This window comes from Ammodytes marinus, assembly GCF_949987685.1.
Source record: "Ammodytes marinus genome assembly, chromosome: 12".
In the NCBI taxonomy this organism is placed as follows: domain Eukaryota; kingdom Metazoa; phylum Chordata; class Actinopteri; order Uranoscopiformes; family Ammodytidae; genus Ammodytes; species Ammodytes marinus.
In genome coordinates this window covers 6,997,014-7,069,102 of record NC_137216.1, presented here as the reverse complement: position 1 = coordinate 7,069,102, position 72,089 = coordinate 6,997,014, and the positions used below count along the sequence as shown (strand labels likewise).

At 39.8% G+C, this 72,089-nt stretch overlaps 2 protein-coding genes across 2 annotated transcripts; both read right to left on the bottom strand.

The window, feature by feature from the left end:
• Positions 1 to 4,689: 4,689 nt before the first annotated feature.
• LOC307258261 (carboxy-terminal domain RNA polymerase II polypeptide A small phosphatase 1-like) lies at positions 4,690 to 30,569 on the bottom strand. The gene is made up of 7 exons (XM_080037755.1): positions 30,201 to 30,569; positions 22,114 to 22,262; positions 17,551 to 17,652; positions 13,191 to 13,247; positions 8,711 to 8,803; positions 7,031 to 7,216; positions 4,690 to 6,519 (listed from the first exon to the last, which is right to left on the bottom strand). Exons 1-7 carry the CDS (start codon positions 30,271 to 30,273, stop codon positions 6,391 to 6,393), a joined length of 789 nt encoding a protein of 262 aa, XP_079893881.1. The 5' UTR covers positions 30,274 to 30,569; the 3' UTR covers positions 4,690 to 6,390.
• A 5,376-nt stretch (positions 30,570 to 35,945) lies between these two features.
• Positions 35,946 to 69,333, bottom strand: spegb (striated muscle enriched protein kinase b; the record flags this gene model as incomplete). Its single annotated transcript, XM_080037846.1, has 41 exons — positions 35,946 to 36,201; positions 37,405 to 37,554; positions 37,823 to 37,898; positions 38,945 to 39,168; positions 39,587 to 39,826; positions 40,310 to 41,114; positions 41,329 to 41,493; positions 41,763 to 41,891; positions 42,100 to 42,267; positions 42,666 to 42,782; positions 43,211 to 43,360; positions 43,475 to 46,229; positions 46,366 to 46,434; positions 46,557 to 46,599; positions 47,097 to 47,249; positions 47,404 to 47,430; positions 47,524 to 47,696; positions 47,823 to 47,900; positions 48,015 to 48,072; positions 48,310 to 48,510; positions 48,715 to 48,811; positions 48,976 to 49,144; positions 49,311 to 49,423; positions 49,655 to 49,827; positions 50,573 to 50,696; positions 50,889 to 51,095; positions 51,381 to 51,485; positions 52,237 to 52,356; positions 52,540 to 52,769; positions 52,931 to 53,120; positions 53,671 to 53,829; positions 53,928 to 54,188; positions 54,810 to 54,985; positions 56,578 to 56,666; positions 57,303 to 57,469; positions 58,344 to 58,526; positions 59,074 to 59,217; positions 59,329 to 60,836; positions 61,014 to 61,080; positions 61,625 to 61,711; positions 68,916 to 69,333. 41 exons carry the CDS (start codon positions 69,331 to 69,333, stop codon positions 35,946 to 35,948), a joined length of 10,824 nt encoding a protein of 3,607 aa, XP_079893972.1.
• Between the last annotated feature and the right edge of the window lie 2,756 nt (positions 69,334 to 72,089).

The window sequence follows — 72,089 nt, the reverse complement described above, 5'->3', positions numbered from 1 at the left end:
TAAAAAAAACTTACATTGTAAATATTACTGTGATGTCTTTTACTGTGACATCACAGTAATATTTACAAAGTACGTTTTTTCTAACCCTATATTTCTCTTTCTGTGATGTCACGAGAAAGAGAAATATAGGGTTAAAAAAAACACTCTTTCTGCCTTTTCTCAGGCTAGGATGAACCGATTTTAATTTTTTTTGCACATTTATACTACATAGGATCTCAGAATTCAATATACCTTCATATTCAAACCGGTGAAGTAGGCCTTTAATGAAACCAAAATAAACTAATAGCTCACCGTTTTTACAGCTTGACAGAAACACAAAGAAAACAGCATCCCGAACAACCTAGTGAATCTAAAGAAAGTTATAAGTGTGAACAAAATCAGTATTTAAAGCCTGGCCCTGCCAAAATAGTTTTCTCAGACTTTACAAAGAATCAATCAACACCAGTCGCACACAATGGAGCATGGAGGCCAGCTGATCCCAAACATCACTGAGTCAGCTGTGCCCCAACTGTCGGGTTGAGCAAGCATTTGAAGTTTGGAGCCACTTGATCGCTGGCTCCCGATTGGTGTAGCAGGGACAGGTGCCATCCAACAGCAGGCACGCGCTGGGACAGCTGTGGGCGGAGCCTGCAAGGACATAGGTTGTGTTCCGAATCGCATACTCTTTCTTTTTTCTAATCTACATACTACATCCGACGATAAAAATAATCTAGTTAGGATGCAGTAGGCATACTATTGGGACATACTTTACTCTCTTAATTCATCATAACATTGCGCCTTGATCTTGCCTCTTGCTTTTATATCCATCGCATCCCCGTTTGTTTTCATATGGAGGCTTTGTCGATGTGACGTCACTTCACGTGCGCAATGGATTGTGGGTCAGAATCGCCCAAATAGGATGCAGTTTTCAACACTAACAATCTTGGCCGCATGAAGTAGGACATCCGGGCACTTCTAACCATCCTAAATCTGGCCACAAGAATCGGGACATCCTAAATCTTTTTTCTACATACTATATAGTAGAAAGTATGCGATTCGGAACACAATCATAATATACAAAAAGCCTATCCTAGGCAGCAGCCAGATGGCAGCAGCCTCAACACCTCTCCCCTTAAGACAAAACTACTAACTACTCTACTCTAGAATACTAATGCACAGAATAATACTATACAGTCGTAACATCATGTTACAACACCGGCCTTATCTAATATAATGCTGCATTTTATAATAACAGTCTGTACGGAATATGTAATACATTTCTCTGCATTTTGTAATAAACTTACATAATGCTGTAGTTCTTACAAAGCGCGGGGGTAGCACTTTATTTTGTACTGAAAATGTGATAATATAGTGCTTACTGTAATAATTTATTACCAAATGCGAAAAATTTAACATTTAATACATATTCTGTTTGGACTGTGTATTAGAAAATGCAGCAGATATTACATGTTGCAGATGTTATTACATAATGAAGTGAAACTTTAATACATTTTGAAGTTCTTTTACATAATGCGTAATTATTCCAAATTGTGTTGTTACAAGCTCTGTTTTGATGTAGCCTCACACAGCCAGACCAAACTACAGTCAGTAGTAGTAGTTTTAATGTCATTTTCTAAGGTTAACTTCTGAAACAGCGAAATCTCCACTAAACTCCTTATAGTGAACGCATCTCCATAAGGTAACATACTATCCATGCCTAAGTACCCCATACAGCCCTACCTAAAACATACTGAACTATCCCTTTAACCATCACATTTATAAGCCAGTGGTGTAGCTCAAAATTCATCCACTAGATGGAGGTAGTAACAAAGTCTTGAGTTTACCCATATGATGAAAGAAATGTCAGTAGTAGTGCAACAATGCAATGCAACAAATATTTTTTTTATCAATCTATTCAGGGAATAATCCACATTTTGATTACAAGAATTTGTATTAAAAAAAACATAAATCCTTTGGACTCATTGGGTATTGAATGAGAATCAGAAAAGGTCGATTGCCAGGTACATTCACACATACAGTACAAGGAATCTTATGTGGTCTGATGCATAACATGAAATATGCTATAAGCCAAGTCCAATAATATAAAATATGAAAATAAAAATATAAAAAGGTGCAGTAAAAATATTATTAAATAGAGATAGTTGCTGTTATTATATATAGTGTGAGTGTGTGAGGGAGAGAGAGAGAAAGAGAGAGACATTTGTAGTTATATCAGTATAACTGAAATAATAACTACACATGTCTCTTTTTTATATATATTGGCAAGATGGCAGGTAAGAGCGTGTTGCCTGACTTGGCACTGCGCATTCAGCACGGAACAGTAAATACGGTGGATGTTTTGGCCGGTAGAGCTCTGGATACGGTAAATAATAAAAAGGCGTTAATGATCCTACTCTATCTGCAGGAATGTAGGTCAAGCAATAAAGAGCACATCCCCACAGAACCCCCTGGAGCTATTGAAATGTGTAGGACAGTAAACTATATCTGGATTTATTATGTTGGCCTCCAACTAAAAGAGTATTATGTTCAATCGTCTGGACGAGGCGGTAAACCTGTTGTGAATTCATTTGGCTTTAAAGGGCAAATTGCAGCACAACCACGACTCACACGCTGGGCTGAGAAAATGAAAAGAAAGCAGTGGTGGGAAGTACAGGGGATTTACTAAATGACTGTGCTTCCGACAGTACTTACTATTTTGAGGTGCTTGCACTTTAGTTGAGTATTTTCCAATGTCTGCTACATACTACTTATACTCCACAACATTGATTTTAAAGCGTCTGATAGTATTACCTTTGCAGATTTGGATCAATAATACAAAATATCATTGTCTTATACCTGCCTGGCAGCAACATTAAAGTAGTATACACATTAATGCTTTAAAAATTATAATCCAGTTACTTACAAAATACATCCTTTAACTTTTGGTACATTTTGTATGTATTGCTGTAAGTTCACTTGTGTGCTTTAACTCAATTACAAAATATAAAATAAGGAGATATGATGATGTTGTATAGGGGTTATCATTTGTTGATTTGGTTGCAGGTCTTTGGTTAATTTCAATTAGGCCCAGAGCAGCGGTTGGGGGTCTCAAGATAAATATGAGGGGTCACAAGATTATAAGAGGCAACAAAGAAAAAAATATATTTTTTTTTTCACTTTTTCTTGGTCAAATATTGGGTCATTTCAGCTCTTACTACCAGTTTCAATTGAATAATTGATGAACTTATTTCCAACAGGTTTTAGTTTTTAGACATATGTTTAGTAAACACTGTTTGCTGCTGACAGACAGTTTTCAAACATGTTGACTGACACTCAAGTCTAATTTTTTCCTCTGCTCCAATTCCACAGGTGATCCGTGAGTGACAACTGCCATCACCTGACTGACATGGATCGATTACTATATGGATGCTTTGAAGTTGTAACCTTGACTTTTGCTTATGTATTTACAAACAGTATGTCTATAAAAGTGGTTTAAACAGGGTTGCGATGGTTTTTCCTGCAGTTCAGTTCATTGAGGGAGTAGAGTTTTTTCCTTTCAGTATCCTACTTAAATGTGTCATAGTCAGCGCGTGAGAAAGATTTGTTACAGTTCCTTTTATCATTAGACATATTGTAGCTTGGATGTAAATAATTCTATGTGTTTAAGTGATCCGACTATAAAAGTTTGAAGCTGAATGTGTATTTGTGACAATAATATAGAGGACTTCACAAATGGGGGGAAAACTATGATCAGATTCACCGCATATAAAGTCATTTTAACAGTTTAACACACAGTACTCTGAGAGCAACCAAGCCACAACGCATGTCAAGAGACATTTTAATCAATGAGGTCATTGGTAATACTCTCATCCCGTCGTGTCCGACCACGCGCCTGCGGTCGTGGCACTTTAAAAACTCCAATAAACAACTCAACCTTTAGCTCCACAGATGGCATCAAGTGTGGGATTCTGTGTCCATGTCAGGTTACAGTTGACTGTGGAAAGGCCAGCAGTTGATCCTTAAAGCAAATTGGCTGATGCTGTCTTTATGTATAAGGTGTCATTTAAGAAGGAAGTATCCTTAGCCGGGCCCGACTGACAGGACTGTACAGAGTTATAACTGTTAAAGCTTTCTATGCAGTATAATCTGATTTGCACTTGTAATTTTCCCCATATAGCAAAGCATGGTTTTGTGTGGCTGTTGTTGTGACAGTGAGCATCAGTTATAACAAGGACGTAGAAAACACAATGTTAATTCGGTTTATCCATATATCCACATCAAATTGACATTTTGTATCAGGCTTTAGATAAATGACATCAAACAGTCCATTTTCATCATTTGTCCATTGTATAGACAATTTTTTTTAATGTTTTGATGAAACCTAAAGTTCAAGTTTGAATGGAGAGAGAGAGAGTTCTGTTTTGCAGCAAGGGGCTTGTAATGTAAATACATTGGGCCAAAAATCAGGTAATCTAGGAAAGAAATAGATTTGAAAATTGAATAAAATGACTTGATCACCTTGATTGATAATCAGGGCATGCTAGTTTCTATTGTTGAGTGTTGTGTTTGAACTTTACAGAGAATGACAGTTGTTTTCATACTAAATCTGTTCCATATTCCATTTTTCCATTTGATTTGTTTTCACCTCTGCCATGTTGTGTTGAGCGTTAGCGATGTGGAAAAAAAAAGAGTACTGTAGTGAAATATGACCGCTTTCAATAAAACATGCTTTATTGATGCAAGGTAAAAATATATTGTTTTTTTTTTCAAATCTTAACATTTATCAGAAGCAATTTTAAAAACTTGCTAGTTGAAACCATGGGTCACAACATTAATATTTATGTTTCATACAGTAAAAAAAAGTTAAAAGTTTAAAGACAGGTTATGGTTTGTTCACGTATAGTCAAAGTATACTTTTTTTTAAATCTCAAAACCGATGCAAATACTCACACTGGCGCAATCACACTGAAACCAACACACACATTCAAATATACACACACTCGCTCCATACTGGGGCAAAGTCAATCAGGGCTCAAGCCCCCCTCCCTTCAAAATGAAACTGAATATACAGGTCGATAAGGCAGTACACTCCACTCCACAAGGAGGCATCAAAGTGTACTTTGAAATCAAATGTCAAGCTTATTTAAGTCGCCATGGCACAGCCTCCTCCTGCACACATTAATCAGTATTGCATTACTCATGGGCCTGCAGACTGTGGTGGCCAATTTGTCTTCAACCCTATAATGATCAAATAACATTTGGTAAACTCCTAATTAAAACCAAGTGAAAACGATTGCTTAAAACCCTGATACACTGAATGTACAAGACCAATCTCACCCTCTATGCAGTGGGAAGTCTCTGTGTGTGTGTTTTGTCAAATCCAACCAGTGTGCGCTTTTCTTAATGCTTGTCAAAACTTTCCAACATTTTACAAGTCTTATATTTAGCCTTTTCAACAACGGTTGACATGCAAGTATAATAAAATGAAGGTGTTTTGGGAGTGGCATATACTAGACATAAAAGGGTTATTATTACACATTAATAATTAGATTCCAGTAATATTAAGAGTTTAATGAGTGATTAATCCAATCATCTGTAATGTTGCGAGTAAAGACTACAATCAATAAACAATGGATAATTGGATACGTTTTCCCGTGACTACTGTTCCAGTTTCTTCCCAATCTTAATGCAAAAGCTGCACTATATGGTTTGTTCTTGTAGCCACACACTGTTTGTTCAAAGCTTTCTGACGACGTACAGTTAGTGCACAGATTCAAACTGTGTATTTTGTAGTGAAACATGTTACAGGAATAATTCAACCATAATTCGCTAATGTTAAAGATTGTCTTTTACTATATAAACTTTCGGCCATTTTAGGCAATAAAAAAAAGAAGAAATTAGTGAAAGAGCCGTCAATGACTCTGTGTGACGCTGCGTGTGATCACAAACGCTACATATAGCCATTTAACGACGTGAAAATTACCAATGTGGTTCATTTGTAGAATGGCCACTGAACAGCTGTTGACACAATCTAGGTTTACAGAACACTTAGTGCTGTCACATAACAACAGCACACTAGCTGCACTGCAAAAAAAGATATCTACAGAGGCCATTGAATCTCATACTCAGTCTTTATCTAGTATTACAAAAGAAATCTGTCGCTGGGATTAGATACTCTCTTTGCCTTCCGATGGAATTTTCCACGCTGAAGCGCCCAGCCCCGCCGCAAGATGTGTTTCACCTTTTTATAAAACCGTGCAAATACGAGACTAATTGACAGGCATTTTGTTTTGTTTTGCAGTGTGGTCCTTGTAGTTGGAAGCAGCGTGGAGCCTGTGGCCCCCAGCGGCCTCCGTGGCCCCGTGACGACAGCTGCTGGCGATCCTTTTCCTCCCAGGTATCCAGCCCCTGTTAACTTGAAGTCATCTGCTGCTGGAGAGTATCGTAGACGTCATCCACTTTGCTTAGTCTCTCAAAGAAGGGGATGAGATCCAGGAGCTCGGTGTCTGACATGTCGTCAAACCACGATACTACAGGAACCTGCAGGGTGTGAAGAAGAGCGATACGGTGTGCTTAGGAGAGCTATTTAATATTCAAAATGGACGTGACATTATAAAATGATTGCATTTAAAAAAAGGTGCACTGTGCAACTTTTGGAGTGACAGCGAAGTGAACATTTTCTTGGGTATATCCTCATAACTGAATAAACAAACTCTCCTCGAAGGAAAATTGGATCCCTGGAACACTGTTTGAAGTTGGAAAGCTACCTTAAAAGTAACTGGTTTAATGTTGTTGTTATTCACAGCAGCAAGGTCCACAGTTTTGTTAACAAACATGTTTTAGTCTTACAGTTGGTATCAAGTGCCTTAATTGTTATGATGTAATAATAACTATAATTATTCAAGACTAAGAATTACATTTAGATACAATATGTTTTGTAAATTAACGGCAAATGTAAACAAATCCCCCTCCCTCTATACAGCATAGTGCACCTTTAATATTGTTCTAAAAAAAACTGTGTATTGCAAAGAAAGAAATGTAAGTGGCTTACTGCGTTGTCAGGATGGAAGACGTAGGAGGCCGGGGAGTTGTCGATGATGATGACCTTGTTGAGGTCTCTTCCCAAGCGGCCCAGGTCTTTGACGTAGTTCCCTTTGTGGAACACACACGACTCCCGGAAGAGACGGTACCGGAAGGCCCCCCATTTGTCTAACAGGTCCGACACAGGATCTGCATACTGTGTCACCAGAACAAAACAAGAGGCTAGATGTAAACGGTGCTGAGCAATTGTGTGTACATTACTCTATGTCTACACTATGTGTGTATGTGAATTTAATACTTAACATTACTTAAATACATTCTTAAAACCTATGATAGGTCAAGTGTGCAGAAAAAAAACACACAAAGATTTCTGCGCTAAATAACAGAAACTGAAATGATTATGTATGTTGTATTATTTCCTCACGACTCAAAACAATTATTACAGGTACAATTTGATAGATTTTTCTTTGGCCAACTTGGGGTTAAAAAAACTGTTGTAAGGACATCATTGACATATTATTACATATTATATCTCAAAATATGAAACTAATTAGTAAACAGTTGCTCGACTTCACCAGCAGACCAAGAGCAACGTTAGCGTTTCTCGCCCATGAGTCATGACATACACTTAACTCCAATATTCACTATTTTTTAGCCCTGATTTGCTCTCCTCTGTGTTGACCCTGCTTTAGACACTAGCTTTGAACCTTGTTTTCAGCTGAGCAGGTAATGTGTGGTTGGTTTGTATAGCTGTTTTTCCAGTTATAAACAGCTAAACCTTTATGAGTGGTGAGGGAGAACCAAATGAAGTTATGAGCCATAAAACCAAAAGTTGAAAGAGGGTGAAGTGCTCCTTGGACCCTCCAATAGTCAGATGATAATTATCTGTGTATTTAAAAAGGGAGTGGATTGCAGTGATGACCCAACAAAGTCATATGATCTCTGTTTATATAAAAATATTGACCTTTAAAATTAGAGTTGGTATTTGGCAATGACCAACCGCCATTGCATCTGTTTGCAATTTGATTAAGTGTCTGAGTAGCCTTCCCTACTGGGGATGGTTGTGTATTTGGAGCAGTAGGGGTAAAATCTCTCTATCATGAAACTATAACTTAGTTATGCGTATTCTATATAAGTCTGTTAACATGTTGGTACTTAACAAGCGTTTTTAGGCATATCACGTTTTAACAGTGAGCCTATTAAACATGAGACTTATGTGCTACACAGACCGACAAACAACCGGCTTAAAATCCCAATGTAAAGTTTAATATGTATGTAGTCATGAATCCAAGATTTAAGCTTGGATATTTCCAGTCCCTGCCCATCTGATTTAAACACATCAAATATACCAATGATGCTGCCAAGTGCTGTATGCAACCATGACAAGTAAAACCCAATTAATCAAGTGAGTTATCACCGAATGCTTCACAAAGCTAAGTTAAGGCTAAGGTTAACACGGGTTGAAATAAATGTGAGAGGTCAAAATAACCCGGTAGCCTGGCAGGTATCATAAATAAATCTGTATATGTGAAGGAGCCGAAGGTCACCAACACATCTAAAATGATTTGAGCATAATTCCTTGAAACATCAGGAGTCACTGTCCATATTTAGTCTGCTTATGTCCATCTGCAAATGACCACCCGCTATAATTTGAACCACAAGTTAGACAGAATGAGAAGAGCTTTCTGACCTTGGCTAAGCTGGCGGTGAACAAAACGCACTCAAACAATTCTCCCATCCTCTTGAGGAACTCGTCAACGTGGGGTCTCTTTAACACGTACACCTGGGTGGAAACACAAAAGGCACGCAAGTATGAAATCCACAGTTGTCGTAGCACATGCTTCAGCTATTTGTGCTAGGGGTATAACCAGGAACACTCACTACTGAGGGGGAAATACACATGATGGTATTCCTACTTCTGTCCAGGAAAAATGACACAAATATAGTGGCACATTAACCCTACCTAACCCACATTTATCCTACCGACTGGGCTCCTCTCAGTGGCGGACTCAGACTGTTTGAAGGGCAGGGGCGAAAAAATTGCTTTTTTCAGTGGCTTTTCAAACTCAATGGTGTTTTGTTCCATCAACGGAGCCTTAAGGCCAGGACACACCGGCCCGATAATCGCCGTCATAGAGTCGGGAGGGGTCGGGGACACGAATCTGTTTGGTGTGTGCCGTGAAATCGGTCGTAGTAGATGTCGTCGGACAGTCTTTCAGTTGGAGCAATTTGATTTGTGGAGGGCTAGCGAATCAGTGAAGCCCGGAAGTGAGGCGGGTAGCACAAACAGCTAACAACAGTTAGCCATCGTTTTAATGCGTTTGTTTGTTTCGTTCAGCGAGTACTCACATGCATCAACCCTTGTTGACTGCTCGACACCATGCTCGACATTCTCTGCTAAAAATTGTGCTCTTTATGGTCCATAAATATAAATACGTATTTATATCTATGTGTATGGTCTAGAGAGCAGTCCCATAATTTCCGGCTTCCGTATTTTTTCGGGCCACAATACAGATTAGCGCCGCCTGCTGTTATGGAGACATTACGTCCCGCGCAAGCGCAGAGCGTACGGAAAGTCAGCAGTCGCTTTGGTGTGTTCTTTGCACTTTTTCGGCAGCGACGGGAAGACTGGAGCTCCCTGGATCGGCAGTCGCGATTTTCGGGTAGTTGGATTGGTGTGTCCTGGCCTTTAAAGGCAGCGCTGCCTGGAAGGCCCTATCCCCTTACCTTAGCAAGTGCTGCCGTGAAAGTCCCGTTCGGGGCACTTGTTACATCTCCATGTAGCACTTAAAAAAAATTGTTGGGCTCATACAATTAAAAGGAGGGTCTGGTGGTCCCCCCCCAGAAAAAAATGTAGCTTCAAATACACTGTTTCCCCTTATTCTAGCGACTTTATAAACACCAAAATTAGTTGGTCACATCATTGTGCACTTTCACATCTTAGCCAAAGAAAGGAAGATGCCTTGCTGCTTTCATTTTTACTAACATTTAAAGCCACTACGAGTAACTTTGTTCGTTGGCGGCCCCTTTGGACAAAAGCGGTAGTATTTTTACGACGGCAGCTGTCGTAAAGCTGTTTTCTAGCTTGTGCCGGTCGTGCCAGTCTCAATTGATTAGAACGCAATATAGTGCATGTGCGTGTGTTGAAAGCCGTGAGGGCACGGACTCTTTTCGGCTCCGTGAGAGTGGTTAGTGACTCTGCATCAACTAATGCCGGTCAGTGCCACATACACCTGATTGCAATGAGTTGATGCAGTGTCACCTAACTACTACTCTCACGGTCACGGAGCTGAAAGATTACGTGTCCTCATAGAAAGCGAGAGACGGCAGTTAGTATGGATCACGACGAGGTAATTTGTTTATGTTGGTGTAAATAATTACTATTTCAGATGAATAATGGTCATCTGATGATGGTGAAGCAAAGTAAACTTTGTGTTAGTGCCGCTCATTCATTTAGGAGTAAACACTGCAGTCTAGTTCACTCCCGTCGTGTAATTGTATACAAGTTGCTTGGCAACGCCCTCGCCTCCTCCCGCCCGTCTATCACTCTCCCTTTTAGCTTTTCTTCATTGCATTTTCTTTTTTTATCTTTGATGGTTCAGCCCCGTTATCAGTCATTATGACGACAAATAACTGTCTCAAACAAGGCTCCGACTCAAACATCGCGTTGCAGCGCTACACTGAAATCTGCGACCAATACGGATATGTGACCATAGAGCCTGCGTGCGCGAACCGAAAATCGGACTGGGTGTGCGACCAGACCAAACGCAGTAATAAAAATTATATAAATGATTATGACTATCAGAGGAAACATGGGGCTGTTTAAAAGATATTTAAATGTTACTCATAGCTGCTTTAAGTAAAGATTAGACTGCAGAAAATTCAATGTGCCGCTACCATACAGTATTTGACGGCTGACAGCCAGCTACGGAAAAAGTTGAAGCTGTTTTCCTTCATGTTGAGGTGATAGCTGATTATTATCGTCTCTCTTGCATGACATAACTTACTGTACACTTGAATGAGGACCGCACCTTGAACGCTCAAAAAATGTATATATATATAACTTGGCATCTAATTGCGCTTTTCCATTATGGGTACTGACATACTCTTAATCCGCTTTTTGCTTCGTTGTCCAGTAGAGATTTAAATACCACTCGATGAAGCTGTTTGTAATAGCGACGCCGACGCCACATGAAAGCAACGCCTCTTTCGCATTCCCCGTTCGTCAGCTACCAAAGAGAGGAACGTCTGCACCTCATTAGCTAACCACATGTTTTTTCGGTTTGCCATATTCTTGCTCCAGAGGGCACATCATCATCATTTAGGCCTATTGTATGGAGGGGCAACCTAGGGCACGTGTAAAGGGCAGCCAATAAGGCACTTTCTCTCATTTTCACCACCATAGAGGGCACTTTAGCAACACTCTTTCAACCATGGGGCACCAGACGGGCAGAAGGGCACTAGAAGGACCAGACGGGCAGAAGGGCACTAGAAGGGCACCAGTTGGGCAGAAGGGCACTATCAGGGCACTCATTAAAGCACATAATCGAATTTTCTTGTTCTAGAGGGCACATCATCATTTATTGTATGAAGGGGCACCCTAGAGGGCACCCAATAATGTTTTGCACGTGAAAAGGGCAGTCAATAAGGCATTTCCTCTCGTTTTTCGACACTCGAGGGCACTTTAGCGCGCTTTTTCAACCATTGAGCAACGAGGCGGGGTGGTCGCCCCTCCTGAGTCCGCCACCTCCTCTCAAACCCCAGAGGTTAACATTGTGTCATATCTTGCAGGTGCTTTATTCATCCCAATTTGTCATGAATGTATCAATCAATTTCTTCCTAATAACTTTATATAATTTCTTTCGGTTTTTCTTTTAATTAAAAACATTTTCTAACCACATTTATTGGGGTCATTTTGACCCCAGTCAAAGGTCTACAACTCCACCTATTCAGTTTTAATAGACGGGAGTATCTATTGAGTTACAAATGAAAATAAATCTAAATGTTATTAATCTGTATTCAATCTTTATTTTGACACCGTGTCATATTGAGACCAAAGACTATCCTACTTTTGTAATTAAACACAAATACAATGTATACGTGTTGGAAGTTTGAATAGGTGTGGGTTGCGGATTTGCAATAATTTAATCAAAATGACCATATAAATATTAAACAAATACTTTTTAATTAAATTACTAAAAATGAAATGCTGCCACAGTCAAAGGACGGTAAATAAGCTTGTTACGTTTCTTTTACTTAAGATAAGTAAAAGAAACGTATACAATGAAAAATCTATAGATTTTTCATTTTACAAAATATGCAAGTTACTGTAACTTTAAAATAATGTTAATCTGTCGATTTTTGATTCTTTGTTCTGAAGACTACAGTCTTCAAAATACTTAGAGTACATATTGTCAGCATAACGACACCATATTGGTTGAAAAGGAATAGTATGATGTTACCCACTTCTCGACTATTACATTTTTTACTATTTTGCTTTAATGACATAAGAAAGGCTTGAGAAAAGACAATGCTGTAATATTTAATTCATGAACACCACATGCAAATAGCCCAAGAGGACTTAGAGGATCTACTTCCACTGAGATGCTGTCGGCCTTGTTTCTGGACCAAGTCATCCTGAATAGGCTTTCCCCTCTTTAACAAGCCTATCCTGGATTACTTGAAGCAGACCCAGGCCCTTTGGACAACAAAGCTCCAGTCTTCTGGGAGGCCCAGCACAACAGATTGCAGTTACCGTGTAACATCGGCCGGGACTAGCCAGTGCGGTTCCCAAGCACTAAAGAGCAGGGGCATAATATGCGCCACTGAGTTGAGATTGATGGCCAGTGGTTTCTGAGAAACCACCAGCCTGCCAGCGCTTCCTCATTTCGTCAGGCCATGGAAATAGCCACCTGCTGCTTAGAGCCATCAACAGAGCGTGGCCACTGTACTGTCAGGGCGCCAGTGCAAACTGCAGTTACCATGTAGGATCTCAAATTTTTGTCTCTTTCTTTTGTTTTTGGGAGATCAGAAAACCTCTTTCTGACAAGTTTTGGATGTGTAATAAATATATATTTCACAGTGCACATAAAGTGGTTTACAGGTACAGGTTTAAAAACATTTATAACAAGACCGTAGCAAATGGTCACTTAAGCAGATCTAGTGCCTACCTGGTGAACGGTTCCATCAATTTCCACTGGAATGATAAAATCAGCATTGTTCACTGGCTGTTGAAGACAAAAGATGTAGAAGTGTTAATCATGCAAAAGTTATATTTTTCATCTTCTCTCGACACATTCTAAAAGAGATGAGAGAGTAGTGACAAATCTGAAGTCAAGTTGTGTCAAATAGACAGGAAGGCGCCACCTTGTCATCTTCTAAATAACACTAATCTGTAAATAATATCACTCGTCACATCATTGACTGACAGGCGCTTCAGAAAGTGACAAGGCTCGTAAAAATATTAGATTTATTTTGGCAGGTCTCACACCTGAAATATGCTTCTCAAATGTGTGTATAGAGTGTTCTGCACACGGCATTATTACACCATGGCCTAAATAAATATGCTATTAAGTAATGCAAGTAGGACATAACGAGTTAAACAGCAATCCCTCCAGGAAGTGTGAGAATTAATTTAGAATCTGTGTACATCTTTTTCTACATTATTTTTCCCCAATTATAACATGTTGGCTATGTCCTGGTTAAAATTAAAATAATAGAAATGTATTATTAATTTACTTTGTTCTTTTTGTCAGACGACAATAATCTGGCGAAAATGTGCGGAATTTAAAGCAGCTTCAACTCAAACTACAGCACTTTTTTTTAAATTGCCATCAATCAGCAAATTCAGCATTCACAGCCGTTTTAGTTCTAGTTATAAAACAACTTTGGGTCTCTTTGTTTTGCTAGCGATTTGCTGCCACAGTTCTCCATCTCCTCTTCCACAGTAAGTGTGTCCACAGATAGTGTGTAATGTCTATGTGAGATTGTGGGTTGAGCAACCACCACAACACACTTTCGTTCTATTCACTTCCACCCCACTCCAAGGACAAATACAAGCTTTAACATCATTTAGAAATACACTTCTTTCATTCCAAGCATGTCAGTTAGTTCAGTCAATTCAACCTTCTGCCAATCTCGAGTTTTCAGTATAAAGCGAAGAAAGGTAAATTTCTTTCATTTCAAACATTTTTCCAATTTAATATTGTAAAAATAAACAGTCAGTCACACAGCACACTGACTTCCGTCTGCCTTTCACATACAGCCAATATCAAAATGGTTCCTTAATGCTATTTTTAATATATGTGTCAAAGTAATAATGATTTTTATTATCAACCTAGTATTAATCAGCGAGCTCACAAAGTCCGACCCTGTTTACACATAACTAGGTGCAATATCCAGTGACATCCCTTAGGACAGTCCGTGACCTGAGAAGGACTAAGCACCACATGACATGCATTACATAATTGGTCGTGACAGGGGAGCCTTGAGTTTTAGTTACTTTGTTCAGTGAATGCTACCTTAAAAGGTATCGGATCAAAAGGAAGCCAGTTATTTGTCAAACTCCATATGTTATCTGAAGTATTTACTTACTGTAAATGAACAATTATTGAATGACACTGTTTAATGAAATTACAGTATTTAAATATAAGTAACTCAATTCAGCATTATACACAAAAGTATTTTCTGTGTCATTGGCGATTTAGTTTTCAATCTTGAATAATCAGATTAGATTTTATTTAGCTCTCATTTTAGATTCAGGGTGCAGGTGGGCACTGCATCGTGAAACCAGATCACCCATAAAAAAGATCGTTAATGTTCAGGTGGCACATGAGCTCAGTCCTCTCAGATAAAAATAATTCAAGTGCCTTCTAAAAATACGCAAAATGATGAAGTGCAAATCTTATTGCTATTTTTGTTTACTTGAGCTTGGCAGGTAGATAGTTTGATTTGGCAGTCAAACTCTATGAGAAGATCTTGTTTTTTTTATACATGCAGACTTTTACTTGAAGATAAATTAGATGATGAAAAGCCCAGGGGGTCCAAAAAACTCAGCATTCACACACTTAGTCCAAATTAAACAAGTGAATGAAGAAGATCAGTTGTTTGGAAGTGGTACCGTACTTTCCGTACTATATGCCGCACTGGACAATAAGCCGCAGGTGTTATAATGTTTAATTACCATATGTAAGAGTTCGTGCACAGAGGGGATTGTCGGGAAAGAGATGGCAGCTTGCGGAAGCTCCCACATTTCAACAAACAAGTTGCATATTTGCATAACGTACGTAAGTGTTACCATTTTGTGCAATAGTAGCTATTAGGGATGGGCACGAGTGTTTTCGCTACTCGTGTGATCGCTTGCATTCCTCGAGGATCAATCGATTCCTCGTTAAACTTTTTTCTATTTTTAGGACGCAACGCATCTGTCTACAGAACAACGGTTGACCGCAATAAAGCGCTCAATGCTTATGTCAAACAGTCACAGTTGCCATATGATATTAAGAATTTATTTTCCACAAGTTTAAAACACATTTTCCTAACTGAAAGTAATTAAATAAGCGGGCCACAATTTAAACCGATCGAGTAGGTCTGCGGTGGAGAGAGAAAAAAAGCATGGGCTGTAGTTGGCTAACATTCAAAATAGACATTTAAAATAAGAAGGGCAGCAAATACAATAAAATTATTGTCCTACAATTTAAACACAGATAGGCTAAATAACTCACCAAAGCAGTAGAAGTAGTATCCAACCGCGTAATGCTCACTCCTGTCCGTGACTAATTACCGCGACTAATTCCTCGTTAACGGAACGTTACACCGTCGGCTTTTGAATCTCAATCCTATATTCCATAATAAAGGCTTCTTAAATGTTGTTTGCTCGAATGTGCCCGAAGTCAGCCTGGCTTCTTTAGGCCGACGTGACTTTCCAAGTTTTCCAGCACCGCATTCAGCTCCGCGGTGCTGTGGAAACCACACACTGGCTGCGCTGCACGGAGGTGGCAGTTATTTGCGGTTTCTGTTTGACACAACGCTTAGTTTATCTAACTTGGATCAAAATATTTAATTTTGTTAAACTTTATATCCGTTTTGTACACGTATATAACATTTTAAAATAGGGGCGGCCCGCCGGCCGGCCTAAAGGCTACAAACACTAAAAAAAACAAAAAACGATTTTCCTCATCCACCAATCGAGATAATTTGAAACGAGGAGTACTCGAGTACTCGATTACTAACGCCCATCCCCAGTAGCTACAGAATATATATTGTGCTGTGTAATAACAGGGTCGAAAAACGGGGAAAAAGTTGCGGCTTGTAGGCCGAAAAGTACGGTAATTTTTTAACATTTCAATACCATAATTTATAAAGTCTTGTCAAAATAAAACATTTACAATCTAAATTATATCTCTAATTAGAGAAAATAATATTAGTTGCCTGGAATACTGATCTGTTTATCAGTTTGAAGTTTATTTTGAAGTGCTTCGTAATGTTTAAGAATCATTCTATCACCTTAACATGGGCATTCGAATTGTCGCGTTAAAACTGGCTCCTAACAATCATTACCAACAGTGACAGAGCTTTATTTAAATGCTGTGATTCAACACCTTGTTGAATTGAAAATAAAGGAATGGTTCAACATATTGGCAAGTAGTCATTTTCTTTCTTGACGAGTGTTAGAGGAGAAGATCAATACCATTATTATGCCTCTATAACACGATTTAAAAACTCCACCAAGCAGCACCTCTAAAATTCATTTTTTAACACATAATACTTTAAATTATTCTGTAAAAAAATAAAATAAAATGAGAAATTGTGGTTTTACAGGTGATCATGGGACACCATCTTTTTCCTGTAGTATCTGCTGGCTGCCCAGAAGTCACTGCTTCTGGCCTAGAAACAAGCGACATGTGCTGCTTCATTTGCCAACTTTATATGGAATGGAATCCACACCCAACTGGCACAAACTGGCATTGTGCCAATGAATAATAAACAGCACACCATGCATGCAGTCATAAGACATGCTCTTGGGAGAAAAATATTTATACCTGGCAAATAGTTTGAAATCATCCACTCAGATGCAACCCTGGGACACTGAGATGAATGGACTTAAAGGAACACATATATTGCAAATATTTTCACCAATGCTGTCTTTTACCATCCGAGTGGTTTGACTGGTGTTACAACCACATACATATTTTACACATAGTGGCTTTAAAGTATCCAGATGGACATTACTTCCTGTTATAGGGAAATCATTCATTCTATTTAATCTTGTATGAGATAAACCCTAAATGATCTCCTCGGAATACTTTTGATCAAGAATGTCATTGAAGAGTATGTGATGATGTCTGGTGATTGATAATCTTTCAATTACCCCAGTAAAGAATGAATAATATATAATAATAATAATAATAATAATAATAATAATAATAATAATAATAATAATAATAATAATAATAATAATAATAATAATAATAATAATAATAATAATGATACTGATGACTATGAAAAAGTAGGTCACACCGGCCAACTTACCTTGAATGAACTGTGCACTAGTGTTTCATCCAAATCAATGACCACACAGATCTTCCCCGCGTCATTCGATTTAATCCGTGGGAGCAGCGGTTTTGCAGGAACCTGAGGACCACAGGAGAGTTAAAGCCTAGAAATATTGATTGCTTGTCTCCATCGAAGTCCACAGTATGAGCACCAGTCACATGTAAGATTTAACCTAACATAATAAATTACCATCTCCATTTTTCATGAAGGACTTACAACTCATTGTGTCTGTGTGTTTCTTGTCACTTAAGAAACTGAATATTGTTGTGGTGTTTTGTGGAGGGGTTACAGAAGGTCTTGGGTGCTGCAGCTGCTGCCACGTTGATGGAGCATTTTAATATCACCACACTGCATCTCATCCTTCAACAAGTGGTCACAGATCGGAGCTTGTTAATGAGATTATGATGCTAAAAACAAGTTGGCATGACCGAATGGTCAGCATGCAACACTGCTGCATGTGTTCCTCCGTGTGGAATGAGCCGCCGCATGAGGATAACGGCGCAGCTGGAGTTTGACACGGATGCCTTGCAATCTGCCAAGCTGAGATATCCGGTAACGTATTAACTGCCACAGTAGGAACTACATACCTAATGATGTATAAAATACAAATTTGTTCTGAACAGTTCTGAAACTTCTGTTTAATCTACCCCAATACTTAAATAAAATAAAATCTGTTTTATTTATATAGCCCAAAATCACACAAAGCAATTTCCTCATTTGGCCTTAGACCCTTGATTCAGATAAAAAAAGCAAAGAGGAAAGTTCCCTCTTCCTGGTCGCACAGACGTGCAATAGATGCATAGGTTCACAGAGGTGTAAAGACGTATAATACCTGCTCTATTGGTGGAATGCAGTGGTCACAGTCACAGTCAGCTTCTTCATATTCATCGTCACTTGGCTCCTCTTCTGAATCCCTGCTTTGATCAGAGGTGCTGTTTGCATCCCTTCCCTCACTTGTTTGGACGACACTGTGAATAATATCTAGAGCGTTTATTTTGCTTGAAGTTTCACTGAATCCACTGTCATCGTCTGATTCTGGAAAATGTCCGTTGGCTAAATTCATGTCAATAACTTCAGTTATTGCGAATCCGACTCCTTCGATCTCATTTAGGACCTCTTCATGTGCCTCTAAATCAGTCTCTTTCAGGGATGAAATAGCCTCTTCTTGTTCGTCCGAAGAAGCATTGACTTTAGCTTTTCCATTGATTATCTGATTTTGCGATGTTCCTCCAACAAGAAAATCATTCAGGGCTTGGTTAACAGATGACTGAATGCTTTTAATCTGATATGCATAGTATTCTTCAACACCTTGCTCACACATCTCTCCATTTTCCTGAGGGTCTACAAGTGACCAATATGGCTCCAGTTCTGCACATGCAATACATTCATTGTCTTTAGGCTCTGGTTTGTCTTTGTCATCCCTTACACAGTCAGTAACATGTGTCTCTAGAGGACCAAAGGTAGATGTTGCAAGAGACTCTGAATTCTGAGCAACAGATTGTTCATATTCATAAGCATCACCTTCAACAGAGATGTTATCTGCACATGGCGCATATGCACTCTCCTCATTACCAGAGGATGGACAGACCTCATATTCTTCCTCATTACAGATTTCAGATTCATGGCTGCCGAATGTACAAGCTTCTCCATCAAAAGTGTCCTCTTCCCCCTCTGCTTCCTCACAATTCTCTTCATAAGGAGCATAGGCTTCCGATTCATTTACTTCAACTTCATCTTCTGCTAAACTTGATTCTGATTCTTCTATCCAGGCTTCAGGTTGTTCCTCAGACTCACAAGACCCACAAGAGGTGTCATCTCTCGGATTTTCGTCTTCCTCATAAGTATCTTCAGATGCATCGTCAGTAGCATCCAAACAGGTATCAGTTCCCTGTACATGAACTCCCTTATTGATTTCTTCACATTTGTTTGCATTTTTGGCAAGTTCCCTTGCCTCTTTTTGAACCTTTTCAAAATAAAAGTGGTCATGAATATCTCCCCCATCAAAGCAGGAGATGTAAAGTTGCGTTTGTGTAAACACATGTCCGTAATAGTCAGATCTGTCAAACAGATCAAAGTAATCTTCAACTGCAACATCCAAAGTGGGTGTTTCCATTGTATCCTCAATACTTGCGTCGATATTGCTTTGCTCTATTTCTTCCTCATCTTCAAAAGAGTCCCACTGCGTCTGCTCATCACTTGAATCTTCCTGAGCTTCCTTTTCAGATTCCCCAGATAAATCGGAGCAGGGATTTGGAGGAATACTCTCATCGGGGCAAGTTTCAAAAGATTTTGTTTCAATAGACGAGCAATCTGAGGAGTCGTCTTCTTCAGTGCACAATTCTGAGGTCTCTTCAGAGTAACATTGCTCTGACGTAGCACATTGTTGAGTTGGTTCATAATCTTGGCATGATTCAGAGAAATCGGTTTCACTCATTCCGAGGCAATCTGTAGACACGTCTAATGTGGTGGTTTGCTGAGAGTTTTCTTCAGTGAGCTGGTGTGATTCACTTTCAGAGGGTTCATCTTCTCTGTCATCTAAATAAATGTGAACAGGTGTGTCAGGATGTGAGGAATCCTCTGATAATGTGCAGGATTCCTCATTAATAGGCTCCATATCAATTTGCTCTTCCTCTTGTTCAGGTGGATAGTTATATTCATCGTCATAATCGGCATCTTCATCATCATCGTTGCATTCTGTTTGATTCTGAAATTCGCCATACTCACAAAGTTCAGTGCCACAGTCCAATAAATCCACTGAGTCAGAGATGTCAGTTATGAAACCTGTCATTTCACATTGCTCGGAGTCCTCTATCGATGTATCTGGCTCAGAGTCAAAGGACTCACACTGCTGATCACAAGGTTCATAATGTTGCAGTAAGTCGAGGTGATCCATGCCTTCAGGTATGGAATCAGACATTTCACAATGCTCAAAACTGTCACCTTTCACTGCTAACGTATTAGGCTCAAAGTCGAAAGACTCAAACTGTTGATCAGAGGGCTCGCATTGCTGAAATAATTGGAGGTGCTCTGCACAATGTTCACAGCAAGGACTACATTTGGAAGCTAAGCTATGATTAGCACAGCTCTCAGAGGACTTGCAAGTTTTAAAACACTCACAGTGCTGAGCACATTCGTCAAATGGTTGGCTTAACCCTGAAGTCTCACACTGATCAACAGTCTGGTCGGTTTCAAAAAATCCTTCACTTGCTGAGTATTGCTCAAAGCTCTCAGAGTGTCCTTTGCAATATGTGTGGGGTTCAGACTCATCTCTCTTCATGTCGCAATGTTCCACACAAAGGATAGAAGGGTCCACTTCTCTGCTGACAACAGTTTTATCAGTATATTCCAGAAGGACAGCGTTCCCCTTTAAAATGTTGCTAAAATCTGCATCTTCTGGTAATTTGGGAACGTGGCATTGTTCAGCAAGCATGGCTTCAGTAGGCTCCACTTCTCCAGGGACTTTACTTTGCTCCAAGTTTTCCAAATACATGATGTAAGTATTTTTCAGTCTGGACTTAGGTTGTTTGTACTTTAGGTTTATACTCCATGCATTGGTTCCGGATCCTGCAGAGTCCAAGTCTAAATGACAGGCAGGTAACTCTAGGATTCATTCAGAGTAAAGATTCACACAACTGGTGGGGGGAGTCAGCGACACCACAGCTCGCCCGAGAGAGTAACAGCAGGAGGAGCTGCATTCACGTTGACATGACAGGTTGTCACAACCAAAACTGAGACTAGCACTTGACTCGACCCCCCCTTTGCCAGACACCAAGCAATGTATTTTGGGGGCTTGGAAAGACGTGACAAATAACTTCTGGAATATCAAATCTCTATAAAAGGCTGAACTAAGGCATTAATCTGAAACTGACACCTGAGAACGTCTTGGCCACCCGATCTTCAGACCATAAGTGTGAAAAGTCATGTTGTTTTCCAAGAATATACTCAGTTAAACCATAGGCAATACTGTCAATTGTCCAAAAGTGTTACTTAAGGGAATTGTTTGACTGTCAAGCACTGGTCTATCATATGCAAACATTCTAACCATTTACATTTTTCATATTCGACCAAGATTTACCCAGAGATTATCTATATATTAATTAATTATTTAATATTTGATCAATTGCTATCATTAAACCCTTAATTAATACCAAGAAAGGTTTACAGACAACATCACTTATCCTTATACCTAACAAATCATATTTAGTAAACAGGTGTATGCTATGCTGTAAGCATAACTTAACTCATCACAACTTGTGTAACATGCCTTCCTCATGGCACATCTACAGTAGCTGTTCAAGGATGGTTATCTTTCAGTCAGACTTCCACCTCAGTAACAATTCTGCCCTTTCTCCCCCTTCTTGTGATGCCCAGTTTCCTTGATTGATGTCTGAACATGGAGTACATTTCAAGACTGCCGTACAATACTTCCAAACCCGGTAGAGGGGCTCCTGTAAACATGTGTTTTACGCATAATACTGACCAGATGGCGCTTAATGACGATAGAGGTTGAGTGAGAGGGATGTTGTGGGATTAACTTACTTTTGACTGAGTCCCATTTTCATCTACCAAGAGTGGGACGTTGTTTTTAACAGGCAGTGGCTCCGATTCTTTGTGACATAGACAGCAGAAGAGATTTCGGAAAATGCCTCTTCTGCGAGGCTTCTCTGAGGGGGACACTCCGTTGGCACCTGGAATAGAGCCAGACAGAGAGAAGAAACATAAGACATGATGCTCATACTTTACCAACATGACAGAGATGCACAAATCTCACTTGTTGTTTATGATAATGCTTTCATTATTTTAACTTTGGGCTGGCACAAACCTATACACCATGCTAAGTGGTGCCTATTCTAATTATTCTTCGATGTGAAACAACTACAGACGTAGAATCAACACATTTGGGGATTTTATTTCTTATAAAATGTTACTGTTGTTCTCCATGTAATTGTTTCGCTCCAGTAATATTCCATCAGTCAATGAGAAATAGTATTTTTTAGTATAGTATTTTTTATTTAACAGAGAACCATCTGACAAGGACAAGATCCATTTCCTGAAGTCAGTATTGGGGCCAATGCTGCTCCGGTGTACCTGATCTGGGAATTACTCTCAGCTGTCAACAGGACCCCTACAGTGTTCTGTCATGTTGTTGCTTTACTATTTTAGTGGGGCAGCAAACGTTTATCAGACATTGCATAACAAAATATAGGTGTATGTTTCAGCCCCCCAAAAATAAGTCAGGTGAAAACACACAAGACCAATTTCATATTTTCAGTGTATACTGTATTTTGTTCATTTAAACCGCAACAAGCTATTTTAATACAACAAATAATTAATATATATTTAAACGTAAGACAAATACTATGTTTCACTTGTTAAGATTGCTTCTTTTTTTTCAAGCTTTATTTGATAGTATGGAGAGAAACAGTTGAAATGGGGAGACATAGAGAGGGGGGATGACATGCAGCAAAGGTACACGGGTCGGACTCGAACCTGCGACCACCGCGACAAGGACTGAGTCCAAATGGTACACGCTCTACCCACTACGCTAACGGAGTGCCCCTAAGCTGGCTTCTTTAATGTGAAATTGCAGAATTAATGATACCATGAAGCAAAACTATATTCCAAGCTGTTATCCATGTTGCTGTAAAATTCCTGTATACATAGTTTAATATATTTGCATTGATTATGGCGAGGACATTTTTAAACAACAGATTTCATGTTTAAAAAACTGTTCTGAATGAATGTGGTTTGAGCTGGAATCCTCTCATTGTTGTGTTTTTACAATTTGCACTAAGAACAGTTAATCAAAAAAATAATCAAATAAATACACATCAGTCTTTGATAATGACTAATGACTACATTTGATTTTATCTACCTTAACATCACCATCCCATGTAACAACAGCTACTTACACAAACAAGTTGCAGAACACATATCAGTGGTGTCAGAGTGATGAGAGACGGGATTTTCAAAGAAAGACTAATTAGCTGAGCCTTGACGACCAGTCAGATATGTCAGTTAAGTCATTAGCATGATGCTCGAAGAGGCTAAACATATTGCTTCAGTATGGGGGGGGGGGGGGGGGGGGGGGGTATCATCGACCTGTCAACCTGCTTTGGGTGTAAATGTCTGATGATGACCAAAGCAAAGATGGGCAATGGATACCTCGTTTAGCGGATAAGACATGGAGTATGACCTTAAGCTTTATTGAATTTCAAAAGGCACGTTTTAATTATTGTTAACAAGACATCAAACCAAGAAATAGAGAATCAGAAAATACAGAGTAAAATTAAAAAGACAAAGTGTGACTGAGCACTCTTATACAGTGATCACATTTCATGAATAACTGTAGAAAAGGAAACACACATTGTAATAACCTTTATTTACCTTTTTATTCAGCCCAGTTAAGATCAATCCCTGAACACCTGTGACCTACTTTCATGTGTTGTTCATTTTGGCTTGGCCAGTTGACTACTTCATTCAGCTACAGCTGAAAGTGGACAAAGCCACTGGGGAGCAGTCATTACAGTCTGGACATGCTTGTTGGGACATAACTCACATGGTCCCAAGATGAAAGGTTTGTACACATGTGTGAAGGAACTGGGCAGGTGAAGCTTCTAGGGTTATAAAATATCACGCTGCTCTGTGCATTAGTTCCTCTGACATCGGAGTGCTAAAAATAGTCTGCCGGAGCAGCTGCTGACAGCGGTTAATGACGAGATTCTATGTATAGTGCCACATGCTCCCACCCGGGCCATCGACAATCACAAACAAAACCTTCCTGTGTCATCTAAACTCCATGTCAGGAAATTGCTAAGAAAGAAAGAAAAAATAAGTAAATCAAATTACTGACCCTTTATACATGCAACTTCAAGCCATTCCCACAGCTTCCTAATGGTCATGTTGACAGTACAAATTTGAACACAAATAGAATCCCAGGGCTGCACATGTAGACTGTATGGCTGCACAGAATGAGACAAGGTCCAAAATAAGAGAGGTCACAAGATACAGACCAAAATCTATTTTCAACCAGTATCATTTAGTTTTCACTTTGGTTCCTGACATGTTATTAAAGATAGATAACGCTCTGATCCATGTTGTGTGGATAGTCAGTAAAATCTTGATCAACTGAAGATGTTATTGTTTTAAACCCCAGGCCGAAGGTCTCAAATTTAAACATTTGAGTCATATCTCAAATTTAAGAATTATTTTTGCAAGTCAAAAGTGCAACTTCAAAATATTTTCAAGTTCCTATTAGACAGTGTAACAAGTATGAACAATTAAAAACCTGCAAAGCAAACAGGGCAGCTGCATATCAAACAAAGTGCAACATGCTTAAAAGTGTCCAGCTTAAACCCAAATGTTGGAATCAAACATATATCAGAGATGTTTTGCTACATAATAACTTTCTATTCAACACCTTGTCAGTAGAAAACCTTCATATGACCCCTGCATATTAAAAAAGTGCAATATGTTTTAAGTGCACGAAACAATAGTCCAGTTTAAAGTCCAACTCAAATGTTGGAACTTAAAATCTGGATAAATTTTTTCTCACATAAAAATGTCTAATAAACACATACTTATTTAAATGAGTAGTGCAAACTTCAAAAGAAATTCAAGCTAAAGTAATACAAAAAATTAAAAACTCCTCATATTAAACAAAGTGTAGAATGAGTCCAAGACAGTGTCCAGCTTGCAGTCCAACTATATTGCAATGTAAGAATGTCAACATGTTCTGGAATTAGGAATCCTTTTTCTCATTATGACTGGATGTTTCTTCTGAGACAGACCCCAACAACATGTCCAGTAAAGTAACAGTTGCTGATGCTGCCTCTGTGGTACCCTGCTGTTGCTGATTCCTCTTTGCAACTTCTAGTGAAAGTGCTTGCACATTGACCAGTTTCAGCTTTCTTCTGGGGACAGGAGTTTCAGTTTCCGAATCCTTGGAACCAGAGCAGCTGCAAATAAAGTGGTGTTTGAAGCAGCATGTTTGTAGGCCAACTCACCACCTTGTTGAGATTTATTGTGAGGCAGCAGCCTGAAATGCCTGCACATGGTTGTTGTCAAAGGCTGCATTCTGTGTGGACTGCAGCAGTCTGTTAATGAGTGCAGGCAGATAAGAGATGGTCACTTATGACTTCCCTGAGATACACAGTAGCACACTGAAATGGCTTGAGAGCTCAAGTAGCTCCTCCAGCAAGCTCCACTGTTCAGGTCTGAGGTCAAGGAAATGCTTTCCTCTTTTTGTATCTTCTGGGTCTGACACAGTTGCTGTAAAAGCCCATCTCTGCTCTAGAAGGTCCAGTGATCAAAGGGTATGAGCCATTTCATCTCACACTAACGTCTTGAATGAGTTTGTGTTCAGGGATGGCCATTTGCTTTTGTTTTACTTTCAGCTTGCAAGTTTGCTTTTTTTTTTTTTTAATGTTCCACCAAGCACCTCACAGCTTCAATTGCTTTGGGAATATGTTTGTTCTTCACTGTTTGATTAACATCTAGTTATAAAGTGTGGCCAGCATATGTGGTCATACTTCGGAAAGATGTGGGAGCAGAAAGCACTGGCAAACCTGCCAGATGCATGGAGGATTGAGAGGATTGGAAACACCGCTGGAGGACTCGTCCGAGGACGACCTAGATGAGATGATGCAGCCCTAATATTGTCCCTTGGTAAGGAAGTTTTGGGCTGCAGCCCCATTTTACATGTGTGAGTTGGAGCTTGATCTCCAACTAGGTCATCTGCATGGTGGGCAGGACCAGGGGCAAACTTTAAGCACTTACACTTGACTGGTATTTAGGGCCTAGACACTGATCATAGCTTTAATGAGCATTGGCATATTACAAATCGAGTTCAGCCAAGTCGAACAGAAACACCCATAGCCAGCTCAGTTCTAGCGAGTGAGACCACATAGGTAATGAGAGCAGAGTATTTCTTCAATCAGGATTAATCACACCGATGGGATTGTTTGTAGCTACAGTACATGTAGCAGTTGCACCCAGGTGAACAGAAATGGGTGGAAAGCATAGTGTACTGCAACATTCTTCACACCTCCCCGTTCAAGAGGCTCAGACACTGATAATGAGGTTACAGCATTTCTGAGGGGCAGCAACAACCTCGCACCACATCAGCATGTTTTGAGCCCACTTGGCTGAAAGTATAGGCTTATCTGGGACCTATACGGGCTAGGCATGCCTGTGATCCTCTTCTATTCCTATCCAGACGCAGAGAGAATTGGGCCTCCCATGGCTGTCTTTCTGCCACTCTGACAACCGATATTCTGTTACAATCTGACAGTTCCCCTCCCACCCCTCGGGAGCAAATGGTATAGCAGGAACCGTCATGGCCAAGCCAGATTTAGGTTGGATCGAATCCAGGTTTGAACATGTTTGCCTCTGACAATATTCAACATATGACAACAAACTACTGTTGTTATTACAGTTGAGGTTGTTGTGCTGATTGTTCATTTTACAGAAAATGTGACTTGGTGCTGCAGAAAGTCAACCCTGAAAAGAATAAAAACTATATTATAGCATTGCAGAGTGAGATTAATATGCCACTAAACATAGTAATACATGTCAAGGACTGTGATGTATGGTAGTTTGCAACTTTGATATATATTTTGGAAAACGTTTTCTCCAGGCAAGGATTTAGAATGCCCCCATTTGGCTGCAGCAGGTCATGAAACTAAAGTAGGGCCGGATTCATCTCCCCTCTTCCGTTCTCTATGGCCCCTCTCGTCTGGATAGCAGCCACGTTTGGGACTCCTGACCTCTTGGCCAGAAGGGAATAATCCATGGACAGGCTGGGGCTGTCTTTTGCTATAGTAAGCAGGACAGTATTGCCACCTTGTGACCAGACTCAGTTTTACATAAGGGACCAGTGCGCACACTGCACAGTGATGCACTGTTATGCAGTGCTTGGATTGATTTCTTACCTCCGGATTCCTCACATGCTGCAGCTCTTTGTAATACTGTTTGTGAATATCTTTAGGTGAATTCAGTCATCCTAGTTAAAGCATTTAATATCGATTGTGATGATAAGGGGAATGCCATTGCATCAGTGTCATGTATCAAAGTCGCACCCGAGTACAGCCATGCCTGTTGGCCACTAAGTAGAATTAATTAGTAGCTGTTTGTTTAGAACAACAATCTCTCAATCACTTCACCATACGCATAACTAATAGGGCGGTCACTTTTTCCAAAAAATTAAGTTTAATTTTTTTTTTTAAATGACCTGTAATTTGTTTAAATATATTCAAATATACCCCCCACCCCCCTGCGCTTGCACACTCGCTCCCCTAACCACAACACGTCAGAATTTGTTATGTTGCTCTTAGGGGTGGGTAAAAATATCGATTCTCCGATGCATTGCGATTCTCTCGAACGATTCCGAATCGATTCATAAAAGTTAATAATCGATTTTTTTTAACTAGTATTTAATATTAGTATTTCCTGCGCCACTGCGCATGCACACCACACAAGTGCGAGTTGTTAAAAGTGGCGACAAAAGGGCAGAGAGCAGCAAACCCATATGACCTGCACTGGCTTTGTGTCTGTTTACGTTTTTGTATGAGAGCTGAATTCCAATACAGCACTTTTTTTTTCACTTTTGTACACCTTATACTGGTATTGTGCTAATGTTTTATTTGTTACCAGAAATGAAGGCACCTGGTTCTTATGTGTTATTATTGTTCAAAGATGTCATGTGAGAAGGAAAGAAATACTATACATGATTTAAATACATTACATTTAATACAGCACTGTCAATTGTGCTGATGTTATGTTACAATTTCCAATAGGAGAGAGTTACCATGGCTGTTTGTTCACAAGGCATAACATTAAATAGATAATTATTTAATTAAATTAAATTTTACTCTTTCTTGTGTATTTCTACTTGATACTGAATCGATATCGAAGCATTTCAATCAATATCGAATCGAAATCGAATTGTGACTTAATGAATCGAAATCGAATCGAATCGTGAGATTCTTGACAATACCCAGCCCTAGTTGCTCTGCTGAGTGTGTCGCGTACTCACACAGGGCTGGACTGTGCTGCCCTGCTCGTCTAAGCTATAGCGGGGAAGGCTGCAAGTTGACGTATTTAAAAAGTACAACATCTCTTCGTGACTTTACCATCCACGGTGTAGAACCCAACATACTTCCAAACGCTGCTGCTCATAGTTTTCGGTGATCGTCCAGGACAGCACTGCTTCGTTTTTGTATCCATTTATTACAAATATTAAACTAAAAAATGTCATGTTAGACCTTTATTGGTTTTAGTTTTGGTGAGGCCAAATAAGTTTAACGGACATTATGTGACCTTACAAAAAGCCAAACAGTAGCATCAATAGTGGCACTGTAGCTGTACCTTTTTAGAATTTGTACAGTTATTGATGATGCTCTTCAGAGAATCAATAAGGGGACAATGATAAAGCTGACAAGAGTGAAAAAGGGACACTTATGGGGATGAGATTAATGCTTGGTTTTCTCGATACCAAATGAAGCTAGAACTCATTTGACTTGTCTGGAAGCACTTTCACATTTTCAAACCATTCATTCGTCTATGTGGCATGGCAAGATTGCATTGCTTGATTTGCAGCACATGTTTTAGGCAAAAATCTGTGACAGAGCAGATCAACTATAGGCTACTTTTCATTATTTTAAAATAGTTACAATATTAGGCCTACAATAATGTGAATGATGAATCTCTCATTCGGAGTAAGCCTATTTAATTTAATCATTGTATTTCATATGTTACAACCCTCCCTGTAGCATATACTGGGATGGTTGTAACAATGGAGTGACTGTACGTGTCATAAAACCACTTCAATGCATTTTCCCAGTAGGTGACACAGTGAAGTTTATAAATTATAGCAAATTGGCTATTGTAGTGTAGGCCTAAATGGTATTTCATGTATTGCCACAATTACAAAAAAGGTGTTACAACTGTCCCTGTGTCCTCTAGCCTACATGAGGAGCCACACTTACCTAGGCCTACTAACTGAAGATTAATGGCCATGCTTTCCAGTCCCCATAGTGATACCGTAATAGGCCCGACGCGAGGTTGAGGGTAGCCCACAACTTTTTTAGTAGCCTACAAGTAGCCTATGCGTCCATTTTGATAGAAATAACTTATTGGCAAACCTAGGAGATAAACTGGAAGCAGCTCAGTCCTCAAACAATAACAGTGAAGTGTCAGAGTGACCCCGCCCCCTCTGAATATATCCTACATTAGCTGGGACGTTTTTTACACTCTCTACCCAAAAATTATGCGGAACAAATGCAATTTAGCGACATATCTGCCTCCCAGACTAATTTAAATCAAACTTCCTGTCCCTTTTCTAGGCTAGGCTAGCCTACTTCTACTCCTGAGCGGCTGCTCGCGGTATACGGCCTACACAGACTTCAAACTTAGTCCAAGCTAGTATCGCAAGCAATACCATTCAGGGGCAAATATAAGTTTCCCATAGGGAAAAGATAGTATGAAAGCTCGTTGGCTGAGCTCCCTCCAGCTGACATAAGTGACACCACTGCGCCCTGAAAGACGCCGCTGTCTGTCCCGAGTCTCGCTGAAATTATGTCATGCGCAGCTGAAAAGTTCCCGACAAACTTTTTCCCCAAACTCACCTTCCTCACGAGTCGCATTTTCCTCCTCGTCGTCTCTGGTTACTTGCGTTATTATCGACGGCGAGTGGTCCATTAGATACCGTCACTCAAAGACCATAAGGACGTTATCGCTGTATAAAGTCAGTTGGTGGAGTTATGGCAGAAAATGTATTTATATTTCGCCACTCCCTGTCTGCAAACGCGCATACTTAGCGTTAAAATGAAGGCACGCTCTAAACAACAGAAAGGCGAAAGAAAGCGGAACGTGCTACTCAATAATGCAAAACGTTAGAAAAGCCTCTGTAAAAAGTAATTTCTAAAAGTTGTTACGTTGAAGAAGTTCATCAATTTGACCATGCTAACACATGGACCTGGACGGTTTCAAGGAGGCCCCGTTCTTAAAGCCACAATGCAGGATGTGAAGCCTCTCGCAAATATCACTGCACGTGCAAACGTTTAGAAGACGGCCTATTTGCTACTCAGAGGGAAATTTCATGGGGACATTGAAATATCTCTTTATTTATACTTTGTTTCATGTTGACTTTAAATCATAAGAAGTACAGTGTTAAAACATATACAAAACAGTTTTTCAAATATAATTTCGTGTCGACAGTAAAATAGCCTATGTTTCTGGCGCTGAGGTGACGGTTCTTGTGCGTGGGGTGTTTTTAATATTTGCTCATGTATGCTACTACAACTTTGACGTTTGCTGGGGCAGCCTTGAAACCGACCGGGAGAAAGGAAGTTAGGGGCGGTCTATAAAGAGCCCACACCTAAGATAGTAGCCTACCTCTTCCTTAAAACAGGAAAAATAATGATAGACCTACAGAAAGACGTCCTCTCCCATGGAATACTTTGTATAGCCTACTCCTATAGCCTACTATTATGTAATGCTACATTTTTTTTTAGGCTAATTGTTAGGCTATTAGTTGTGGTGGCTGTAGCAGTGGGCTGACAACTAGAAAAACCCTGTCATGTCTTGCATAGGGTGGGCTATATAGTGGCGACAGGGTGGACATTGACATATCAATCATTTTAAATGGGAATTGTAAATGATGATAGCCTACGTGAAAAACAATTGTGTGTTCACAAACACATAGCCTAGTGTTTTTTTAAACAAATGGCTCACATACAAGTCATTCTAGAATTGTGGGTACATTTCTTGTCTCCTAGAAAAAACCTTTGTTTTAGTTCCTCCAAAACAATATTTATTGAATCTGTTTTTAATAATAATATTAATTAGGCTATATTAAACCCTAACTTATTAAGTTGTTATTTAATATTTTTTGCATAATTTATACATAAAATATTGAAAAATATATTCCCATCCCACCCAATTATTGACTCCCACTACTGATTCATACATTAAGGTCAAATTAAAATGTAAAAATTACATACATTTTATTTATTTTTGCTTGATCTATTTAAAGTCGTAAAATTATTACCATGAAATATTAAATGTATGTATTATTTAAAATTTAAATTAGAAAAATACATATTTTTTGTCTGTCCGTATGTTCGCGTCAACTCTGTTACCTCTGCTATAAAACTGCATTAAACCTCCGAAGTGTTCACATAAAACGCATTTGGCCAGCGCACAGTGATGTCACTTCCTTTGGCGGGAAACTTCTGAAAGATAGTGATGTATGTTCGTGTTTCTTCTCTCATCATTTAGTAATATGTTGAAAAATCATCAACAGTAGATTAATTATTCGTCAAATCTGTTATGTTAAAATTCAGTGATCATATCAGTAAATTGAAAAAGTATATATGTATGATGAAAATCTATTAAATTCTGTTTAAAGAAATGCTAGCTGTTGTGAGCTTAGCATAATGGATTAGAAGTAAAAAATGGTGGAAAATGTCAACTCTGTTACTGTCAACTCTGTTATGGTCAACTGCCAATTTGATTGTATCAGAGTTGACGATACGCAACAGAGTTGACGATATGTAAGTATTTGGCAATAATTGATATTACTGATTATTATTATTGATTATTATTGAGTCTAGGTTATTTTACTGCAACAAGTACATCTGTGTTACACAATTTCAGGATAAAGAAGTGAATAACGTATCTTCTAGGGAGATGAGTCTTTCAGCAGCTGAAAGGCAGAAATATTTATATCCCAGATGTATTATTTAGGATTAAAAAAGAATCTGTACATGAAATGTTGTTGAAATGTTCAAATGAAGCCAGAAGTTAAGGTGAATGTGTAATTGTTTTTGTCTTTCAACTACGGGTGGTCAACTCTGTTATGAACGTCATCTCTGTTACCATCAATGTCAACTCTGTTTGAGTTATGTTTTTATTTAAAATTGATGATTAAATACATTTTATTGTAGGGGGCGCCCTTAGCTCAGTTGGTAGGGCGTTTAATTTATGGATATAGAGACAAAAGTTATCTTAGGGAGGGCAAGGTTTTAAATTATATATTGTTATTTTACTCTATATAATTGACCCAATTTGTCTCTAACAGAGTTGACCGACTTTACTGTTAGTATGATGTTTTTGAGAATACATATTTTAAATCATAAAAGTTTGAGGTCAGAAGACAATAAATATACAACATTAAGATTGTGTTCTATCAGAATAAAAAAGTTGAATTGGAAAAAATCACAAGTGTTTCCAGTATCTTTTAGATCTTCAGGGATCAAACAAACAACCCATCAGCTAGACGTTCCTTTTCTTCATTGGATATTACATAAAATACATAGCCTGCCGAGACTGATGTGAAACAAATGTAACAGAGGTAGCCTACAGTACCGTCCCATCCTTATAAAGACTTCATACCAGACACTCCTGAGAATCCCCAGAGCAGTTTTGTAAAGGTGGTTTAAACGTGAGTCTGATGAAAACACATATAATTGCAGATGGTCAGGGTCATGCTAAAGGAGTGGCCTTTAATGGTTAATGACAGCATCATTAAATCATGACTGTGATCTTCCACTAGAGTTGAAACACTTTTCAAGTCAAGTATTTATTACTCAGCTACCAGCACCAAAGAAAGAAAGAATGGTTCATTTTAAATTCACAACTATTCTATTTGTATCTCTGCTCAAACTAGCCTAAATTGTTTTCATCCACGGTAGAAACAATTGCCACATTGTACTCTTATGTGTCATATTTTGTTTATTGTTCATATAGCCTTAACAGCTGTCATGCCTTTTCCATGCCCGACTCAGAACATTTCACAAAATAAAAAGCAGAAGCTATAACAAACAAATACAGTCACTCAATAAATAAACAATCTGCGAAGCGCACACACACAAAGAGCATTCACATTCATATAATCAAAATAAAGAGCGTGTCATTCATTTAACAAAATAATCTAATATCCACCACGAGGCACTGCAACACATTCCACAAAATACGGCATAGGATTTTAATACAGAATGTGGAGCGTTCAACACATTTTCCGAAACCCCCGTCTGTGTACAGGTAGCTGTAATGTCATGTCATATGATTGGAGAACATTATATATTGCACGGACGTTTAGAATTGAATGCAACATTGCATTCTCATGCTGAGCTCGCATGTTTTCATTCAGGATTAAAACAACTCCCTCTGTCATTACCTTCTACTCTGCATAGGTACATGACAGACCAAAAAGACAAAGAAAAAAGGCCAGTATTTTTCTAGCAATAGCATTAAAACATATATAACTAGTAAGATAATTTCATAGAACTACCAACGGTCTCTGTCAGTCAATGCACAGATTATAACTACCCATTGTTGATGTTGAATGTATGACACAGATACTGGTACACTGTCACATCATTTCAATTCATTTAAATAAGACCTTGCAACATAGACATTTTTTTACTGCAAATAATAAGGATGGGTCAAATGATATATGTCTGACGGATTTATGCTAAGTGTAAATGTACTGGAACCAATGAAGTATGTGCCCAATTGCATTGTCTTCAATGTTGTCCTTGAAGAGGATATATTGTGTGTTTTATGGCAAAACAATCAAATGAAGTGCATGATTTGCCTATTTGCTTGTAGTTTTAAAATCCCCAGTTGTTAACGCATGTATCCTTTAATTTACATTCTTGGGGATTGGAGCTGAAAAAAAAAAGTTTTTCCTGTTTCTTTATTGTATTTTTTTATAAAGACGTATATACCTTAATTTCTCCCATATGTAGAGTATGGAATAAGTGTCTCTTACTGTTTTTAGAGATTCATTTAAAATGTTGTAGGGCTGTATAGATTGATTTTAATATTATTTAATGTGTTGTGCAGTCTCAAGGGGCTGCAATGTTGCATTATGTGGTGTCCGACCGTACTTAACAGAACAAATATCGTTTATGTGAAAAATGTTTGCTAATTATATATTATTTCAAATCCTACCTGTTTTAATTTATAAAAATTTAAAAACTGCAATTTATACAAACCAAATCGGGTAAACCCTTATGTCAAAGCAGTTAGCAATTTAAAATTACAGCAAGAATAATAACTTATTCACCCGACATTGTCTTAATAAACATCCTTTGTCAATGAATTCTAGAGAATATTTCTAAAAGCTGACTAATGCTAACTTCTTAAGGGCACTTGGAGGCACCCCAGTATCACCAGTGGGCTTCTAAAGTGATTCAGTTTACCACTCACCCCCTGAATAATCTTACATTTAATGACAGAGTTCTGAATGCAATACTGACTCGGCACAACTTGTAAACCTCATTTTAGTTCATTCAGAAATGAGTGTTACTATCTCTGTGAGGCTAACCACACTGGAGCCCCTACACTGGGCTGGAGTGGAAGAGTTTTGTTGACCTGGAAGCCAATGCAGTGGTCGTTAGCTTATTAGTGGTGAAGGAACTAACTAGTGCATGCCCAGCGCCAACTGCATGGAGACTGTCCACAGCATCACCTTGGGGCCAAAATGATGATCTAATCTATTTCAAAAAATAAATTTGGCTCTTGAGAAAGAGATATTTCGTAACATTAGGGGAATACATTTGTGCTGATTATATTAGTCCTTTTCAGATAGCCCTTAAGAGTATAAAATCCTCCAATGTATCCCTCTGAACTCCATATACATTTTAAAAACTCAAAAAATTTAACCGGAACTGCTACAATCTCGACAATCATTGAGATGCTACAGCAGTAGAAAAAACGTATGTTCTGTAGCATAAATAGCATTGGGTCAATTAAAGTTGGACTTAGTTTATGACAAAAAAGATTCAGCATTTTAAGCTGTCCTTGATCAAAGAAAAAGACATTAAACACTTATCTTCTAGTCAGGAAACTATGGACTGATTTAGAAGAAGAGCTATGAGTATTCATTATTTTGGAATCTTGTCAATCAATTTTTAATTAAATGAAACTATTACAATAATTTAGGTCATCCATGGTTGGATACTACAATATATTATTAATGTGTGTCCCCTCTAACCACTGTAAAGTCAGTCGACGGTAAGAAAGGAAGTGATTTATCCAAAATGGATGCAGAGTTACAAACCTTGAGGTACTAACTTGGAGACAACATCCTGCCTTGTGTGAACAAGGTCCACTACATATAAAATGCCGCCAGGCTCTTGTAAGAGTTCCCTTAGGTGAGAAAGTATTCTTTTTGATTCTCATACAGAACCAGAAAGCAAAAGAAGTGACGTCTCTGTAGATCACAGCCGCTGCTGGTATCTTAAGTTTTTTTCCCCCTTCCGAGTCAAGTTCATCCACTCAAAACCTGAAGGGACCACCCGATCTCGCAGCCCTAAGTCTTCACTTTAAAGTCCCACACACTGGTGTTGGGAAGCCAGTGTTCAGGGGGTGAAAGGTGTGGTTGGTGTAGATGGCACATTTGGCATGGCAGGGCTGGTGGGGGTATGTGGCGAGCTCTGGTAGGACCGCAGGAGGACTTTGTGCTTGGTGGCCACCTCCCCCCGTCTACGCTGCTGGTCGGCCAAGAACTCCTTGAGACGGGTGGTTGTGAAGGTGAGGGTCTGTCTGCGGAGACGCATCAGGTAGGCATCTTGAAGCCAGGAGTTATTGAAACAGTCCTTGATGGTGGGACGGCCCCTGTTGAAGAGCAGACAGTGAAGATACATTACATTACATTACATTACATTTAGCAAAAGCTTTTATACTCAATCATCAAGGGTCTTGCCTATAAGGACCCTCACTGGACTTGACCCGCCCTTCCAGGGAATCTAACCTGGTTTCCCAAAGTCATTGGAGTTACCTACTGAGCTGTCCATCTGCCATATTTTACAGAGATTGTCAAAGGCAAAATTGACATGTGGCTGCCAATTATGTCAAAACGTCCGATAAGTTTTTTAACATATGTTTTTTTTTTATGTAATAAAAGATGATAATGAAGTAACTTACCAATAACGCAACATCATTTCTGAAACAATACTGAATAACTTTTTGCCCATATTGCAATAACTCATCAGCCTACATTATTGGCTCGGATTTAAAGGGGTAGTTCAGGATTTTAGACATAGGGCCTTATTCCCAAGTTAGCCTTGGTGTTCTTTATCAGTGGAGACAGTTTTCAACACATTTAATTCAGTCCTTCTAGTTGCAGAGTGCGCTCGTGCTAAGCTAGCGCACGGCATCGGGGGGATACCTAGCCTGCTACTAAAACAGTCTTACCCACTCCACAGTACACCCGAGGCCAATCAATTATAACGCCAGACTATCGATGTAAATGTCTGTGTTGATAGAATAATTTTAGAAATAAAGCCAACCTCGCATCGCATGAATTATTGCATTTTGAGGGACTACTTTCTTAGCAGCAGCGGACTTTTACTTTGCTGTGTAACCGAATCACTACAGCAGAAAGTAAACAGAGCAGCGTGGGACAGAACTACCCCTTTAAGGAATCCTTTAAAAAATAAAATAATTGCAGCCGGTAATGTAAAGCTATACTTATATGCATTTATTTTATTTTGATTTATTAGCTATACAATATCACATTTCCTTACTAAGGCCTATTTCAAATACCTGCTTAAAAACCTGACCACACAAACACCCTTACTCTACTGTACATTATGGACAAGCAGTTCATACAATACAATATTGGTTGAGAAAATGTATTATGTTATTGCCAAGTTACTACATTTTTGGCTTTTATTAGATTATAAATGTAAAAATTATTATGTTATTGGCCGATATTACATGATTGGCGGCTACAAGGCCACATACAATATTTGGGGTAAAAGCTGCCACTGAATTGAGTAACGTGATGGATTTGTACATAACTAATGTTCAGCTTACCAAGGGTAGCTACAGAGGATCTTTTTAAGGAACAGCGAGGCACTTTGGGACACATTCTGGTAGAGTTTAGAGAGGTCAAACTTGGCCGCCTGGATCCTGGCTTCAGTCTCCTGAGGATCGTTTTCAATGAAAGGCGACTTGCCGCTCAACCTGGAAAATCAGGGTGAAATGTCACAAAATGGAGTAGAACCCTGCAAAACCTTTCATAGGTGCACAATCATTTGAAAGAAAATGTAGGTCATTTGTGTCTTTGATATTACAAGAGCAGCAAGATGTCAACATGATGTAAAATGACAGTAGAGACCTGAAATCTAAAAATGCAAATGCAGCATACTTATTTTCATTTCATATAAAGAACCCCAAATAATTTCTATTTAAAAAGGGCTTGCTGGGTGGAGGCTGTGGAAGCTCAACTCACATGACGAATGTCAGTACGCCCACACTCCAGATGTCAGCTGGAGGGCCCACAACATCCCCTTTACACATCTCTGGAGCTGCAAGGAGAAGAAAGGAAACATGCACAGCCTTCATTATTCTACACATAGCTTTAATTACATCTTTGTACCACGTAAACTACAGATTAAGAGTTAACTATATACTGTGATTCTGTATATGTTATTGCTCAATGGTGTGGAGAGCTTTTTTGACATGTGTGAATACTTTAAGTTTTGTACTTCAAAATTATGTAACAGTTTAAATTGCACATTGCTGCTGGAATGTGGTGCAGCATAGCTTTATGTGAGGGACTTGATTGATTTTTTGAATCTGCGTGTGTCTGACTGTATGTCCTTACATGCAATAACACTGTGAGCCACTTGAGGGCAGCACAACAAGCTGTAAACCCAATGACTTATCATCTTATGAGGTTGATAAACAGTTCCTAATTAACCAGCTGTTTTTGTTCCCTACCAACTCCTGAATGAAACATCTGTCCCTTAAGCTGCTAAATGTTCCACTTTATTTACCAGCCAGTCGCTAACCTTTTCTGTTTGCTGTTTGATGCAGGGCAACTACAGAGAAGGGTGATTATTCAGTTTTTATTTATTTTTTCACCACAAGCAAGCCCTTCACATTAAAGGCCCCATAGGATGCTCATTTCCAGGTACGCAATTGTGTTTTGGGTTTCCACTATAAACGGTTTTCATGGTGTAGCGTCCGGAAAACCCTTTATATTTCTCACAATGCCATTGCTGAATCTCTCTATTCAGCCTCTGTCTGAAACACTCAATCTAAAGTTGTTCTCTTTAAGCCCCACCTTCCAAAAAGGCCTCTCTGCTCTGGTTGGCTCTGAATCTAATTGCCAGTTTGGATCTAAATGTTGGAGAAAAGGATAGAGATAGTTTTTTTTCCCATACTTTTAGAATCTGAAGATTCACCAGGGACCCATATTAATGTTGAGAAAACATTTAAAAAGTGCATTTTACATAGGCCTAATAGGTGACCTGTAAACATTGTTTTTTGATCAATTTCTTTGAAGGATATTGATTGGAGCAGCTTTTATTTGGCATACTAAGTGGTCTGTTAAAAAGCGGACTCTTACACATATACTCCAGTGTTCCAATGGGAGGGCTGAACTGCTTGAGAAAGAGAGGGTTGTAAGTCTGAGCGCTGCCAAAGTCGATGATCTTGATGACGTTCATGTAGGTGACGATGATATTCTCCGGCTTGATGTCCAGGTGGAGGATGCGTCGGGTATGGAGGTAGTCCAGACCCTGCAAGACCTGCACAATATAGGTCACCACGTCATCCTCGGAGTAGCGGAACCTGAAACACACCAGAAAACTGCTTGTGAGAGGACTCCAAGGCAGTTGCTCAGTGGCACATTTCTAAAGAAATCCTGCTCACTCAGTAATAATGGGACCAAGAAATACCCTGCGTTCCAATCCCCATACTCCCCTACTATTTAGTATACCAGAAAAAGATTTAGGATGTCCCAATACATGCACATCAATTGTAGTATGCTGAAAATACATAAATGCCCCACTAACTTCAAACTTTTTTTTGCAGTATTCGTCTTTATTCTTGACATTTCTCGACATAATGAAAACAAATCTTCCTTATCTGATTTTTTTTTCTCTCCTGTGGCCCTAAAACTCTTCTGTACTTTAGGATGTAGTGCAGTAAAAAGAAAGATTATGTGATTTGGAACGCAGGGATGGTTTCACAATAGACAAGGCTTTACCTGTCTATGAGGCTGAAGAGCAGCTCCTTCCCACTGCAGTATTCGGAGATGAGCACCAGGTAGCGTGGTGTGACATAGGCTTCATGAAGAGCCATGATCCTCTCATGATGTAGGGACTTGAGGATGTCGTATTCCTGCAGCACCTCCTGCTTGCTGTCGGCCTCGTACGGAACAATCTTAGCCATGAACAGATTGCCCGTGGCGTTTTCCCGGCACTCTCGGATCACACCAAACCGACCCCTGTGTCAAAAAGAGTAAGTCGAGGGTTCATTTTCAGAAAGCTATATGGGCAGAAAGTACAGGGGGAGAACCCTATTTAAGATAGATAGGTAGATATGGCTCTTGAGATTGTAAATGCTTTACTGTGATTAGCAACCTGTCGCTTACTTTCTCTGTTTGTTTGCGATGCTAGCTGGAGCAGCGCACAGTGGGTTTTAACTGCTTGTTGCTTAACTTGTTGGGGAATGGATTTAAGTAAGACTAAATCAAAACACAATTTTTAGCCGCCCATAGGTTTTCAGAAAAGGTGGAGATAGAGAAAATGACAGAGGGTTGTTTTCTCTCATACTTTGGGAGTCTCTATAGTCCCACCAGGGAACCATATTAATGTTGAAAAAACAAAACATTTTGCTTTATAGGTGGACTTTAAGGTAAAACCTGTAGTTACTAGCACACATTTGAGTTTGATTTATTCGACTTCCAGGTTCAAAGACTTTGCATTACCTCGCTTTCTCATCCATGAAGGTATAAGGCTTCTGTGGAACTCCCTGGCGCAGAGAACCTTCTCCAGGCTTGCCCAGCGGTGTCCTGCGTCCTGAAGGTGTGATCCGTCCTGATGGTGTAACCCGACCAGATGGTGTGACCTGTCCAGAAGGAGTAGTCCTGGTGTCCCCTGCCTGCATCATAGGCGTCAAGCTTTGTATCACCACCACGGGCCGTGACACAGGCACCGGAGCCACTGGAGGGGCCGTGGATGTCGGGCTGGAACTAGATTGAGACGGCGGGGTGGCGCGTGTCGTCACAGATGGCCCGTACATGGGAAGAGAGGAAATGGGTTTCCCGATGACAGGTGCAGATGGTTGGACAGGAGAAGGGGCTTTGTTGGTGATGGACATGACCATTAAAGGACTTTGGGGTTTGGGCGGTACAACAGGGGGCGTCGCCAATTTGGCTTTGGGTTTGCTGACACTGATGCTAAGGGTGCTCTTGGCTTTGGCTGGAGTGGCCTGGACAGCTGTGACAGTCTGAACAGGAGCTGGTTGAGAGGCTGCTGTACTGACGGGTGGAGTAACTGCAGGACGGCTGGCCTCAACCTGCACAGGGGCTTTGATGGTTAATGGAGAAGCAGATCTAGCCACAGAAGGAGCAGGAGCTAAGGTTGAGGGAGGGACAGGTGTGACTGTGGTTGCTTTACTGGGAGCTGGTTTAATGGGAGGCACTTTCATTGATGACATCATCACCACAGGGGCAGGAGGAGTAGTTGTGGGGACAGTCTTGACCACCACAGTAGCACTTGATTTAGCTGGTTCTAATAGAAGGAAAATGAGAGGAGAATACAGCTTGAAGACGGGGTTGTTATATGAAAAGGACCATACATGCAATGTCATGATCTAAACTAAGTAGCCTATGTACACAACAATACAAAATTACCTATATAAAAATCTGAGCAAAACAAAAACTTAGCAACTTAATGCACATTCCAGTACAAACATTCTCAAGATTTTCTTTGAGATGATACATACCTGAAGCATCCAGGCTCACTACTTCTGAAAGGTTACTGTAGGGGCCCTTGCCAGCTTTATTGACACATGCCACCCTAAACCGGAAGGAGCCCCCTGCTGGCAAGTCAACCACATTGTAATAACAGTCTGCCACCCCTGTAGCCACAATCAACCAGTTGATGTCACCTGGGGAGTACAAAGACAGGTTATAGACCTCACTAATTCAACTTCCCCACTGGCATATACCATGAGCCACATATCCATAGTAATTATTAAATATAATCATTTGTATTATTGAAGTGGACATGATGATTGGTTTGACTATGTCCTGAATGTAGGATTGGCCTGAGCCTTTTGTCGCACATTAAGCAAGTATGACGTTGATGTTGTTTATTAACTTGTTGAATATAAGTAGGCACATTGCACAGTAAAGTATTAAATAATTGTGAATACACACTGACCATTTGCTTTCCTCTCCAGAGAGTATGTACAGGGGGCCATGGTGTCTGAGGGCCTCCACAGTACCAAGGCTGTGTTGTTGTACTTCTGAGGTATTTCAGGGGTCCCAGGACGATTGGGCAGACCTGTAAAGAAAAAATATGTCTGAGGTGCATACAGATCATCTGCGTGCGTTTCTCAGTCTTTCTGATAACTGTCCAGTAGACTTTCACAGTATTTATTAATGTGTTTCCTCGGGTATAGTACTACAATTGATACTGTATATTGTAGGAATAACACAATTTAATGCTCCTCACAGACAGACATAAAAGTGATGTATGTCTTGTTTCTTACGAGCAAGAGATATGGTGCAAGAGCTGGACACAGCAGCCAGGGGGTTAGTAGCGACACATTCATAGACCCCTGCATCCTTTTTGTTGGTCTGCATGATCATCAGTAGCTGCCGGCCATCGGGGCAGGCTATATTATTCATCCTGGCATCAATCTGCAGGGGCTTCTTGTCTGAGGAAGCACAAAAACATAAAAAAATCAGATATAATGAAGAATTAAGTACGTTACTTATTATAAATGAAGGTCAAGATTGAAGATTAAGATTCAATAAGAAATGTGATAACACTTATCAGGAGGTATTCATCCACAAGATGGTTTAATCAATTTCAAGAGGAAATTGGACTGTAAATTCATAATCATATTATCTGTATTATTATCTTGCAATGAATGCAACTCCAGTTGTCATGGTACCATATGTCAGTGTCAAGCAAGACTTCATTATCTCTACACTCATGCAATGAAGAATAATTATGTAAATGACTGTGATTATCGAGCAAAGTGACTCAGTGAGATCCATCAGTCCATCCATCAGTGAGATCACCAGCCTTATTTGCATCAGAAATCATTACCTTTTATCCAGGTGACTTGTGGATGGGGGCTGCCTGCGGGCAGACAGCTGAGTGTGACTGGATCTCCCTCCAGCAGAACATGATCTCTAAGCTTGATGTGGAATACTGGAGCGAAATCTGGGAGCAAAAGATATGAGTCCACTTCAATCATGTCCATACTATATATTGATAGGTTAAATTAGAAATTATAATGAGTTTTAACCACGAGCACCCCCCTAACAGTGACATTTTGAGAAAAAAAAAAGTTATTCTCTTTCGTGCCTAGAGTGACATGTTTAAGATACTAATGGGTCTCTGACAAATATGATGCTTCAGCAAGCAGTCAGTTGGTTAGCTTAGTATGTCTGACTTTATCCACTGGTTGTGTGACAACCGTATAGCAGTGACATAGCAACTGAGCCAGGCTAGCTGTTTGCCCTTGATTCCACTCTTTCTCCTGTGCCTAGCTAACCAGCTGCTGGCTTTAGCCTTACATTTAATGTATATAATGTATACTTGACACAATGCAATCACAATGTTGCTATGTACACTCTTGTGTGACTTACCAGAAGCCAGTTTGGAGTACTGGTGTGAACGTAGAGCACTATTGTCTCTGGAAATAGCTGTTGGTATGTCAGGCTGTGATACTGTCTTGTCTCGTCTCCCTCTAGTCAGGCCCCATCGATCCCAGCGGGATCTGCGCTCAACCTCCACGCCTTTATATGAAAAAAAAAACAATTCCATAGTCAATTATCATGCAGTTAAGAAAGCACAAATGATAGTACTGTAAAGTGAAATGCTGTGTTAAATGTCAAGTAATTGCTTCGTACCTTTAGATGCATCTGACTTTAGGCTAGTCATAGAGTCTATGGACTCTGATGAGGCACCATTACTGGTCTGAGACGCCAGCTGGTTTTGAGGAACACTGGCAACCTTCATACCACGGCTCTCTGATGTTGAACGACGAAGCATGGAAAGAATGGGTGTCCTCTTGGATTCCTTGTCCTCTGATGCTCTCCTTTCCTCTGAGAAGCTGCGGATCCTTGTGGAGATACCAGCCACTGTTGATTCAATCTTCCTGCGCATTGCCAAGACCGGTGATTCATTAGGTTTCTTAACTTCCTTTTGATCTTGTTCCATCAATGTATCACCTTCACCATCCACCCGCGTCATCTCTACTTCCTTCTTGTCCTGTCCCTGACCTGACCCTCTTCGGCCAATATTCCAAGAAAGCCTTCGTCTTGAACCCACTGTTTCTTCTTCTTTGGTAGTTTCTTCTTTGCGCTCAGCTGACGGAGTTCTCCTCAGGCGCATTGAGAGCCTTCTCATAAAGCCTTGGTCCTTTTGAGCTTCACGAAGGTCCTGGACTGACTTTGACTTCTCCTCGAGCCTCCTCGACGCTAATTCCAATGGTGCTCCAGTTGCTCCATGTCTGTATATCTCTTCACCCGACTCCGTAGAGTCTGATGAAGTCGCTAGGGATTTCTCCTCGTTCTTTGACCGTGACAGAAATTTTAAGCTTCTTGACAGGGAGGACTCACGTTTTTTGAAGCGAGCCTCAAAGACCTCCTCAGAAGTAATGTCCTGTAAGTCAGCTCCTGCAGGGGGCTCTTGTTGGGATGATGAATGTACGGTGGTCTTTGGTGGACTTGGTTCTTTCGTCATCATTTCCGGTGAAGCCACCCTGGAGTAAACAGCAGGGTGCTCTGTGGTTGATATGATGACTGGCTTTGAAGGACCAGGTAAAGCAGAGGACATGCTGACAGGTGAAGATGTGGTTAAAACGGTTTCATTTGATACCGAGGGTGATGGAGTAACCGGAACAACAGGTGAAGAGGGGCCTAAAGCTTGATCAGTGAGAGCAGGAACTGAAGGGACCATGATAGTCTGCATAATACTGGCATATGCTGAAGTCCTTCCATCTGGAAGAACAACTTTAGCAGGAACTGAGGGTGTGACATACGTTGACACAACATTTGCTTGGGGATATTCATGTGGATGTCTTGCCGAATATGAGCTTGTGGTTATGATCATATCAGAAGATTTTGCAAGCAAATCGACTTCTTGCTCCATCTTGTCCTCAGAAACTTCTACATTTTCCTTAGCATTTGATTCAGCAACACTGACAATTATTTCCTTTTCTTCTTTCACAATCTCTTCTTTTTCTTCATGCTCTTTCACTCCTTCTTCTTCTTCCATTTGTTCTTCTCCTTTAGAGCTTTGGATCACAAGAGGAGGCGTAGGAATTTTCAGTCCCATATCCTCTGATTCAATCATCGGTTCTTCTGATATGCTCATGTCCTTCTCTGAGAAACCACTTGTGCTCGATCTCTCATCAAAATTACTATCTGTAGTCATCCCATCCATCTTTTCACTCATAGTCTCATCAGTCTTTATCTCTTTTTCTATGAATGATTCCTCACTTTCTGTTTTGGTTGGACTTTCCTGCACAACAGACTCTGGTGTCGGTGGTTTCGGCGAAGGTTCCCTGGGAGTCACTGGACGAGATTCTAGCTTTAGTTGCTCAGTGAGTGATGACATTGATATCGCCTCCTTAAGCCTTCTCTCTTCAAACTGTGCCAAGGGAATCTCCAAGGGAGCTCCAGACCGGCGGTGTAAAGGTATGGGTTCTGAATCACCTTGACTGAATGAAGCAGTCTTGCGCAAAACCTTAGGTTGAGGATCGTCATCCCTTGCGGAATCGCTGGACGCAGCTCTAGTTAGTGGAGGTGGACCCACACGAGCAGTACGAGAGTAGCGATCTGAGGATTTTGAAACTTTTTCATCACCCATTCCCAATGTTTCCAACAGAGGTCCTCTAAGACCACTCATCTTGTTGTCCACAGAGGCACCGCGAAGCAGTCGCTGTCTCATTTGCTCAAGTTTAAGGGCATAATCTTCTTGACTCATTGTGGCAGTTCCTGGACTGGTGCTTCTCCTTGGTAGTTCCATTGAGACTGCTTTCTTGAGAACTCTCCTGCCATCCTCTTGGTGTCCTTCTCCAGCTCCTTCCTCAGGTGTAATCCGGAGCAACAATGCACTGTCAGCTGAGCCTCCACGTCTTAGTTCTCCCCTTCGTCGTCCACCCTCTGGTTTATCTGACTCCATGCTTGAACCCCTTCGCAAAGGTTTTCTAGTCAGCTCTGACTTTTTAGGCAGTTCGGCAAGTGGTTCTTCGTCTGAGGAACCCTTCTCGTTGTCTTGTGACAACCTTTTACGCAGCTGGCCTTTACCTGGTAATTCCATCCCTTCTTTATCCATTTGTTTAGGGTCACACTCCATTGCCTCCTGGGCTTGAACAGGAGACCCAGACCATTTGGTTGTTCCCTCCTGCTTTCCTGCTTCCTGCTCATTCGTCTGGATTTCATTTAGTGACCTCCTTGATCCAGAGAATTCCATGTTAAGTGGCATTGGAATAAATGGAAGGGCATCAATGTCTTCATCAGAATCGGAGGATGAGGATGGCAAAGGTGACCCTTCCCTAAGGTGCCTGGGTACAGCGATGGAGATATGGCTGGAGGAATCATTCAGCAACTCAGGTATAGACCTCAGGACCATTTTTGATTTGTAGCTGATTAGTGAACGCTGTAAAAGAGTATAAATATAATATAGTATAAATAATTATTCAGTTAAAAACTAATAAGGTGCAACCATTGGGAGTTCTTATTGGCATTGTGGGTGAAACATAGAAAATCAGAATTGGAATTTAATTATCGCTCACCTGCCATTTTCTGCGGGATACAAACTTCTTCATGGCGTCTGTATTGATGGCCTTGCCCTTGCTTAGTGTCTGTAAAATAAATAAACATTACATGTAATTCCAACATATTAGGAATGAGATCCTGCTCAGTTATTAATGGAAATTGTTTCAGAATTAAATTTAAGGGTGAAATGCGACTGGCCTTGTCTTACCTTGAACCAAGGGTGTCTGAGACATTCCTTAGTATCAGGTCGCCTAGAGAAGAAATATAGCATATTTAAGCCTTCAGGCTTTATGAAAATTATAGTAGCTCCATCTTGAATAAAAAGCACCAGAGGAGGACCTTGTTCAACTGCTAAACATTTGATATTGAAACAAAATCACTTACATTAGCAACTTAGTCAACAACACTTTTTCTTTGAGGTTACAAAAGGTAACTGCAAACTAACTGTCATCAGTGTTGTTGACATGAACTTTCAAAGTTTTTGTGTATTTTTACTAATTATATAATGTTTATTGATATGTTACACTGTTATCAACCCAAAAAAGATTGGTTGAATGAATTTGGAAACACTTGGATGGATTGCATTCGACAAAAGATATTTCCTTCACTCCCATGTATTTTTAGTATACCTAAGTATATAATTAATTTCATAATTGGCTTGTTGCAACTATACACTCTATATTTGTATATGTATATTAAATTTACCTTAAATATATCTTAAAAACAGAAAATGAGTTATATTACTTACAGCCTGTCTGCTACCAACAGCTTTATGATGAACCCTTTAGCCTCTCGGCATAGGTCAGCAAACATGCTCTCCTCGAAGGCCACATTATAGTTCCTAATGTTTAGTACAGAGCTGCGGTCATTCTCTCCAGCAAATGGAGAAACTCCTGTCAGACTGATAACAGAAACACATACATATATTTAGTGGAAACACCTATTAGTAGTCCTTCACATTCTGCATGTCAAAAACTGACATTGATATTCAGCATCCTGGAAAACATTTAATAATGAAGAAAATATAGAATTATAATTTGAATAGTTGTACTCACCACAGATATGCAATGACTCCAATTGACCTAGAAAAATGAAGAAGATAATTAGAAAAAAGGTTGGTGTGTAAAAACAATGTTAAAAGAAAAAAGAAAAGAAAAAATAGAGAGTTTTGTTACCAGATGTCTGACGCTTTTGACACTGGGGACTGATTGACAATTTCTGGTGCAACAAATTCTGGTGTGCCGTATTTGCAGTATTGAGCCTCGTCCGGTGTGAACTCCACTGCGTTACCGAAGTCACAGATTCGGATCTGATCACCGTGGGAGTCTGCCATTAGGATGTTATCGGGCTGAGGTAAGAAAAACCCAAAACATTATGAGTGCCTTTTTTTAAGCATTACTTTTTTGATGTAACATTTTCATATCCAAAAGTAGACAATGAAAAAGTGGGAGAGTGAGGATAAATGATTGTCTACCTTAATGTCCAAATGTATGACGTTTTGATGATGAAGGTAGTCCACTCCCTCAAGCAGTTGTCTCATACATGAACGTACCTGGTGGTCCCAAAACACATAAGTACGTATCAGTTTAGATGTTATGTTTTAGATAATTCAGGTACATAAACTCAGTGACAGATTTGTTGTGCTATCACAAAACACAGTACTTACATCAGACTCCATTACTGTAGATTTCCTTGTATATCTGTCAAGAAGCTCCTCATGGCATCTATAAACATGAATTAAGGCTATTTTTCTGGGAGTTTAGATGCATTACACAGTAGATGCTAACTGTTTGTTAAACATTTATAGTGTGTAAGCATGTGCAGCTTTTCATAATAACACAATAATAAAAAAATATAAAAAAAAAGGAAAAAACATATCCTTCAATTACTTTTTCCCAGCTAGTTACGTACACTGCATCAGAGAACTCTGTGTTTTAACAGCATAATAACAATAAGGATACATTTCCGTGATGATGATTACAGCATTCTTTTTCTCAAAGGCATCGTGAAAGTAAAGGACTCTCTCGTGGTCCAGCTTTGAAAGCAGGGTCATCTCTCTCAGAGCAGACGCCTTCTTCTTAGCCCGTGTGGACATGAACTTTGCAGCATACTCCATTTTGCCTTTTTTCTGGGTCACACGTTTCACATAGGAAAATGCACCTCTGGAGGAAAAACATAAGGACGAAAAATTACATTTCAACCTTAGTTTATCACTACGTACGGCATGCTTAAAGTCTGTTCAGAACAGCAAGATGGATGCATTAAGACATGGATAAGTACAACCTTATTTTGGACATTCAATAAAAATTGGTTCCAATGCAGACAGTGGCTCTATTGCATTGTAATGCATGTAAATGTGGCCCTACCTTCCAATTTCCTTGTGGATGTCATAGTAGTCAGTGAGTCTGCGCATTTTCCTTAGAATGGTCTCTTCATCTTCCATTGGTTCCTCTTGACGTTGAGCTACAGCAATGAACATGTTTCAATTAGACAAAGAAAAATGCATAACGGACTCAATGTATGAATAATTACAAAAAAAGACTGAGTTTTTTCGTTCATGTTAATACTTCAAGTCAAGTGATTGCTATATTTGTTTTTGGTTCTAATTGGTTGACCTGTCCTCTTACCTTCATGAACGGTGAGTTCAGCCTTACAGGACACAGACCCTGCCAAGTTCCTAGCAGTGCAGGTGTAAACCCCGGAGTCGTCCGGCCGAGCATTAAGGACCACCAGGGAACATTCATTATCGTCATACACAAATGTGTAGTGACTGCTCTCTGACAGCAGGATATCATTCTGAAAGCAAACACTGGAAGTTTTGTCAATGGTTCTTCGAAAGATTAGAACAGAAAATGACATGTTTTTTTTATTTTAAAAGTTTAGCCAACGGTACAGTTAAGTCTATCATGGTCATTATGAATGAATTCACTTCTGTCTTTTGATTGCTAAAATAGAAAAACACCTTGAACCAGAGGATGTCGGGGACGGGTTTGCCCTCCACGACCACAGCGAAGCGAGGGGTCTCCCCAGAACAAACGTCCAAGTCCTCCATGATAGTTTCAAATGTTGGTGGAGCTGTTGACGCAGTTGTAGAGGTGCAATACCAAGTTACATTATGGATAGATCGATATATCTATAAATATAGATGGATGAACAGATAGATAGATAGATAGATAGATAGATAGATAGATAGATAGATAGATAGATAGATAGATAGATAGATAGATAGATAGATAGATAGATAGATAGATAGATAGATAGATAGATAGATAGATAGATAGATAGATAGATAGATATACTGCCTACCTGCCATCTCCACATTGAAGGTGCAGCTGTCATTGCCGTACTTGTTGGATACTATAAACATCATCTCTCCGATGTCAGCACCCTTCACTTTGAGCAGCTTCAGCGTGTGCTGGTCGTCATCAGGCATTGTCATCTCGTACAGGCCCGGCTTACTGGCCAGGATCGCTCCCCTCCTGCAGAAAAGTGTTTGTATTGTGATTGTGAACCAGATTGATATGTCATAGGCAGGAGAGCAGCTGACTATCACTAGCAGGTGTGGTGGCTTGTGCTCGGGTCTAAGTAGGGACACAGTAATAGACTTTGATATCTGAGCTGCCTGTAAGCATTGTCATACTTATCTATTCTGTCATACACCCTGACTGTTCTGTAACACACTGGGTTTCACAAAGTGGTGACTTTGCCACCAGATAGCTCCTGATTTGACTAACGTGATGCACCATGGATGTTCCAGTGAAAACTGCAATTACAACTGCAGTGTTGTTATAAGCCTATGTATATACTATGGGCCTTTTACAGTGTTATTTTTTTAGTTCAGTAAGATTAAAATAAACACACAAGTCGAAACAATATATACATAGACTGTATATCTTAACTACTGTTTATGTGTATATACAGTACATACCGTATATATAGTATTTCAGTTTCAGTTTATTTCGATCAAAACATATTCACAACGTTACTTACATAAAAAAATAAAATAATAAAAAAAATAAAAAATAACACAAAGTTGTCATCGTAATTTATATATTAATTTCTTATAATATAGTAATATAATATAATATAATATAGTATAGTTAATTCATGGATGCTGTTGATGTTTTCTTTATGATGCATCATCATGTCTTAAGTCATTCCTTCTCTAGAAATAAAATGAGGAGGAGGAGATATTAATAGAACCTTAAAAAGAGAGACACATACCTCTTCCAGATGACTGCAGCATTGACATGATTGATGGTGACCGTGATGGTTACCGATTGGTTTTCTATCACATATACAATATCTGGCTTATCAGTAATCACTGGAGCCTCCTGAAGATAGGCACCTGTGAAAAAAAAATGTATAGTCGGATAATTTTTCATAAACGGGTTATGCACACTGGATGAATGGATGGATGGATGGATGGATGGATGAATAGATGGATGGATTAGTGGATGGATGGATGCTGGAATGGATGGATAGATGGTTGCATGGATGGATGGGTTGATGGAAGGATGCTCTAAAAACCTGAGTGTACCTCGGTCCAGGAGCTGAACTGGCTCGGTGGTAAGTGAAGGCTTGCTGAAGGCTTTAGTGGTGATGGTCAGGATCCTGAAAGAGTAGCGCACACTTTTGGAGAGCGTGGTGATGGTGTAGATGGTCTCCTTCAGGCCAGAGGCGATGATGGTCCACTGGATGGAGCCCAGGGCTTGTTGTTGGATGGCATACATCAGGGAGCTGGGATCTGGAAGAGAAGGGTTAAATGCAAAATGCTACATCACAATATATATATTTTTTTTTTGCTAATGTGCTTTCTCTAATGATTAGTCTACGATAAAGTATTAACTCTACCTGAGTTGATATGCCTACCACTCATTCATAATTTTACTCTGTATTTAAGACCTTTATGTTCTTGATTGATGTTATAATGCATTGTGTTCAATGTGTATGCAATAATACATTATTTAAGAATACAATTCACTTATCTAATGTAGTAAATAAGACTTTTCTGAATATCATTCGTGCTTACCAATGGAAGGGTCCAGCCTCCGTGGCTTCTTCCAGCTTAAGGTGATGGTTTTACCAGTGATGGATTCTATCACTGGAGTGCCATCAGGAGGGTCAGGGAGGATATCTGAAAAAGATGACAATGGTACGCATGTTTTGATGTGCCTTGTACTATGTCTAATTGGCTACAATTGAGTAATTAGTGGGTATCATGCAAGAACATTGTATTTGTATTTTTACCTGGGTTTGGTCATATACTGCAAGTGTATTAGTATAGTGTAGTCAGATTAACAAAAATGCCCACACTTTCATCATTAACATAATATACACATGTAAGGCTGCCTTTTCCTCTCCTGTTGTTGGCAAGTTGAGTCAAAAGAAGAATTTCACACAGCATATTCATCAACTCTTGCTATCCATAATTGGCAGACGAAAACATAACAAATGTAGCTGTTTACGTAGCCATAATACATTAATACTTTGTTGTTTAGATAGTTACTGGACAGTGACCTGCATAAAGACTGAGGCAGCTGTTGCCCCTCTATGGTAGTTCAAGTTTCTTTGCTGAAATAATATGACAATAGGAAAAAAAGAAAAACTAGCCCCAAAATTGAAAGTGAACAGAATCAAAAAGTAGCATTCAGTTTGTTGCATTAGCTTTTGTTTGTAAAAATATAGAACAGACTATCTGCACATGACTGCAGGTATGACAAGCCTTCCATTTAGTCCATTTGTTGGAAACATTTCTAAGAACGAGAAAAGTGGTTCTCTTTCTCAAATCACAACTATGCGCCACCTAATAACAAATCCCTTCGTAAGAGGGGTTCTTGCAAGAAGCCTGTTCTGTTAGTACATGCCAAAAGAGGGATGATAATCACCTGTGACATAGAGATGAGCATAGCAGGTGGCTTTGCCAATTTTGTTAGAGATGACACTCTTGTAGACGCCACCGTGCGCATGGCACACACAACGGATGACCAGGCTGTGGACGTCACGGACTACAGGAGAGAGCAGAGAAGGGATATGAGGTATTACTGGTATGTTAGCAACTTTATGCAGAGGGGGGGTGACACCAGTTTGTTACGCACTAAACCTTTAACTTTTTTTTTTTAATGCAAAGATTAGAAGAATGTAAAATAAACTGCCCAAGTGTAGTTGTTCTGTAAAGACATTGGGCTTACATTGTGTCATCTTTCTGTCCTCGGTGCTCTCAATCCTTTTGCCGTTGTGGAACCAGACGATGGTGGGGTACGGCAAACCGGCCACTTTACATTTGAGCACGGCCTCCTTCCCCTCGATCACATCCAGGTCGTAAAGGGGTTTGATGAAGTCAGGCATAGTAAAACGCTCCACCTCATTCTCTGGCACCTCAGGCTCCTCAGGGATGGATGGCATCTTCTCTAGTTTAGCCCTAAAGACCAAGGGGAGCAGAGGGGATCGAGACGGTGGCAAATAGCATTGAATGTGAATTAGCCCCCCCGTGTCTCTTTTTGCATTCAAATCCCATTTTACAATCCATAAACGTACAAGGGCTAAGACCCGACATCCGAATGAAAAAACACACACTCTTACATCTGTGATGAGATGGCTGGCCGCGGCTCCTGTATGTAAAGTTCGGCGGAGCTCTCTGCGTCGCCGTGACAATTGCGTGCCGTGACGGTGTAAAAGCCCTCGTCGTCATTGGTCACGTGAGAAATGATGAGGGAGTGGCGTCCGCCCTCCTGAACAACACGAAGGTCCTCACTCTCTGTGAGCGGATGGTCTAAAGAGAGAGAGACAGAGAGAGAAAAATAATAGGTCATTTCACAAAGGCAAAGAACAATTTCTAAATGTTAAAGCAAGTCTATCAGAGATCAGTGATTAAAGGTCACCTATTATGGAAACTACTTTTTTATGGTTTGTCAATATAATTATGGGTCAACGGTGTGTTAAGAGACTCCCAAAGTATCATAAAAAACCCCAGCCATGCCATCCCATTACATACCTAACCCCTACATACTCCTGAATATAACTGTCAGTTCCATTCAAACTGGGGCTAATCAGAGCAGACTGGGCTTTTTTGAAGGCGGGACTTAAAGAGACAGGATCTAAAACGGAGTATTTCAGAGAGAGGCTGAAAAGAGGAGCATTCAGAAATGAATTCACTGTGAGAAATATCAAGGGTTTCTCCAACACTACACCATGAAAACAGTTTCTAGTAGAAACCGAAATAAACATTTTGGATCTGCGAATGAGAATAAAATGTGATAGAATTTTTTTTTTTTAAATGTCAGTTTTCTAATGTCTAATGTCACTGCAAAGTGCTATCCTACCAAAGTGAGTCCAGATGATCTTAGGAGGCGGCGTCCCACTGACTTTACAGTCGAATCGAGCGTTGCGACCCTCGATCACTTCTAGGACGTCCAGCTTGCGAGTGAAGAGAGGTTCGATCGAAGACATGACTTTGAGTTTGCCACTGGAGGTCACTTCCTCTGAGGGAGGCGTGAGACAGGACAAGAAATACATTCATTTCAATTCAATCAAAAAAACTTGTGTTGGCATTTTTCTCTTGAGATATAGTTTACTGTACCTTTAGCCGTGCTCAGCTTGCACGTGTAAGTCCCGCTGTCGTCCTCGTGTACGGAGTTGAGCAGCAGCCGGCAATTCCTTCCGTCAAAGTGCATCTTGCAGTTGAGCAATGCCGGCTGGATCAGTTTCCCGTCGGCGAGCCAGTCCACGTCGGTGTCCTTTGGCCCGATGACATGACACTCAAACAGAACTGTCTCTCCAGCCTTAGCAGTGATGTCCTTGACCTGGCGGATGACGGCCAAGCCTGGCTCAACTGGTGAACCTGGGTGTAGATAAAGGATATTTAATGAAAAGTGCTGTTCAGTTCAATCTTGATGTGTTTACTCAGTTGGAGTTGAGGTATGAATCTAAATGCTGACTAACAAGTCAACTGGCGTGAGGAATTTAGTCAACGTGTAGTACAGTTAAAGGTGCACTATGCAACTTTGGATGTGTCAAAGAAGTGAACATTTTCTAAGGTCTATTCTTATAACTGAATGAAAAAAAATCCTCACAGGACAATTTGATTCCTGGAAACGTGTTTGAAGTTAAAAAGCTACCTTAAAAGTTACTGTTGTTGTTTACAGCAGCAGGGCCCACAGTTTTTAAAACATACGTTAAAAACATATTCTAGTCTTACGTTGCAAAGTGCCTCAGAACTGTTTGTTTTTGATTTATGATAATATGAATATTCAATGCTAAAGAATTACATCCAGAGAAAATGTGTTTTGTAAACTAACTGCCACTGTGTTTGTATAAACAAATCCCCCTACCCTGGGACTGCATAGTGCACCTTTAACTTGACAAAATTCACCAAAACAGACCCATTATCAACTGCCGAAAAAAATTTGAAATGTGGATTTGTACTTTCGATAAATACCGTTACAATTGAAAATAAGCTTACCTTTGACCTCCAGCTTTCCTTCACACTGCTTGGTCCCATACTCATTGATGATCTTACAAGTATAAATCCCGGAGTCTGCTCTCACTGCTGACTTGATGGTCATTAGAAAAGTGCCATCTTCTGCCTCGCGGACAATGTGGCGTGGGCCTGTTTTTACTGTCACTCTGTCCCTCAGCCTACAAAAGAGAAGGATTAAGGGGAACAATTGTTGCTATGTTACAAACCAAGAGATGAATCACTCGAACACACCACTCAAAGTTCTTTTTTAATTGCATGTGTGCAATGAAGGATGACCATGCACACTCTTATTCAACTTCAAGTTGGCTGATATGAAGGGAATGGGTGGGGAATGGGATACATTGTCCAGGACTGCCAACATTGTGTTTAGAACTTTATTTTCTGCTTTTGTCTCTCAAGAGCCATGAATGACTCCAGCGACAGAAACTGCCTGAGTGATTCAGCCCACGTTGATCTCCTCTAAAGGATAAGGCAAGCATTGCTGCACAAGTTTTTTTTCTTTAGGGACAATATCTGCTAAATATTGGTTCAATCATTCTGAATTGCCAGTGTATCCGGGCAAAAGGCAGGATAAATATGGATAAATGTAACGCTGTCTGCTAGCGCTTTAAAAATACACCTGCCTTGCAGTAAATGTAGCTTTTCACTAAGGTGAGGTGGGGGAGGCACAGGGACATGAGAAGTCAGTACAAACCTAGCTCCGTAGCTTGAGATCAAATTGATTAGAAGGAATTGTGCATTACTTCAAATTCATTCAGACTTGCAATTTCAGTGGCAGTAAGCCCCTAGCACACTCGTTCCTACTAAATTTACAATCCTTAAATAAAACAATAGTTATATTTTTAAAGCTTGGGCATTACACAAAGCAGTTTGGCAATGTAATGTTAAGCTAAAATTACTCTAACAGGTATTCATTTTTCATTTATTGGAAAATATTTTAAGCTGTACAGTACATCCACATGTGATGCACTATGGAAGTACAATCAAAGGGCTCTATTTTTGGATGGCCTCGGCACTGCAATTAAATGCCAGAGGTCTGTCTCAGGATGCTTTCAGACCTGCCTACATTAGTCTGGTTGAACCCTGGTGTGTTAAGCACCTTGGCACGGTTCGATTGGGCAGTTGTGAACACAGCAATGTCAATAGGGTATTTACGACAACAACCGACCGAGATCTTGTTGAAGCCAATGCAAATATTGCAATAAACGTTGGACCCGCGCACTTGTCCCCTCCATGGCGAAATTGAAAAGTGGCTCGTTAATCTATTTCTGCAAAATAACCGCAGTCTGCCCTCATTTATTCTTGGTTTACTTCTTCGCACGGACATTTTGACCAATTAAAGTGCAGCTTCCTCATGCATCACACATTTGGTCAGTTTGTAAATGCTACAAACCAAACTCGAGGTAATATGCAACAATGTAACAACACCGGACCAGGGCAGAACAAACTGTAGGTGGGAAAAGCCGTAAGAGCTCATTAGTCGAGCCAGTCATTTGTGTTTCTCTGCACTGAGCAGTGCAATCCTTGGTTAATGGGGGAAGTATGTTATTCTTCCCTTTCGCCTAGAGATTGTTAGGCAGTAAACATTTAGCTTCCACTTACTTTAACAGATGCAATAAAGCAGCATGCTCTAGAACAAGCTACGCAGTCAAGCAAGCTTGCTTATGGTTTGTGATTATACAGAGAAAGACTTTCCCTGGCTCCATGCAAACAATGAGTTTAAACACTTTGATGAAATGAAGGGACCTACCAATAGAGCATGGGTTTGGGTTGTCCACTTATTCTGACAGACATGGTGACTTCCTGTCCTTCAATGACAGCTTGATCACTCATTGTTACCTGTGTGAAATGTAATGTAGTTAGAAGCTGAGAGATGCATTTTACCTGTAAGTTGTATTTGATTGATGTGTTGATGGGATGACCACACAGTACACAACGCGTTCATACAGGAACATAAAAGGTGGTCCTGTATGAACGCAGTGAGTCAGTGATTCTGGAGAAGGCTTGTTGTCAAAATCAATTTGTCAAAATCTGTGAATATCTCCATACGATCCGCTTACTGTCCATACTGTTTGTGTGCGCTGAAAAAAAAGCTGCTGTTAATACACAGCCTAGGCTCTAAACGGGTATGTAAACAAAGGGGCATACCATAGCTAGCAACAAGCCGTTTACAGAGCCTAGGCGGTGTATTAACACTGGATATTTTTCAACACACACACACAGTACGTACAGGTAGCAGATTGTGGGGAGATATTCACTGATTTTGACAACATGCATTCTCCAGAATTGCTAACTCCCCCTTTAATATACAGAATCAAGGACATCCTGTACATGAAACATTTTCATGCAATATTTTGAACAAAAAAACTGTCAAAATGCAGTTGAGTAAGTGTCAATGCTAAGTAAACAAATCTCATACTCTAGAAGAGAAAGTAATTTGTGTATCTAGTCCGGCTTGGCTCTACACAGTCTCACCAGGAATGAAGGGGGTCTCCTGAATCGTGTGTCAATTATTTGCCTTGGCTCTGGCACTCCAAAATCCATGCCTTCCTCCAGGGGACTGAGATACTCCTCATCTGAAGTAATAGGGCTGCTGATATCCCGAGGCACACCCAGGTTTCCCTTAGGCTCATGCACGGACTCTGTAAAAGCAACGAGGTTAGCAAGGTTTTAGGTTGTGGTTTCATAAATCCTATACTGTATATATATCTTAAATTTCTTTCTCTGTGCACTTTCTTTGTTGTTACTGGTAGCAGGGCTAGATGAGAACACATGGGTTCAGGAAGTTTATGTATTAAAAAAAAACACCATATAAAATAAAATATAACTAGAATTTGTGTTGTTAAATGTGATATACCAACAATAGTGGATTCACAGTGGGTGGAGCCCACAGTGGGCAATTTATAGGTTCAGTTTCGCCTCTGAGTTGCTATGGTAACTATAAGTGAGGCCGTTCAGCTGGAATATAAGGCACAGGCATTTTTGCTCAAAGAGATAATGACAAAGGAGAAGGAGAGAAATCGGCTGTAACACAATGCCAATGTGGGAAGCAACAACAGGACATTTTTTTAAAGACAGAGTATAACATTTTTTCAAATGATAAATGACTGAGGTACATTGACCTGTTTTCAGTATGTCAGGTATCTTTAATTGAATCTACGTGAAAACAAAAAAAGAGCTCTATCTATATCATTTTTGACAGACTATAATCAGAATTCTCAGTTTTGGACCATAACTGATTTCAAGTCATAACATATCTGTTATGTTTATTACAGAAACACAATGCTTTTCATGTTAGTGTCCATAATCTGGTTGAACTGCTGTATTTTAAAATAACAGTTTTTCTAGGAACTCAATAAAAACCTGCACTATTGAATCATTTTGACTAACCAAGCAACTAATAACACTTTACACGTTAATGCTAATCAAATAATTTAACATTAGATTTACATTTTTGCAGAGTCAAAACTAAATTTTCATTTAAGTTTCAATTGATATCCCAACAGTCAAACTTACCTGGTTTAACTAAAAGCGTGGCACTGCTGGACGCTCTGCCCACCTGATTCACAGCAGTCACACAGTATTTTCCACCATCGCTCATTCTAGCTGATTTGATCAGCAGACTGTGTCGTTCACCCTCCACTTTAACTGCATAATTTGCACTGTTGGCGATGTCGGTGTTCTCTCTTTTCCAGGTAACTTCAACAGAGAAGACAAAGAGAAATGTGTGTATTAATTGCTCAAGGGTCATGTATTTAGCAAAATTCACTTTTTCATGGTTATTCAACATTAAGATGGGTCCCCGGTATGTTCCAAAGTATGAGAAAAAAAACGACACTCTTTCTTATTCTCCACCTCCTCCTTTCTGAAAGATCAGATCCATCCGATGACATCATAACTGGGGAAGACATGCCCCTTATTGCCAACTTAACCTAGCACTACCTCTACCTGTGATCCCCAGACACACTTGAATCTAACTAGCAGTTAGGGCGCACTCACACTAGGCCCAGTTGCCCCATACTTTGCATAAGCACAATTGTCACACAAACGCAAACCCTTCAGCATAAAACATTTTTAAAGTCAGTTGTGCGCATGGACTTCGTGGGGAACATGATGGGCTTTTTGCAGGGCTTAAAAAGGGATCTAAAATATAATGTTTCAGACAGAGGCTGAAAAGATAAGATTCAGCAATGGTACTGAGAGAAATATAAAAAGGAAAAATAAAACACAATGAACAATATGTTACCTTCAGGAATGGGGGTGCCAGCAATGATACATTTTAGCAGCACATCTGCGCCAGTGGATGCTACAGTGTCCTGGAGAGGGAACTCAAATACAGGGACCTCCATTGGGTCTTCTTCAGCCGACACATAAGAATCATCTGAAGAATCTGTACAGTTGAACACAAGACAAGTCATTTTCCCCCATGATCAAAGGAATAGGTAATTGACCAATAGACTTGGGAAAAATAGCTAAATGAAAGAGGCAAAACTTATCTAACCTAACTCTGGGGACATGGCTCGTTGGCGATGTTTCTTTCCCTTGGCCTTCTGCTCTTTGGCACTAGTAGGCTCACATGTCTTCACAGGAACATCCTCTTCCATCTTTTCATCTTCAACAATGATTTCAGGGATCTTTAACTTTAAGGCTGGTTTAGAGGGCTCCACTTCCATTTTCTCCTCAGTTGAAATGACTGGTGACATCCTTGGGGGTTTCGAAGGAGGTTGAGGAGGGAGATCTTGCATGATGTCAGCCCTTTTATGTACGAGAGGACTTTCAGGTCTGTTTTCTAATTTTCTTAATATTACTTCTACTGGCGTCTTTCTCCCTGAAGTCTCAGCCTTTTGTGATGCTTGTGAAAGAGGTTCTTGGTGGTGCTGGGGTTCTTGCATTCGAGATACCCTTTGTACAAGCGGACTTGGTGGCCGTCGGTCAACCTTTCGTAATGTCATATCAGCAACATTTCTGCTTGGTGACTCTGCTCTTTGCTGCTGATATAATGCTGGTGATGACGATCTCTGAACGATTTCTGTAACTGGGCTGGCTCTACTTAATTCTCTCACTGATCGTTGTCCTGGTAAGTCAGATAACTGCATGGACTCAGGGGTGCCTGCAACCTCTCCAAATCTACTGACTGTTACAGTTGTTGAACCAGTGCTTGATGTCTTTTGGGGTTGGGATCGATGCTGGTCTTGTTGTGTGTGTTGGTGCTGCTGCATTGGTTGCTTTTCTTTCTGTTCCTTTGCCCACTGGGCACGTTCCCGTTCTTGGAGCTTTTGAAGGACTTGTGGAGGAATAGGTTCAATTTTCCTCAGAGGCTGGCGCTGCTTGCCCTTCAGAGTGAGCTGTTCAGTTGAAAAAGACTTCTTCATATGAGGTTTGCCAACAAGTTTCTTAATGCGCTGGAGCTCCTCAGTGAACTTATTTTCAATGTCCTGAACTTTTTGGGAGTAGCGAGGTTTATCCTCCAGCGAAGCAGCTCTCTGTCTGAACATAGATCTCCGTTCAGCGGCATCCTCTTTCAAAGCTTCCCTCAGATCTTCCCTTGAACTTTCTCTTGAGATGCCCAACCGGCTTCCTCCATCATCTGAATCTACAGATCCAGCACGATTGAACCCTGCCCAAGATCTTCCCGAAATGGAACCCTCTGGAATATCAAGGCTTCGCCGCCGTTCTTCTAAACCACGGACCTTCTCAAAAACCTTTGAGCTTGCCCTTGTAAGCTTTGGTGAAGGTCTTTCTTTCCGGGAGTACTCGCTCAGTGGAGTCTGTGGTCGAGAGTCCTGGCTGTTACTTTGGGAAACTGATTTTGGCTGCCTAACCTTTTCTTCAAACTCGCCGGGCACTGTGTCTTGGTATTCAGTTGGCACAGCACCTTTCTTTCGCAGGCTGATAGGTGTAGTTGAACGATTTTGCATTGGAGAGGGCGAGGGACGTTTGATGAGTCTTGGGGATGGGGGCGGAAGGATTTCTGGAGGAGAATCTCTTGAAAAGTTATCTGACTGGCTCCTGAAAGAGAGGATTTAAAGAAAAATCTGTTGGAATTAGTAGTTTTTACTAATTCAGAATCTGTTGAGTATTTTCATTGTGAGTTTATTATTATCATATCATTAATATAATATTATAATCAGTAGGCTAAATTGATTTTTTTTAACAGCAAAGGTTATTTGCATGTTTTTTTCTTGCCTGGTTGTATAAGAGAGATCCTCATATCCACGTGTTCTTCTGTCATCTTCTGCACATTTATCCATCACTGCATCTCATATAAAAAGGAGATATGAAATATTGAACCGGTAAGCAATTTTAACCAAGAATGAATATCCATCTATGAAGTTCCCTCAGTTCCACAGAGCAGTAGTCTCTGTTAGTTGTTACTTTGAGTATTAGATTTTCAGCCTGCAAATAACAGTATCGTCAGCCTTGTTTTCAGGCAGGAAAAAGCACTGTTCAACCAATCTACCTAGAATCAAATGCAGACAGATACACTTAGGACTGCATGGTGCACAATGAGCAATAAGGAAGCACATGTTGGACTTACATTCACCAGGTAGACATTAATACCTATGTAAACGTTTGAAACTTTAGTTAATGTTGTTTCCAATACCTTCACATTTAAAGCATATATAAGGTGATAATGCACATACGTGCCCAAACAACAATTAATGCAGCTTGAAGTGCAAAGCTTCCTTTGAAACTATTCAGAAATCTCCTTAATTTCTATAAATTATGTGTAATATTGTATCATTAGTCGAAATCAGTAAAAACATAAAATTGCAAGCTGGACACATAGTGGATACCTGTATAAACAGCCTGGTCCTCAACATCCCCACTATATTCTTTGGTCTCATATTGGTCTTCACATTCATCCTCTGTTGTTTCGGAATCTGGAAAAAACGACAATGGAAGATCATTATTTCACCAAATTATATTCCAACTGTACCTTTTTTTTTAAAACAAAATTGTTTGAGAAGTTGTAATGGGAATAATAGTAGAAAGAGAATAATTTAAAATATAAAATAATTGACTAAATGTAACATGATACAAATTTTAATCCTTTGTCCCTAGTTCAAAACTGCATATCCAACAATAAATCAACCTTCGTCAACGAATGGTTTTATCATCATATTTTCTATCAACTTATCGACATCTATAAGTAAATATTACGAAAGAGGATTTTATAGCTTCTTTCTATTTTAAATCTAAAAGTTTGTTCCAGCTACACCATCTGAAAGATGGTCTTCTAAGACCGAGAAAAAATTCATTGGCAGAACTCAAAATAGAAAGAACTACTGAGTCATTGGCATCCCAGCAGCTCTCATGGGAGGTTTGCTTCCCAGTGGGTGGAATCAAACAGGCTATCTGTTGTTCAGTTTTGCAGTAACAGAACACAATAGGAGAATATTGGTTATATTAAACACACTAGAATCTAGCGGCTAGATAAATACTGAAAATGCTAATTATGAAAGTATGAAATCTAATAAGACTGGGTATACGAGCCTTTAATTTATGGTAAAAGAGTGTTTAGACATGCTAGTGGTGTGGCATAACTTTTGAAGGGATTGCCGTGTACTTCAGTACTGACATTCATGTTCCCCAGAGGATGAAGCCTACTTTTCGTCTAGCGCCACCACTTAACTTTTTTTGTTTTTTTAAATGTCGACTACTGGACCGATTGCTTTGAAATGTATCCACAGTGTCCAGAGGATCAATCCTACTTACTTAAGGGGTCCCTGAATTTTTGATGTTACAACCGATACAAATTCCTGCTAATGGTTTACTACTATTCCACTGATCGAAAGTTTGAATGTGGTAATACACAATGTGGCAATGTGACAGATGCTGTAGGATAGAAGGAGATCACAAGATAGCAAACATGGATGAAAACAATGGAAGTTTGAAAAATGTTGACCCCGCAAAATGTTTAATGGGGAAGAAAATGTATTCAACATGCACATTAGGTCTCAAGGATACATACAGTACATTTCATTCTGGTACATTGAATGTAACACTACACATGGCACCTCTAAAAGCTACTGGAATTTGATTGACTGACAGTGACTAGAAGTTTTTTCTTCTGAGATTCTGGGGTGGACATTGAGCATTTGTAAATTAGAGAGGTTTTTCAATCTAGTGAAAGAAAACAAAGGTTTTGATTTTCAGCTCTTGCCTTATAGCACACCTTGGGTAGTGAATAAGTTCTGGAAGAAGAAAATAGACTTTACACTGCTTAATTGGACAGAATTGGCTAAATGGCGTTTGACTATATGTGCAATATCCCATCATCATGACAGGAAAGTGTGGTCAATAAGCCTGTCAGAAAACCACATCGCACGTTACAGCATTCAACATTAGATTTATTATTTGCTGAGTACTACCACAGTGTCAAAGTTGTGTCTTTTGTTGTTGTGACAATTTTCAAAAAAGGAAAAAGAAAATATTTTTGGCAACATCAAAGCCTGGCAGCATTTTAGTGAAAGTAGTCTTTGAAGTCAGTTCAAAACTATGGATGTGCCTTTAGCTCAGAGTTCTACTGCTAATTCTTACTGCCTAAATTGATTATATTGCACAATAAAATGCCGGTCTGAACTTGTTTTTTTATTTAGGTTGAACACAGCAGATCAATCTCATTTAATCTCTGTGATTGCATCTGACACCCTCAGTTGAGAATTTGTCTAATTGTTGAGCAGATAAAATGGATGTAGTCTTGTACATTCTACATACAGTAAGTGTTTGAATGAGAATAAGATGTAATTAAATATGTATAATTCACAAAGATTACATAAAATAGCACTTGCCTGATTTTTTCTTTGGTCTGTTTTTTTATTTCATGGCCACTGATGGTATGTCCTCGACTGGAATTTTTTTCGCTTGGCTTACATACAGCAGCAGGGTATTCCCCAAAAATACACTGGGGTTTCCTAGCCATTACTATCCGCCTACATCAGGACATCTTTTCTGACAACAACATCGAGTAATATCTCACTGGGATGTAAAATAATCAACTTGTTTACAATGTAAGTCTGTTTACAATCTGGGAAAAAAAAAGAAGCTTCTCAATCAAATGCAATGAAGATGAATAAAGCAAAGGAGGCACTTTGGTTCCATTACATAACAAGTTGCACCTCGGAGTCTAGCTGCACTTCTAGAGGAATCCGTTTCTGGAAAGCACAGATCGTAAATCTCCATCCGCAGGTGGAAACGTCTGTTGAATGCATACCGTCCACTCTAAAGGGAGCCCCCCTGTCCACACAATAGCCAGCGACAGTGTAAGCATCTTCCCCCGCTGTGTTCCACCCTACAGGCAGTGCACACCGATAGGCAGAGAAAGCAGTGGGAGTGATCCAACCCTCTCGAGATCAGTGTTCTACAGCGTAGCTTGACATTTTTCATGTTTGCCTTCCTCCCCATGTGTCTCTGCGCGTTTTACTCTGGCGACTGGTGGACTGAGCCGACACCAGTGTGCTGTGTTGTCGGCAGAGCGATGATGAGAATCACTGCAACAGCTAGAGGGACCTCTTCACTCCTCTGCATTGCTGGAACTCAGTTACTGGCTGCTTACACTGACAACACAAAGCACTGCTATTTTCAGAGGATGTGATAGATGTAATTGCTGCTGCTGCTGCACTCTTAATAGACACCAAGCGATTGTCTTTGTTGTACATTACAATTGCAGTTGGTGCTTATGTTTGATCAATTTGGTGTAATGATTTTTTTTTATATAATATTCTGTATCTATTATGTATTAACGTTAACACACGCTACATTTGAAATGACTCACTATCTAAGAATCTTTTCCCCCGAGAAGAAGGAAGAGGCGCAGCACTGCTAACTCATTTAATTTTACCACCAAGCATAAACCTGCGCACGGAAATAGCCACGCTCATTTCAATTCACATAGCATCACACTGTGTTCAGGACCGAATAACACTGTGAGCATGCAGAGAGTTTGCTCCCACACCTATAGGTGAATTCACATTCTCAAATAACCTATAGGCTTCAGAACGCACAGACTTACTTCATAGCATTGTAAATAAAGGCACATTGCTGTACAATTACTACTAAATATAAAGTGGTTGCATTTTTATTTGCAAAATTGCAAATAGCTACAGGTTTAATTACATGGTCTGCTGATTATACAACCTCATCATGGAGGGTGAAGTCTTGTTTCCTTGGCAGCTGCCTTTTACATAGACCTTTTCTGTTTTTTTTTCCATACAGTATACATTCAACGTTAATTTACCATTCTCAGTTCTCCATCTTGCGTCAAAAATAACATCAGGTTGCCGTGTTAGCTGCAGAATGCTTTTGGCACAGGCTATGTACTGGAATCTGTAGCACAACAATTGAGTGTTCTCAATGTAAGAGTATGACTATTGGTTTTTATAGCTGTATTTTATATTGAAAGGTTCTACTCTCACAACATGTTGCTCTGCAACACTGCTGGTGACACGCAATGAATTTGTTTTAATGTTTATCGCATGTCTAGTGTTGGGATCATTCATTGACACTAAAATGCTTTAGCGCAGTATTAGCATTTGTTTTATCTGAAAGCTTTGGCTAGTTTCAAAGAACAAATGAGAGGAATGTGTGTAATGTGAAAGAAGTACGTATGAACTCTCGGATAATAATGACCTATCATCCAAAAGAAAAAGGCTATTTCTATCAGAGTCAGAGTTGTGTGTCAGTTACTTTTCGATCCACCACACTGTGCGTGATGGCTCCTGATCGATCGGAGGCCTAATAAATAAAGACCGGGGACTGGTTGCAGAATGTTTACTCATTGCTCTGTCCTATCTGTTTTGCTGTCTTTATTTTTCTTGCACTGTTATTCCTTTCATATTATATTGACCTGAATGCGAGCACAGGACATAGGAATACTATTAGGAATATTATTATACTACTACTACTACCACGCACTATTAAATTTACTTTTTATAGCAACGTGGTGATGTAGGGGATTTCCAAAGTGTAACTTCAGCTCCACCTGTTGCACCAGGAAGAAGACAACACGGTAGGGAAACTATTCAAACACCCTGGAGAGGGGCCACAGCCATGCTCAGTGTGACATCTAAAGTTCACAGTATTAGGTTAGGTACCTCCTCCACAGGAGAATTACTCTGCAAGCTTCATCAGGCACTATGGCTAGTAACTGAGCTGTTAGTTCAATCACTTTTAGATAATTGCCTAACTATGCAGCTCGATGCAACTGATTAGTGGTTTTGGTTTTCAGTCCTGGAGTGTACTGTTTGGTTCATTCACATCCCTCTCCTCAGTTTTCAGAGGGAGGCCGGACTCTAAACTAAAGTTACTGTTCCTTTGTTTCGGCTGGATGTGTATATCTGCTAACTGCTTGCTAACCGGTTTAGCAAATTAGCAAATAGCAGGTGAGAGTAGTGTAGCATTAACCTGCTAAAGAGACAAATGTTTGTATCATTACAGATGCATGACATCGCGGCATATGACAGATACCTTTATGTTTATCCATCCTGTGTATTTAGTCGGTTTACAAATTGCCCATTTTTCCTGTCATACCTAGAGGAAAAAAAGTCACACAGGGCCAGGCTAAAATTAGAAGTGATGTCTTCCCATGTAACAGGAGATAAGTTGGCCTGCTAACATCACAGAAATCTAAGGCCTGGCACATTCCACTGTATAAATAACTGGGGAGAGTTGGTGGATGAGGGGGGCGGTACAGAGAGACATTTTCAGAGAGAGAGAGAGAGAACGGGAGAGAGAGGGTTCAGGCAGTACCATTGAGTGAGTGATGGGACAGCTGTAGATGGGACAAATGGCAAAGCAGCAGAGAGCTGAATCAAACTGAAGGTTAAAGGACAGTCAAAAGAAAAAAACTCTTTTCAAAACCCAATTCAAAGCTTTGAAAAAAGCTGATGGGATTTTACTGGATAAAATCACGCAATCTATCTACGTTGTATTCTCAGATCGTTTGGAGTGCACCACAACACAAAATAAAGGACCCAGGAGCACTGGAGTGGATGGATCAGTGTAATCCTTGGTTCCTGGTTATGTGAAAAATTCTCAGAGCTGACAGTGCTCTTGGCCAGCTGATACTCGCAAAACATACAGCTTGATCTTACTTGAGAACAGAACTATGGGAATTTAAGTTTCAAATTTTTTGTAATATTCTTTTTGATCTGTGCTAACACAGTGACTGCTGTCATACTGAATCACGACGAGGAGGCAAACAGCATTTTAATTTAACTTCCCTGTTGTTATTTCCAAATATTGTGGCTCCCCCGGTGTGTTCTATGCAATACAGCACTATTGACATCACGCAATGATAGAACTGTGAGAACTGCAAACATATCGATTCAGCCATAAAATACATTATTAAGGGGTCATAATGTTTTGTCGAGTCCAAAATCCATGCTGACAAAATTACAACTGTGCTATTCAACTGGTATAATAAGTGTATTTAAATTGCAGTCACTATTTGTTTTGCATCACATTCATTCATGACAAATTAATTTATAGTATGTACAAATACATTACAGTTTTTGATGAAAAACTGAGATTTTCCAAGAATCACACTGAAATGGAGACTGAAGTGTGTTTTGTTAACAGCCTCTTTTTTTTGTAAACTGCTGGCTCTGGGATCTGGCCGTTCATTTTCCAGGACTCACATTTGATGGTACAACTTTAACGTGGACTCTGTCCAAGCATCCAATATTTATACAGCAAAGGAAATGTAATACACTGAGCCTAGAAGGAATCCTTGTCATCACGTTGTGCAGTGTGCCGATATCATCACTCCTTACAACCAAATGTTAGGCCCGCACAAAGCACTTTGTTGCTTGATATCAGCAAGCATAGATCATATCTTTAACAACCGGTAATTTACTCCACATCATCAGAGAATACTCCCATTCGCCAATACAGTTCACAAGGCAGTTCTACATGGGAGAGCCGTACACACTATAGACACCAAGCACTGCCAAATGATGACAAAGAGCTGGAGCTGATAAATGAGGGGCACATTTGTGGAGAACGGAATCTAATTTTTCAGAGCTGCTGAGGCTGTGAAAGCCCACAAGTGAGCTGAATCCAGATCAGTGCTGGAGATCAAAATAATCATTAAACAAGGTTTTATTGATCAGAATGTAGTTTTAAAGAGAGAGCTACACTGGCCTTCTTAGCATCCTTGGCTTGACATTAGGGAATCTAACTGGGATACACCTTCTAAAGCTCAAGTTCTAAAACAGCAATAAATGCTAAAGCAAAAACAGACATGGTTTCAAACTTAGATCTCCAACAGCATAACAAATAAAAGGCATGTAGTTAATGGACTTTAAAATATAGATAAAAATAATAATCCATATAAAAGAATTAAACGTATGTTGGAATAAATATGCAAGGCCTTCGCATCACTTTAAACAAAACTACTCTAAAAAATGTGCATCTAGTTACAAAGATCCACACAAAGGCACCAGTTCAAATTGTAGATAACTGTATGTTGTTACTGATTCTTAATTTCTGATTTGTTAAAATAATTAGTTCAGTATATGGTAATCCATCTAGTATCATACGTTGTACAACTTCTAAATATTTCAGCCGATTCATATGCTCGTTGATGTTGTGCCCCTTCAGGTGCTTTGGGAAACAGCTGTAAACCCAGCAATACAATATACATTTTATAAAAGGCCTGTGTGCTTGGCTTTATATCTAAAAACAATGTAAATGTGCATATATATATATAAATAATGTTGTATACATTTGATTGTGTATTCATGACAAAACATATTTTTCTTAACAGAAAAGGCTAAAGCTAAGCTATCCTGGCCAAGTACTACAGAATGACAAAATTTAGCCCCAAAACAATGACTGTTTTCACATCCAATCACAGCAATACAGTGACTTGTTTCCTGGTTGAGATATTAGTAAGCCTCACCACCACAGTTCCACCTAATGGAACAGGAAGCTACACAGGTCCAAATCAAGTGTTTCAGTTCCTGTCAGTCAATGGGCCTTTGTTTCACTGTGGCATGCTGGGTAATATTCATGGTAGTAAGATAAAACATCATTGTATAGAATAGGGACAAATGTGATGTTTTTAAATGAATTTAGTATTACCTTCGCCCAGATCCAGCACAGCGAGTACAGCGCTGCTCCGTACCTCCCCCAGGTGATTGTTGGCGATGCAGGTGTACAGGCCGGCATCGCTGGGTTTGCAATCCCTAATCCAGAGCCCTCCGTACTCCTGGTTCTCCATGTTTAGGAGGTCTTCGTTGTGGTACCAGTACAGGGATGGCTGGGGGTCCCCACCTACGGTCACCTTGAGACGGATGTCGCAGCCCGTCCCCACAGCGGCGTTCCTCATTTTTCGTATAAAAGCGGGCGGGGTTTGGGAGGAAAGCCCTGGTCCTCTGGGTTCTGGGACAGCTTGCTCCTGGCTCGCTTTGGAGCGTTTTGGGGGGATGATAGGGCTCGGGGAAGCCCCTGCTACGTCGGCCCCCTTTTTCAGGGTCATTTGTACCTCAGCTTTTCTCATGGTTGAACTGATTTGGTAGACGCTATGATGGAATCTTCAAATGTGTATGTTGATGGGCTTTACCACTGACCAGGCCCCTCTCTCAGGATTCTAAACCAAAATCCAGAGAGTCCATTACAGTTTGTGAGAAGGCTTTACAAAGAAGTTACAGTTTACACGGTTCTCACATCTTTAAATTTAATATAACTAACAAAAATATAACTTACTTTTAAGAGCTCAATTTAAACATTTAGCAATTGTACATATTGGCCAAGAAATCAAATTGCTGTTCACCCTGACCACAGTTGTTCTCTGTCGAAGAAAAATAAATGGTACCTATCATGCAGATAGAGATAGCTGCCACCTATCCTGTCCAGAGGTATTTTTAGGGCAAGACCCACTGGATCATGTTGCATTAACAGCTCCCTTGACTCGTCTCTTGGAAGTGACGGCCCTCCTTTTCTTGATGTTCTACGACTTTTCAGCCTTTTGCAACCCCTTCCCAACAACCACAGTTACGTCTCATGACTTGTCCACAGAACAAAGGTGTGTGAGTCTTCAGCGAGTTCCTTCTTGATTCCTAGCGGCCTTCAAATCTGTTCTCACTTGGCTTCTGTTTGAATGCTAGTCCTGTACAGCAAGTTGCACCGTGGGGCCCCCTCCTGCTTCCTCCTTGTCCCATGAGCTAAACCACCCCACTCATGATCTCCCCCTACCTCTGCCAGTCAGTCCGAAGGGGGAAATGACAGTCACAGCCCAGTCAGCTTTACAATGACAGCTGCAAGGGGGTTCCATCTGCACCACTCACTGCTAGGCTCCCGCCCCCCTTGTCATTTTTAGCCAACCTGAGGTCAGTAGAACATGCGAGACGCTTCAACACTTGGCCCGGAGGAGGGGCTGGTTGGTGCTGGACAGATAATTAATTTGTAGGTCGAATGTAGAGGCTGACGTTGGCCTCCACCAATTGTGTTGAGATGATGAAACATCTTGAAAAAGAAAACATTGTCACAGCATCAACAGTGCGAGCTGCCAGATAGATCATTTAAGTAGGCCTATCTTCTACATACACTCACAAAGTTCATGTGCCACCATGGAGTGGACACAGGAACTATATGGACACCTGAAACACACAAAAAAGATGTTGAGTACTGCAGTTCACAACAATTTAAAATTGACATGATGTGGAATCACCTGTGGCAGCTCAAAAGGAAGAATTAACATTCAACTCATCTCTACATCTCATTACTTACTAGTAATACTATGAACATCACCACTACATTTACGGTAACCATATTGCTACAAGCGTGAATGAAATGCATTTTCTACGAGGATCAAGGAATGTCCATTATACCTAAATCAATAGACCTGAATCAATTAGTACAATGTTGTAAAAAAAACTTTTAAAAAAACTTGGAAAAAACAAAGAGCACATAGAGACACCTTTTTAAAAACATAATATAGATGAAGTCAACAGCTTGCAATACCTCAAATCCACCTTCACATAATGTACGTTAAATTTAGCCTAATTATACTCTATACTGGCTACTGCTCAAATGGTGTTGCTGTATGCTAATGATGTATTATCAACAAATTGGCTGAGCATAGCAAAAGTTGCTTGAAACTATGTATTCTAACCATAGATAGTTCCAACAAGACCCGAATCAAGTAGTTCAATGTTGAAAAATGAAACTTACCATAAAAAAGTAAGCAAACAAATGATGAAAATGGTACCTGAAATGAATTAGCCATTAGCCTACATTAGCCTTTTTTGTAAAAGGTAACTTCAAAATGAAATACAATAAAAACATATACATATTATACAAGTCAAATCACTTCTAATAGCTTAAATACAATTTAAAATATGTTACACTAAACATGTAGTGCTTCCACAGTAGCCTATCAGCCTACTGCTAGCCTACTACTTGCATGCTGCTAGCATAGTAATGATGACACATCCTCAACACATTAGCTATACTAGGTAGGTGCCTTGCTAAAGTGACCAACAACAAGTGAAGTCGTTAAGTCCAACAAGTCCTGTATGAAGCGGTAAACATACAAATGTATGCGCCTGCGAACGTTAGTATTACAGGCCTTAAAGGGTTAAGTTGTGAACGATACCTTGAAAGCACGGGAAGAAGCTAACTTGAAAGGTCCAGCCCAGCACCATAAACTAGCCTACAGGTGTTAGTATACCAAGACATCAAGATAGTGCAATAGCTAATGCGACAATATTGGATTGGATGTTTGCTAACTATGTTCAAATTCAAAAGAGTACGATGATAAATGTTCACATTGTAGAATTATAATTACTAATATTATTAGTCGCCTTCTAAGAGTGAGGAAAAACATAATGATATGTCTCAAGTCAAGTGAGACATTTGGACATTCTTACAGGACAATTGTTTTTATAAACCTGTAGGCCTACGTGTTTGCATTATCCACAGTAACTGGGATGGTTCTAATGGAAAAGCACACAACTGTTTTAATATGCTTGTATTGAAATGCATTTATAGGCTATGGACAATACAAATTATTATTAATTATTAAACCATTTAACCCCAATCAAACATGGAAAGACTACCTCAATGTAGCAGAGAAAAAAAATCTTCTGCTTTTTATTTGTATTAGCGACAGTGTCTTGACAGTTACACTTCCTAGAGGACATTTTATAATAAAACTACTTTTTAAAGGCAATTTTTCTCTCCTCTAAACAGGCAGAGAATATGCATATCTGACCTCCACAGGTGGATGTGGTGGTTATGCTGCTGCAGCCTTCA

Excerpts from the sequence above, each read along its gene's own strand:
- LOC307258261 (XM_080037755.1), bottom strand. The coding sequence starts at position 30,273 with ATGGACCACTCGCCGTCGATAATAACGCAAGTAACCAGAGACGACGAG. Across the intron at positions 7,217-8,710 it reads TCACCGCCAGCTTAGCCAAG|TATGCAGATCCTGTGTCGGA; the intron begins GTCAGAAAGCTC and ends CTGGTGACACAG. Across the intron at positions 6,520-7,030 it reads TCTTCCATCCTGACAACGCA|GTTCCTGTAGTATCGTGGTT; the intron begins GTAAGCCACTTA and ends CACACCCTGCAG.